Source organism: Heloderma suspectum, chromosome 7 (assembly GCF_057233095.1).
Source record: "Heloderma suspectum isolate Gila_16-S chromosome 7, 16-S_ref, whole genome shotgun sequence".
NCBI lineage: Eukaryota > Metazoa > Chordata > Lepidosauria > Squamata > Helodermatidae > Heloderma > Heloderma suspectum.
The window spans coordinates 40040510-40112598 of record NC_139464.1 but is presented as its reverse complement, the minus strand read 5'-3'; the positions used below and the strand labels follow the sequence as shown (position 1 = coordinate 40112598).

The 72089-nt window shown below is 43.2% G+C and overlaps 1 protein-coding gene across 1 annotated transcript; it reads right to left on the bottom strand.

Annotated features, from left to right (window-relative positions):
• Positions 1–43833: 43833 nt before the first annotated feature.
• RASD2 (RASD family member 2) lies at positions 43834–60799 on the bottom strand. Its single transcript, XM_084811736.1, has 3 exons — positions 60520–60799; positions 51291–51570; positions 43834–47393 (listed from the first exon to the last, which is right to left on the bottom strand). Exons 2-3 carry the CDS (start codon positions 51559–51561, stop codon positions 46864–46866), a joined length of 801 nt encoding a protein of 266 aa, XP_084667862.1. The 5' UTR covers positions 51562–51570; positions 60520–60799; the 3' UTR covers positions 43834–46863.
• Between the last annotated feature and the right edge of the window lie 11290 nt (positions 60800–72089).

Below are 72089 nucleotides of genomic sequence, written 5' to 3'. Positions count from 1 at the left end.
TGCAGAGACAATAACTGCAACTGAGCATAGTTGGGTTCCATTGTGGGTAACTGGCTCTGAATACAAATTTGGGCCATTGAGGAGGGGGGAAACAGACGGTCTTTAAGGTTCTTTCCCAGAAGATTTGGTGCAGAAGAGAAGGAGCTGGCATGTCGGGATGGCCTGTACAGAAGTGTGGGATTTTAATCTGTGATTAAAAGAGTTACAGAGCAATCCTGGGGCAAGGAACCCTGTCGATGGAGCACACTGTTTTCAGAGGCACCGTCCTGTCCTAAGCTCTGCTGGGCTCTTGCTGGCAGGGTGGGACTGTGGGAGGAATGGTGGAAGCATTTTTGGCCTCTCCATCCACCAGTGTGGTATAGTGGCTAGGGAGTCTGGAGATCCAGGTTCTAGTCCCCACTTGGCCATGGAAGCTCACTGGGTGACTCTGGGCCAGTTACAGACTCTCAGCCCAACCTACCTCACAGGGTTGTTGTTGTGAGGATAAAATGAAGAGGAGTATTATGTACACCACTTTGGGTTCCTTAAGGAGGAAAAAGGAGGGCAATAAATGTAATGAATAAACAAACAAACAATTTCCCCTCTATGTCAGGGGCGTGGTTGTGGGCTTACGATCCCTTGGATCTTCTGCCACTTCCTCCCTGCCCACTGGCACCCCCCCGACACACCCATTTCTCTCCCTCCATGTGGTTGGAGTTCCACAACTCCCATCAGCCCTAGCTAGAATAGTCAGCGGTGAGGGATCATGAGGCTGAAACCTCTGTGGGGCCACACGTTGCCCATCTGTGACATAGAGGACGCCACAGTGGAAACTTCCATGGCTGGGAGGACCCAGGAAGAGGGCTCTTGCTCAGGAAAACCCCCTCCAAGGTCAGAGTTCTGTCTAAGACCTCCGAGGTTTTTTCCCCTAAACAATTCCATGGCCTCTGGGATGCTGCCTAGGTGGGACCATAGGATTGCCCTGTTAGTAGATGAATCTACCAATTAAAGCCATTAAAATGCGCGCGCGCGCACACACACACACACACACACACACTTCAGAACTCCTTCTGGGCTTCCTCATTTGTATTTCTTTTTCATTCTAAGTTAACAATAACGTGCTCCTCATCTGTTAGGTTCATTGTCTTAAAAACAAAATGAGCAGATTTTTATTCTCAAGTTACAGTTCAAATAAGTATATGGATCCCTTTTTCTCTATCATATTTGACTGCTGTATTATTATGATTACTATCCCATTTAACTGTAGCACTCTCAACTTGCCAAGCTCCCATGTTTAAAAGATAAATAAGCAGGTTAAAAATCCATGTAAAATCATTGCTGTAAAAGGTATGAGATTTCTCTCTCTCTTTTTCTCTCTCTTGTTTTTATTTTCTCGACCATACACAGTGATGTCTTAGAGGCCTTTATCTAAACTAAGGAAAGAAGAATGGGGAGACAGACATGGCAGTTTTAAACTCCGCTTTCTCTTGGAGTCCAACTACATTATATGCAAATGCTTTTTAATTGAATGCATTATATTTACGGCTTTAGGCAGTTTTACACTCAGGTTTCTCTTGGAGTCCAACTACATTATATGCAAATGCTTTTTAATTGAATGCATTATATTTACGGCTTTAGGGAAAAATCAGCTTCAGAAGGAGGGAGATTTGGAGCTGGGAAGCATCAAGGGAGGGTGTTTGTGCTGCTTAACCCTTTCCCTGCCTGCTGCTTTCCTGCATTATTGATTTATTCAAACCATTTCTGAATCACCCCTCCACTCAATGACTGTTCGAGGCCATGTCACAATAAAACCACAACCACAATAAAACAGTTTCAAAGAAAACAAAAACAAAACAAATTAAATAAAATGCATAACAATAAAACAGGGGAACCTTCTAGAATCAAGACCTTAATCAGTAAAAGCTCAGTGGAACAGTATCATTTTTATGAGCTGTCTAAAGGTGAATAATGAGTGAACCACCCTAACTTCCCCAGGCCAGGAGTTCCAGAATCAGCCTGCAGCTACATGCGCACATTGCAAGCAGTGGAGGCTGGTGGCTCTGATGTCAGTGGGGCAGTGAAACCACTCTGGGTTTCTGTCAGAACTCTCAAGGAGCTATCCAAGGTGCTTCTGCTGCCACAACTTGGATAGCAATTTAAGAGTTCTGATTGGTTCAGATTGAAACCTGGAGTGGATTCACCACCCTACTGACATGGAGCCACCATCTTCCACTGCTTTTAAGGACAAACATGCAGCTGCAACCCGATGGAAGCAATGGGATGGGGAAAGAGAAAGGATGTGATTTGGGGAGGAGGTGCAGGGGAAAATCTGTGGGTGGGGAAGGGTTAAGCATCTGTCCTCATCCCCAGCTCTATTACAAGTAGCTTCCCACCCCCCTTGCTACTTTTCCCTAGCAGCTCAGGGGCCATCAGGGTTTTTCTATAAGTGTTTGCATGATTGCCCATTATGCAGTTGCTAAAGGTGCAAGAATCCTGCCAGAAAAAACATTGGCAGCTGTAGAGCTATGAACTGGATGGATCCAGGCAGAGTCTAATAATGCACAGTGAAGCAATTGTGTTATTGCACCACCCTCAGTCTAGTTTGCAACTACAACTACATGTTTACTATACTACTTGAGCAGGGCTATGAGGTGGATATGGAATGAATAAATCAACCCTTTCCCCACTTGAGTTTGGCTCACATCCACTTAGCCCCATGTACCATTCCACGTTGGTTGCCTGTGTTATCACTTTAAGAAAAGAAACAACACCTTGTCTTGTACCTTGAGCACATAAAGTAAGCAAGGGAAGATTCATCCAGATAAAACTTCCCCCTGCTACATTTCCATATCTCAAACTGCTGTTCAAGGCAGAGGAGCAAACTTAAGCCAGGTTTTTGTTTGTTTTAAAAAGGATAGATATGGGATTTGGCCTGAGTGTCAGAATTCTTCCTTCCTTCCTTCCTGCCTTCCTTCTAAGGGAGGCTGCCAGTTTTAGCCCAGGAATTGCATGGGAAGGGACTTCTTAAACCCTTTCGCCATCTGTCCACTCAAAATCACACTCCCCAAATTGTTTTTTCTCCCTTTAGGATAAAATACTCAAGGCCCCTGTAACTTTCTTCCTGCAGGTAGAAAGCAGTTGTGGAGCATGCACTAACAGCATAAAATTGGCGGGAAGGAAAAGGGCTAAGCAGCCCCCCCCCTTATAACCCCCAAAGCTGTTTCCTAGTAAATAAACAGAATTGGGGCAGGCTCCTCCCACAAGTTCTTTTAGGCTATTTAAGGCACAATCCTATTACATGTAGGACATTCATTGTCTAAGCAACTACCAGCATGCTGGCTGGGGAACGCTCAGAGCTGGAGGGTGTTCTGTCTAAACGTGTGTAGGATTGCACCCTTAATTGTTACTGACTTGTTTCTATTACTGTTTGTAAGTTGCCTCCATAATTGTTTTATAGAAAGACAAATTGAAATCCTGGAAGGAAGAGCTGATAGGCTGTTTTGTTTCTCTGTTGCGTATTGTCGAGTTTGGTCCTGACTCACAATTACTTGCGGCAGCAGTTACCACCAGCACTTAACTAGATAAGGTGGTAAGCTGTTTGTAGCAACAGATGTACAGAATAATTCTTATGAACAAAGAAGAAGAAAACTAAGAACAGCCCCTGAAATGTTGCTGCAAGTCCAGTATCTATTCTGGCTCTGGTATTTTTAATGGGTGGGTGGCTGTTTGAGGATGTGGCTTATTTTCTGGCTTTGATGAGCTACAGCTGGTCAAAACAAAGAGCCAAAACAAGGGTGCTGTGATATAAGTTTTCTGCTTGCCGTTCTTACTCTCCTTTTTTTAGCCTCCTTTCCCATAACCCCACTAGGCATTTCAAAAAGCGAGAGAGAGGAGGCAATGCTGCTATCCCACAGTCTAAAATCAATTTCTCTTTCTAAGGCATGACTTCTAGACCGAAGCAGTCATGGCAGCCTTATTCTGAAAGCCACGGTTGGTCCTCAAATGAACACCTGAAAACGGGGGTGAGCGTGCACCCATGTAGAGACGGGGGTGTTTGCACCGCCTAAGGATGCCTCTTTGCTTTGAGGCAGTTTGGCTTCTACAAAAACTCTCATTTTAAGCTGGGATGGTTCCATGACTAATGTAAACTGCAAACAGCTTTAACGACTCTGCCGAGGGCAGGCATAGTAAGGAGCTCTCTTTCTTCCCAGGCGTTCAAACCTTTACAGCCAGGCTGGTGGTAGAAGCAAACGTAGCTGTTCCCCTCTTGTTGAGACCATCCCCTCCTACAAGCAAAAAGGGAAAAATCCATGTGTATTACTAGCTGCTCAGTTTCTGCATAATAAAGAAGGCATGAATAGCCGGGTGTTTCTGGCAGGGTGCCTGCATTTCTACACTGATAGGACAGGGTAAAAATTCAACAGGTGAAGCATTCCCATTGTTGTATTTTCCTACTGAGGAAGAAACCACTCCTCTTGAATTTCTGCCTCTCGTGTGCTGTCTGTATGAGAGCTTTCTTGTCCTTTAGGGAGGAGGAGTGGGTGCAAGCAGAATCGATGTCAGGGCCTTGCTCAAGGTAGGCTGTGCCCACCTTGATTCTGCTCACAACAAGTTGAACAGGGGCTCTCGTAGAGTTGAGCAGTCTCCCTCAAATTCTCACCCCACTTCCCTAATAGGAGGCATAGCAAGGCTATCTTATTATGGGAAGATGGCAAGGTAGAACAGAAATGGAAGAAGCAATGAATCATGGAAAGACCTGGTTTGAATCTTAAGTTTCAGCCAGGAATTCACTACCTGGCCTTTGGCAAGCCATTCTATCTTGCCCTCAGTCCCCCCGCCCTGTGACGTGGGATTAATAGTATTGATTTGGATTACAGGGTTGTTGTAAGGAGTTCAGCAAGATAATGTGGGTGAGGTGCTTTGAACATGTGAATGAATTATGTAAGTGCTAAGTATTATTATTAATAATTATTTATATTACAATTTACTTGGCTCTCTATATGAGTGCAGCTGCTTCGTGCTAAGGCTTTGTAGGAATTATGCATCATCCGACACTTTCCCTGCCAGCTCAAAATAGAGTATCATTCCCACGTTTCTTTCTAAAAACAATACCCATAACATCTGAGGAGAGTGAAGACTCCGATTAACCAAATGGGAAGAAAAATAATTAGTCTCTAGAGACTCCCAAGTGTGGAAAGTATTTACACCTTTGGTTTCAAGTTAGTGGAGAATTTTTCTGTTGCATAACATGTCTTCATCAAGGAAGACCTCCCCACTTTAAAACTAGCCCCCATCTTATTTCTTTTTAACTAGCCCCATTCCCTGGGTTGTTTATCATGATGTCTGAACCCAGAATTGGAGGTTGTTGGGGGAAGAACTACCCAGACTTGCAACCCAAGAATGAACAACCCAAGGAGCTTCCATGGGTTTGTTCCAACCTTGGGTGGCCATGTGATGTGAAAACTGGGAGAGTAAGTGTGCTTGCATCTCAAATGATGCATATCGTTGCATTTCAGCAGTTGAAAATCAGGAACAAAGACAAGCCTACTTATTTTTAAAAACAACTGACCACAAGATGGTGCCCTTGTGCTTCCTATCTAGGATAGCCCCAGTGACAGACCAATATTTCAAAAGGTGAAGGGCTTCTTCACGCTGAGCTTTTATCCTGCGATTGAGACTGCTCCTTCACGGAAGTTTACGAGCTCTTTACATGATGCTGTGACCCTGCCGTGGCCCTCCAGGGCGTCTCCTGCACTAAATGTTCTCTGTTCCATTTTTAAATAGATTGCAGATAATGAGCTATCAAACTACCCCGTTGTGTTCCGCTTCAGTTTCCTCTGTGAAATGAGTAAAAGCGTCAAGAACAGGAGCGAGATCAATGGAAGATAATGGAAGACTCAGCTACAGGGGAGAAGGAGGGGGAAGGGGAGGGGGAAAGGAAGCACATGTAAACGGAGTCAGTGGTGATCCTGCATTTCAAATGGAAGCAGAAAGCCCTGTTTTAAATGCAGGATTTTGGGCTGGTGTAGAGATGCCCTAAGAGATAACACCCATGGTATAGTATTAATGGAAGGCTGTAGACCTTTGAGCTTGCTCAGGTCAATGTTCTGAAATAAAGGACATTTGTTATGTTCCAGAAGGTTGTAATGTTCTGGACCAAGGGGCCTTCCTTTAAAATATCCAAAAAGTGAAACAATTTGAGAACATGCACCACTTAGAACTCAGCCTATGCTCCATGCCTGATAGCTACTGAGGGAGCTCCCAAACTGCAAGGTTGGCCTTTAGAGGAGCCCACACAACTCTAGTGAGCCACAATTCATATGGGTCTAATTCACCATCTGTAGAATGAGCATGTTTGTTAAAACTAAGGCCGGATTAACACAATTGCTTTTGGGGCTTGTTTTTAATCCTGGCAGACTTTTTCTTCCTGCCTGGACTGGATCTTCCTGTGAAAGAACAGGTAATTTGCAACTCTGCCATTTGCTATAAACATTAGCATCTGGATTGTTTATGAATTATTGTGACAATAGTTTATACACACTGCTCACCACAGGCATATCAGCAGTTCTGATAATAGTAAAAGCTATGCTTGAATTACTGGGAGGAGGGAAGGGGACCTTTAAGTAAACCCATTATCCCAACCCTCATCTCCTCCCAATTTTTGCCAAATCTCTCCCTTCCCCATAGACTCCCCCAAACAGTAGCTATACTGGGGGACTGGTGAGAAACTCATGAAAGCCAAATTGGGGCTCCAGGTTTATTATATTTTATTAATTATATTACATAGAGCATTTATAGGTTGCTCTTCAGCTAATGCTCTAAGAGGCTTGCAGTAAATAGCAAGTTATAATTAAAACAATAAAACATAAAATCACAATAAAATGGTATAAACAGAACAATATAATAAAATTTCTGAATAAAACTGTACTATCACATCACATTAAAAGGCCTTGGGAAATAAAAACGATTTTCATCTGGCACTGAAAGGAAAACAAAAACAACACCAGGCAAACTGCATGAGGGACGGGAATTCCAGAGATACAGTACCACAACAGAGAAGGCCCTATCTCCTGTCATAGTCTGACTCACTTCAGAAGGGGATAGGACTTGAAGCAGGTTCATGAAAGAATGGGTGGTCCTCAGGTAACTTAGTCTCAAGCCATTTAAGGTTTTATTGAAGTGCTTCCAGATGAGGCTTTTATCATGCCATCACCCTGTCTCATTCACAGAAATGTGCAGGGGACTCAGATGTCATCATCTTCTGTTTGTAACCCTGCTGTGTTTTCCTACCAGTTCTGTCTTTTTATTTATCACAAAAAATATGTTAAGGAGAGAAAGATGGGATAGCTGCCTGATGTCTTTTACTTGGTAACACTAAGAGCTGTCTATCTGGAACCACCCTTAGTTCTCAAAGAAATAACCTTTTTGCCAGAATGTCCAACATCATGGTGGAAGAGATGGGTCTTGCAGATTTAACATTAGTTGGGTTGGCCTGCACTTCTTCTGGGGGTGACCTTATGATACGCTAGGGGAAGAGAGGTTTTTGCTGAAACAACATTACACTGGCAGCCCAAGGCATGGTGTCCATTCCTTGTATTAGCTGGGAGGGAGGAGGCTGAGAAAGACCTACACCATCCTTTACATCAGGCTTCACAATGGCCAGTTGGCTGATTCACCAGTTAAGTGAATGGCCTACTAAAAACTGCAGGAATCAGAGTCCAAACAACCAGGATAGCTACCTATTATTGAACATGACTTTCAATCCTGCATGCTTCGTTTGCAATTCATTTGCCTCTGGCTGACCCAGAAACGACAGGGCACAGCTATCAGGCTTGTGTGACAAGACAGGAGTCACAGAAACAGCTGTGCCCAGCATTAAGGCAGTGACCTAGATAGACATGGTATCTAGGACTTGTGAAAGGGCCAGAGGTTTACTAGTTAATCTCCATAGAGCACTCATGCTGCTTTACCATGGCTAGTATAGCAGTTCTTCATAATCATGCCCTGAAGCCTTCTGCAACTGGAAACCATCTTCCCTCAGGCAATAGGAGTGAAAGCATAATCTTTATGGATTCTTTGATGGAACCAAGTGAACGCTGAAACCTTCAGATCTCATGGGGCTGGTTTGACTGGCCATTTCCAACAGTGGCCTATTGTCCCCCCCTCCCGCACCAAAAGATGTTAATAAAAATCTACTTTCTTTGCTCAGTGTTTGTAGAAAGTTTATGACGGACACTCTTTCATGTTCCATTCCTTGCTCTGTTACCGTACTAACTTCTCGATGGCAGTAGTAGCATTCACAGTCTGTATGTTATTCCTGGCATAAACCTCTTCCTCAGTTGTCTGTATTAAAAGAATCCCAACTTTTCTCTACCTTTTACATACCCGTGCGTGTGCGCACACACATTTTTCTATCACTGCTACTGCTACTAGAACACTTTGAACGGGCTCTGGTTTCAATCCTCAGTTCCCATGCACTGGGGGAGGCGAATTGTAGTCCAACACATGTAGAGGGGCCCCAGTCGGGAAAGACTGTCTTTAACTGACAATGGCTAAAGGAGTGACCCCTTCCAGTTCTCCATCAAGAATTGCCCTCCATGTGATGATTCTTACGTTGGCTATGATTTTGCCCTGCACTGTGCAATGGTAATGTTTGTTAGCTACCTTGAGCATGCCAGTGGAGGAGATGCAGCATATAAGCCTAACAAACAAGCAAATAAACAAACAAATCTCCTGTAGCAACCAGATCCACTTGCAACATTATCACCTCTCCGGCAGTGTCACACACATTCAAGTCTATTATGACCTTGCTTCATGAACTTGGCATTTTACAGCCATCATCGTCATAGAACTGGAATGACCACAAAGATCAAAGGAGCAGCCCGGCCTCTTACCCTTAAGCTGAACCTTCCACCTGTTCAGATAGATCATAGGATGCATTTTTTAAAAGAGGAGTTAGGAACATAGGAAGCTGCCTTATACAGAGTCAGACCATTGGCCAATCTAGCCCAGTATTGTCGACACTGACAGGTAGACACATCTGGAGTCAACTGGAGGGATGGGGGGCGCATGTGCGTAGACACGCATGTGCATGCGCACACACAGAGGAGGGGCTGCTTTGGGGATGCTCTGGGAGGGAGGAGTCTAACGCCTCCTCATTCCCTCAGCTATTCCGATCGGGATCGCTGCTCTCCCACCACCATTAGCAATCTTGATTGGGTTGCAGGGATGGGGCACCTGCAAGCTCAGTGGGCCACTCAGAGAGGGCCACATGAGGCCCATGGGTTGTACACCCCTGTCCTGGTTACTCTCTGCCCATGTGGTTCCTTTGTTTATGCCCAAGCTAAGGGCAACAAACCCAGTGTTAAGATGGTTGGAATGCAGGTGTAGGAAGACTCATGACAAATCCACCTGCGTGTTATTGTCTTCATGACTGCATTTTAATTATGGTATTTTAATATTGTATTTTGTTCTTCGTTATGTGAGCTGCTCAGAGAACATACATTGATGAGTGGCCATGCAAATTTAGCAAATAAATAACTATAGGCAGTATGCAATCGGGTCCTTAGGCACACGGCCAGCCCCACTGGTTCCGGTCCACGTGTGGCCAACCTCACCAGTCCAGGTCTGCAAATAGCCCCTGCTGCTTGCACAACATGACATAGCACTTTCGGAGGCAAGCCCCTGTTTTGGCTGATTTGGGGCTTGCCACCAGAAGCTCTGTATCGTGTCACACGAGCGGTAGGAGCTGCTTGAAGATAGGACCAGTGGGGCTGGCCACACATGGGCCAGAACTGACGGGGTGGGCTGCGCGCAGAAGGGCCCAATTGGATACTGCCCTATGCATCCTCTGCTAGCCAAAGGAGACATTCTTCCTCAACAGGGATGGTTAATTGGAGTGTCCTTTACTGACTGCCAATTAAAAATAACCCACCCCCAAAATGCGATTAATGTTTTTAAAAATGGCTAAAACAAATTTATCTGCTGATGAATTGCAATGGTTTGGAAACATATTTTGCCCTTAACTGGGCAACATCATTCCAACTAGATTATATATATTTTAAATGTGCTTCATATTTGCAGCTTTAGTTTGAAAGCTTACATAATTTCATTTTCAGGCACTGATGTGGCATCCTCATCAACCAAAGAGACAAGACTTTACTAAAACCAGCCCATCTTTTTGAGCTGAACTATATTTTATCTTGATGATCCCAGAAACATGGGGACTGGGGTGGTGGTGGGGAGGTGGGAGTGCCTTTGTAAGGGAGATTCAGCAGCTAGTGGTTCCCATGACCACTGATTATCCTGTGTAAATGCCCCTCGCAGTTGTTTTCTCTACGGATGCGTGAGAATTTTTTTTGTTCCCTCCCCCCTTTTTAAAGTATGTAACAAAATCTGCAAATTTCTTCATAAACAGGATGAAAAGAATTTAAGATTAAAAAAGAATCAAATGTGGGAGAAACCAAAACTGACAGATTAGCTCATCCAGGGCTTTGAGTACTTTGCTCTTAAAAGTCTGGCGAGGGCGAGGGTCCTCCACAACTACAGAAAGAGAAGCAAATGGAGGATTACCCGGATTTTCTCAAGGGATTGGCTTTGGTGTGCTTCTGTCCGTGCAGGGCTCCATGAGCCAGTGCACTGTGCCAGTATAAGTCGCTTCACAGAAGATACTTCTGGGTGGGCTGGGTTGGGGGGGGTTGGAGTGAACATCATCTGGCTGGCAGGGGCTGCTCAACCAATAAGAGAGCCCTCCTGGCTCTCCCTCTTTCTCCTCCGATAAAATCCTGGGAGATTTCCTGCAGTGTCTTGCCAAATCTCTCTCTCTCTCTCTCTCTCTCTCTCTCTCTCTCTCTCTCTCTCTCTCCCCCTGCACATTAAGTACTTCCTCAAACCAACAATCATCACAGGAACACAGCATTCCCCCTGCCTTGAAGCTGCCAAAGCTGTGAACAGTCTCTCCCAGCCCCCAGATTCCTTCCTTCCTTATTACTTATGGAATAGTAAGTATTACTTACTTAAATAAACTATCATTATAGAAACACAGTGTTCTTGCTGCCCTGCTGTGATCAATCGAAGCTTTGAAGCTTTGACATTAAGCCTCTCTAAATGTGTAATTTAATTCATGGGAATCTTAGTAACTTCAGGAGGGAGCATTTCAGGAACAAGCCTCATTGACCACAGTGGTAGTTACTTCTGGGTAGACACACATAGGTTTGTGTTGGGAAAGACAGTGAGGGGAAACAAAGGGGTGGGAAACCAGCCCCCTTTCTAACCCAATACTACTCAGGAACGAAGGTGTGAATTATTGACTTCCAAAGGGAATAAACCAAACAATGGAGAATTGCAGCTTCAGGACAGTGCTTTACAGCCTTTTGGGAAGTAGTGCTTTAAAATGTGCTATTTCAGTTGAGGGGGATCTCTGTAAATGCTGGTGTGTGCATTCAGGGGACAAGACTCATTGATCACAATGGGACTTACTTCTGAGTAGACACTAATTGGTTTGTGCTGGGAAACACAGAGATAGGAAACACCCCTTGACTGGGGTCACAGTGAAAGGCACAGCCCTGGGCCAGGCTAGCATACCCGAGGCAAATGAGGGGGTTGGGGCACATGACAACTATGCTGTGGAGAACCTGACTTAGGGAATGGAATCAGACTTTAAGCAGTCTCAGGAAATTTGGTTTTTCCGCGATAAGCTCCGGGGTGGCTGCTAGATGGCCATGACGTTATATCCCTAACAACCTCCAAATGCAGCTAGCTTGGTAAATTGCTGGTGGAGTCACCCCCCCACCCCCGGTTTGAATCCCCGTGCATTCAGACAGGTTTGTGGTACTGGATTAGAATTGCCATCTCCTTTTTTCTGGCAGGTTTCTCATTTTTAACAGCTACATGGCAGGCAGGTACAACATGGGTCTCTCCATGCTGGGAATAGCGGTACCTATTCAATTTAGATGGTGCAGATGCATGAGAATTTTATTCAGTTCACTTTTTTTTAAATAGCATAATGTTGGCTCATGGAGGAAAACAGAAAACCAGGTAATATTTTCTCAGGAAACTATTTTCTTAGATTGGTTTTTAATTTTTAAGCTTAACATTACATGATCAGTTCACTTTTTAATGTAGTGTTGTTGTTGTTATAACATTTATAATTATATAAACACTCCACATCCAGAAATATCAGAGCGGTGCACAATAAATTAAAACACAAAATACCACGTTACAGGAAAAGCAAACAGATCAATAAAACAGTGGCTGGAATTTATTCATCTGTCAGGAAACGATACCTGAAAAGAAAAGTCTTCAGCAAATGCCAAAAACAAAGTTGTGTAGGTGCAATGCTGATCTCAGTTGGAAGGGTATTCCATAGTGTGGGAGCTGCCACACTAAAGACCCTTACTCCTGATGGTTTCCAAGCAGGTCTCTGACCCATGTGAGACCACCTGGAGTGCCTCTGCAGGAGACCTGTGACCAAGGAAGATGATCACTGAAGTTCACAAATGCCTTCATAAATGGGATGGAAATGACGTAAAATTTCCAAAGTTTGAATGTGGGAGAAATCAAAATTGAGAGATTCATCTGTCCCTAGTCCCCACCCCAAACCCCTATCCACAGCTGGGCTTATTTCTGGACATGGAACTGGCTTGAGGGGTGAGGAGAAAAACAATGGGTTTAAAATAATCCAAGAGCATTTGATGGAAAGATTTGGTTGGGGTGGTGAAGCTTTAAACACTATGTCCCATCTGCTTATTGTCCCATGAAAATGTCCCAAACCTGCTTTGGTGTTATGAACCCAACTCAGGTTTGGGTACTTTGTATTTTTGCATCATAGCATGTACCCTTAGTGACCAGTACTGAAGATTTGACCATCTGTAAGTCATCATGTTTCATTCTTATTGCTGTTCTAGTGGATAGAATCGTTGGACCTGGATGTTACAGACTTAAGCCCATATGTCTGCAGTGGGGTCATTATATGCAATATATGGGCTTGGGCAAATCATTATTTTTCACCCTCACTTCCCTATTTGTAAAAAAGGAATAACATATGCTCTGCATATGAAAGGGAGAACCAAATTCTGCACCAAGAAAAAACAAAACCTGAATTATACAACCTGTATAAACTAGGAAAATAAATCACCATAATCTCTCTCATTTTGCATCATTTATTCTGCAGTTTTTACTATTGTGCACAATGTATTCTGGGCTTCTGGAGGGACTAGAAACAATGCAGGACACTGAAACTCCACTCCTGTTGCCTGGAAATCTTATTTGATGACCCCCTGAATTCAATGGTTTTACTAGGCATTGCCCACACCCCTTTGTACATATCTCAGCAACCATAAGGACCATAAACAAAGAGAAAGTTCAGATTCTCAGGATCTGAAATTCTGCAACCAATACTATGAGTTGGGATCCAGATTTAGGTGCATGCAACATGGCTTGCAGACGTGAACATCTCCACTCTTTCTTCTCCACAGCAGCCACTCCAGTCTCTGAAAATAGTACACAGAGGATCAGGGGACCCTGCCGTGAAATGGGTAGGCTGTGGGGCAAGGGAAATGGGGAGCCCTGAAAATTTTAGAGGAGGCCCATTCCGTGAGTCTAAATCTGGATCCAACCCTATATTCCACAGTGTGGAACCATGGCAGACACATAGCCCTGATGATACCAAGCTGTATTACAGTAAGTTTAAAATACTATATACATGGCAAATAGTAACAATATGGCAGTAGTTACAATAATGCAACACTGCAAGCAGTAAGCCGGGGTGGGGAACCTCTTTCAACCTGAGGGCCAAATTCAATTTCAGAGAAGCACTTGGGGGCCATATTTCAATGGTGGGCAGGGTCAAAGGCAAAAGGGGTAGTGTCAAAATGTAAGCATATTGTAGCTTAAAGTTAACACTGCGAGTAACTAAGGGCATCTCTACATTAAAGAAAAAACCTCCAGTCCTACCATTGTGGAGCTTTTCTGCATTTATCATGGGCTCCCAGACAGCAATCACGCGATTGCTGAGAAGGAAAGTTTTTAATTCCATAGATCTCAATGAAACAGCGCCATCTAGTGGCTGTTTAATAGCACAACAATGAATGTACACAGTAGGGGAAGTCCAGGATATTTAAATATCTCATTATCTCTGCATCTCTTTAACATGGAAGAACCGGGAAATACCACTGGATGTGCCCTGGAGGCTGACAACATTGTGAAAAGGACCTGCAAACTTCTGTGAGCAACCCACCACAACTGCACGATAAAAGCCTTATGTGATTGCGCCCTAAGCCTTAGGAGAGGCATTTCAACCTTTTAGAATGGGGAAAAATTGCACAAAACCTGGGAAACCACCAAATGATTGGTGGTTGAGGAAAGAGGAGGGGCCAGGGGAAGGAGACATGGCGATCTGGGATACCCCGAAGGGCTGGATTGGAACCCCAGGTGGGCCAGATTTGGCCCCCGGTCTGGAGGTTCCCAACCCCTGTAGTGACTGAGCATCCAGTCCGGTGTGGTACTGCTAACCAAAGCTCTCACCTTGGCTGTACTCAGCAGAGTCTTCCCACACATGTTCTGTCCTACCTGGCCATAAGAAGCTGAACTGACCCAGGCATAAAGGGCTCTGTTTCCTCCTTTCAGAGTCCTTTCCAAGTCATCTCTCCCTGCTGAGTGGGAAGGGCTGCATTGCTGGCAGAGGCTATCCAACCCAGCGGTGAATGGCAGGCTCAGGCATTTACTGCTGGGAAGCAAAAGCTCTTTTTGCTGCCTGGAGAAGGAGAGAATAGAACCTTTTGCCCAGCCACTGGAGGCTGAGCGGCTGAGTTCCAGTGGGAAATGGTCTGCTGACCGCCAGTTGCAGAAACACAGTATTATTGTATGCAAACTGCCTCAGTGGCCTTTTCATTGTACATTTCCTCGATCAAGCACATTTTTGTGAACCTGTGACACTGTGTAGCCTTTGCAATACTGGTGCTGTGCAGATGGAAGCCAATGAGATCAATACCCTGTTTTATGGATGTCCCCCTGATTTCAGGTAGGCCAAATTCCATGTGATATTGATAGTTATAAGTGTGAGTTGAGTTTATATATTTTTTCAACACTTCATGTCTGTGTAGTCTAGCCTTACCCAACCTGGTACCCTCTAGGTATTTTGGGCTATAACTCCCATCAGCTCCCACCAATATGTCCAGTGATCAGGGATGATGAGAGCTGTAGTCCAAAACATCTGGAGGGCACCAGGGTGGGGAAGGCAGGTGTAGCATTAAGTGATGATTTACATATAGAGGCAGTCATGAGGGATCAAACAACAACGGAAAAGCTTCTCATATCACAACCCATTTGAATGGAGTGAGCTCACATGTTCGGCTGTGTTTCCAAAATGTATAAATTATGAGCACGCTTGAGGACAGAGGGAAAGGCTGTATCTCTATGGGCCAAGCCAGACATGACACCATTCATGTAATTAGCAACAGAGTGAATGAATAGCTTGTTAAAAATAAATAATTTAAAACTAAATTATCTGTATCAGGACCCTAGTGTAGGGGAGCTTTAACCCTTTCCCCCTGCTGCAGTCCCAGTCCAGACAATGCTCCCTGCTCCTGGCAGATAACAGGTGTGTGTGTGTGTGTAGGGGGGCTTGATCCACATCAGGACCACAGTGGGGGAGAAAGTGTAAAAGCCCCATACTGCACAGTGTCTTCATTTGGATCACCCCCTCCCCGCACCTTTTATAAAGGTGCAGTTGCTAATTGTGTGAATGCCAATATTGTGTCATCTTGTCTGGCCCTAATAGAACTTTTCTAAGTTAACACAACAGTGGACTAGCAAGGGAGTGTATCATATATACAACAGAAGGAATAAACCCCAGTCATCCCAAGACTGGCTCACACATGTATAAACATCCCTTGGTTTCTCTATTGCCCTTGGTTACTGGGTAGCTGGGTGTGTGAGCTGCCTCTTTTGCAGGAGTGGGCAACCTGTGACCCTCCAGATGTTGCTGGCCTACTGCTCCCATCATCCTTGACCATTGGTTATTCTGGCTTGGGCTTTTGGGAGTTGGAGTCCAGCAGCGTACGGATGGCCATAGCTTTCCATAGCATATGGATGGCCACAGCACAGTTCCAGATGGGATATTAATTAACCTCCTGTTTGGTTATTTTGGATTAATGATGGCTCATTCCCATATGGAAGACATCACTTGATGCTCCTGTGTGTGAACCAACTGGAAATTACTCAGATCCAGAGTATAGTCCCTCCTATAGCCCCTTGTCAGTGTAAGCCTATGGAAATAGCATTCCTCTTTTAACAAATGCCCATTTATCCTGACACTTAAATGTTGTTCAAGCTGTTCTGACATGTGCAGCAGAGCTATGCCTCATGTAGTTCTTGTTTTCTGATAAAATCACACAGCCTAATACACAGTCATCCGGCATAATGGCAACCATACTTAATCCCACAATCAACATGTTCAGCGATTTCCCCATACCCCCCCCCCCAAACAACAGAAATTTCTGAAACTTTGTGGAAAGTGTTCTCCACGCCTCCTCTCTCTTTCTCCTCCACCTACGAAGTATCTTTCAGGTTGCAATGTACAGATTTAATATATTCCCCTCCCACCCGGCTACAATGCCTATTGTTTTTGCAGTCTGCCTCCGCTCAGGGCTTGAGTGACACTAATCAGCCATGTAGGAGGGAGACTATTAAACAGTGCAGTGATTGACAAATCTCACTCTTGGCTGAGAAGAGAGGCCTTCGCAGATAACTAAGGAGTTAATGTCTGTTTCAGTGAGGCCCGTTTTTGTAGCATCCACAAAAATAAATAGCATTAAATGATGCACCCCACGTGGAGAGATAGGGTGGGACAAACAATTTAAAAAAGAATGGCTCAAAAAGAGTGAATGCCCTCCCACCCTCAGTGAGTTAAATTTAACCACATTTAATCAATACTAGACAAATGGAAGCCCATTGTAAAAAACAAGGAAGAATAGCGTAAGACCTTGAATGATTTCAGTTGCAGGGTTGGCACCAAATTATCTGCTTTTCTCTGGTATTTTTTAAGACAATGCAGACATGAGTCAGAATTTTTGGGTCCTGATTCACTTTACTTCAGATAACCAGGTAGGCAAATAACCACATGAAAGTCACTTTTAAAACCTGCTTCATGGAGGCAAGACTTCAAATGCGAGAGGGAACTGTCAGTAGCCTCCAGCTATAGCACCCTTCCCCAAACAGGTGCCCTTGAGATGGGTTGGACTACAACTCCCATCATCCCCCCCAAAAGCTTGGTACAGTGGCTGAAGTACAGGGTCACTAGATGCAGTGCCAGCATCTAGGGATATTTATTCAGAAGTAATTCTCACAGACTGCTTAACTGTGAGGATTCCTTCTGAATAAATATCCTCAGATGGTGGCACGGGTTTACAATGTACCTCAGTCACTGTACCTCAGCCTTAGCCTCTTTTCCCCCTTCCCAAGGCAAAAGGGCGCTAATGCTCAATCAGCCTACTCCTTTGCTATCCCCTGCCTCCACACCTAGTCTATCTCCATCACCAGCAAAAGCAGAAGGAAAAAGAGCATCCAAGCTGGCTCTGGGTATATGCCTGGCACGCAAGCCTTCCTTGAGTGACTTCTCTAGGGTACCGCCATCTTGGACAAGATAATCCTACTTGAAGTGACCATTCCAGGAAACTTGTGCATGGTGCATCCCCAGTGCAATAACAGGCAAGAGGCTGGGGTCATTTAGGTGCCAATTAAAGACCAATTTATTTGTGTAGGCTTTTGGGGTATGGGCAAATGCTCTATTTGTTTTTTGACTGATTGGTTGGTTGATTGATTGTGTTGATGATTCTATTGTATTTTATTATATATTTATGATTTTAGCCAGAGTTTTAATATTGATCTTGTAGTGTTTTTCCTATAGCTTGTTAACTGCCCTGGGCTCTTTGTGAGGAAGGGTGGAATATAAATCAAAGTAATTAATTAATTCCCCTTCATGGATCACTGCCTTGTTGTGGCGAAGGGGCTTGCGTAACTCAGTGAAGCCATAAGCTATGCCGTGCAGGGCCACCCAAGATGGACAGGTCATGGTGGAGAGTTCTGACAAAATGTGGTCCACTGGAGAAGGAAATGGCAACCCACTCCAGTATTCTTGCCAAGAAAACCCCATGGAACGTATCACAAGGCTAAAAGAGATGATGCTGGAAGATGAGCCCCTCAGGTCGGAAGGTGTCCAATATACTACTGGGAAAGAGCAGAGGGCATTTCCAAGTAGCACCAGAAAGAGTGAAGCGGCTGGGCCAAAGCCGAAAGAACACTTAGCTGTGGCGAACTAAAATGGACAAGCATGGGCAAATTTAATTCAGCGAACTAAAATGGACAAGCATTGTTGTTCAGTCGTTCAGTCGTGTCCGACTCTTCGTGACCCCATGTACCATAGCACACCAGGCCTTCCTGTCCTGCGCTCTCTCCCGGAGCGTGCTCAAATGGACAAGCATGGGCGAATTTAATTCAGGTGACAATTATATCTACTACTGTGGGCAAGAATCCCTGAGAAGAAATGGAGTAGCACTCATAGTCAATAAAAGGGTGGGAAAAGCAGTACTGGGGTATAATCTCAAAAACGATAGAATGATCTCAGTATGAATCCAAGGCAAACCGTTCAACATCACAGTAATTCAGGTCTATGCCCCAACCACTGAGGCCAAAGAAGCTGAGGTTGATCGGTTCTATGAAGACCTACAACACCTTCTAGAACTAACACCAAAAAAAGATGTCCTCTTCATCATAGGGGATTGGAATGCTAAAGTAGGAAGTCAAGAAATCACCGGCATAACAGGCAAGCATGGCCTTGGTGTACAAAATGAAGCAGGACAAAGGCTAATAGAGTTCTGTGAAGAGAACACGCTGATCATAGCAAACACTCTTTTCCAACAGCACAAGAGGCGACTCTACACATGGACATCACCAGATGGTCAATATCGAAATCAGATTGATTATGTCCTTTGCAGCCAAAGATGGAGAAGCTCTATACAGTCAGTAAAAACAAGACCTGGAGCTGACTGTGGCTCAGATCATGAGCTGCTTCTTGCAAAATTTCGGCTTAAATTGAAGAACGTAGGGAAGACCACTAAACCATTCAGGTATGACCTCAATCATATCCCTTATGAATATACAGTGGAGGTGAGGAATAGATTTCAGGGATTAGACCTGATAGACAGAGTGCCTGAGGAACTATGGACGGAGGTCTGTAACATTGTTCAGGAGGCAGCAACTAAATTCATCCCAAAGAAAAAGAAATGCAAGAAAGCAAAGTGGCTGTCTGAGGAGGCTTTACAAGTAGCTGAGGAAAGAAGGGAAGTGAAAAGCAAGGGAGAAAGGGGAAGATATAGCCAACTGAATGCAGAGTTCCAGAGAATAGCAAGGAGAGACAAGAAGGCCTTCTTAAATGAACAATGCAAAGAAATCGAGGAAAACAACAGAATGGGAAAGACTAGAGATCTCTTCAAGAAAATCGGAGATCTCAAGGGAACATTTTGTGCAAAGACGGGCATGATAAAGAACAAAGACGGCAGGGACCTAACAGAGGCAGATGAGATTAAGAACAGGTGGAAAGAATACACAGAAGAACTATACAGGAAAGATCTGAATGTCCCTGATAGCCATGATAGTGTGGTCACTGAACTTGAGCCGGACATCCTTGAGAGTGAAGTCAAGTGGGCCTTAGGGGCATTACTAACAACAAAGCTAGCAGAGATGACAGTCTTCCAGCTGAGCTATTTAAAGTCCTAAAAGATGATGCTGTTAAAGTGTTGCACTCAATATGCCAACAAGTTTGGAGCACTCAGCAGTGGCCACAAGACTGGAAAAGGTCAGTTTACATTCCAATTCCAAAGAAGAGCAATGCCAAAGAGTGTTCAAACCACCGTACAATTGCGTTCATTTCATATGCCAGCAAGGTTATGCTCAAAATCCTACAAGCTAGGCTTCAGCAGTATGTGAACCGAGAACTACCAGAAGTACAAGCTGGGTTTGGAAGAGGCAGAGGAACTAGAGATCAAATTGCCAACGTTCGCTGGATCATGGAGAAAGCAAGAGAATTCCAGAAAAATGTCTATTTCTGCTTCATTGACTACGCTAAAGCCTTTGATTGTGTGGATCACAACAAACTGTGGCAAATTCTGAAAGAGATGGGGGTACCAGACCTCCTTACCTGTCTCCTGAGAAACCTGTACGAGGGTCAAGAAGCAACAATAAGAACCAGACATGGAACAACCGATTGGTTCAAAATTGGGAAAGGAGTACAACAAGGCTGCAAATTGTCACCCTGCTTATTTAACTTATATGCAGAGTACATCATGTGAAACGCCGGGTTGGATGAATCACAGGTCGAAATTAAGATTGCCGGGAGAATTATCAACAACCTCAGATATGCAGATGATACCACCCTAATGGCAGAAAGCGAAGAGGATCTCAAGAGCCTCTTGTTGAGGGTGAAAGAGGAGAGTGCAAAAGCTGGTTTGAAACTCAACATTAAAAAAAACTAAGACCATGGCATCTGGCCCCATCACTTCCTGGCATATGGAAGGGGAAGGAATGGAAGCAGTGACAGATGTTATTTTCTTGGGCTCCAAGATCACCGCAGATGGTGACTGTAGCCATGAAATTAAAAGACGCTTGTTCCTTGGGAGGAAAGCTATGGTAAACCTAGACAGCATAGTAAGAAGCAGAGACATCACCTTGCCGACAAAAGTCCGTCTAATCAAAGCTATGGTTTTCCCATTAGTAACGTATGGCTGTGAGAGCTGGACTATAAGGACTGAGCGCTGAAGCTGAGCTGGACTGAGCACCGAAGAATTGATGCTTTCGAACTGTGGTGCTGGAGAAGACTCTTACGAGTCCCCTGGACTGCAAGGAGGTAAAACCAGTCCATACTAAAGGAAATCAACCCTGAGTGCTCATTGGAAGGACAGATACTGAAGCTGAAGCTCAAATATTTTGGCCACCTAATGCGAAGAGAAAACTCCCTGGAAAAGACCCTGATGCTGGGAAAGACTGAAGGCAAAAGGAGAAGGGGACGGCAGAGGATGAGATGGCTAGATAGCATCACCGATGCAATGAATATGGACTTGAGCACGTTCCAGGAGAGAGCGCAGGACAGGAAGGCCTGGCGTGCTATGGTCCATGGGGTCACGAAGAGTCGGACACGACTGAACAACTGAACAACAACAATTGAATTTAGGGTCATCATTTGTTATCTATAAGTGCATCCTAAATTCACTGTTGAAGCAAGGACCTTTAGTTATGGATGGTGAGGACATTTATTTTCTGTTGATTTCGCACTTTCAAAACAATATATGAACCAAAATTCGATTATCCTTTGAAATTCATACTTCTCTGAATTTTGCAATGGAGTTCCCCAATGGAAAAATGCATCGGAAGGGGAAGGTACAATACAAAAATGTGTATGTTAGTGAAAATAATGTTCAAAAATTCATTATATTTGGGAAATTGCTTGCAAACCCCCCCCCCCAAATATAAAATTAGGCCAAAAAAATGTGAATATAATATTAGGCAACATTGAATATAAAATTGCATGCATTAGGAGAAATGCATACAAAAATGCATATGAATCTTCATGCAGACTTTTAAAAAATATATATTCTCAATGTCTGGGACAAACTAAACTTAAGACTTGAAAAATTCTCAAGGTTCAGGATGAACCAAACTTAAGACTGGAAAAGTCAGAAAAGGAAAGAAACTAACATTGACAGATTTGTCCATCCTTCCCTTTCGCCTACTTCGTGATCAGGCTGGCCTTGCGGTAATCTAACTATTACTAGCTTAACTGCCAGTGTCAGCACACAAAACCCAAGGCAGATGCTGGGGCCTCAGCACTCTGGCAGGGGTGGCCACTGACTTCTGCCCTCCTTTTGTCCCAGTACTGATAGGGTCTGGGTCTAAATCCCCACAATGTTGCAGAGTGACACTAATTTGGGGGCCTCATGGGCAATTCAGATACTTCCTGCATGAAGGTAGGAAGTATTTGGAATGTCGACAACATGCTTATCTGTAGCCTTTGACGACTTTTATCACTGAGTGGTTGCTGTGTGGCTGTGACCATATTTTTAAATGACCCAGCTATGTGGGAGGAGCACACAGCTACAGTAACAATGCTTGTTCCTCTGCTTATTGAGAAACCAAATGCAATTCAATTCCTCTGCCAATTATGTAATTCAATTCAGTGATGATTATGGTTGGTTGACTAATACATCTGATGATGATGACAAATGCAATTATGGGACTGATGCTGAAATCAGAGATTTAGGAGAAATCCATATTGCACGGATCCTGAATATGGAGTCAGCATAACTTCTAGAGTGGGAAGACGCTGATTCCATTGGAAAAGTCCTTGTCTTTGGTCCCGTCCCATCTGGTTGGATCATTTCAGTGTTCTTCCAGTCATACTGGAAGCCCTTGCAGAAAACCCCCTACTTTTCATGAAGTTGGGAGACCATGTAAATCAGGATTGGCAACTTCAGGCAGTCCGGGGGGCCTGAGTGTAACAATATGAAAGAAATACTATATTCAGCCTGAATGGGTGGTGCTTCCTGTGAGGAACCAGGAAATAGTTAAGGGCAACACACACTGCTTCTGGCCCGAAGAGAGAGAGGCCGTACCCTGAGAGAGCTCGTAGAAAAGCCTCTTGTTTAAATAAAACCTAAACATTTGTTTAGAAAGCAGAGTCTGATTCTATAAGGTGCAACCCACCAACTTTGAAAAATTGGGGGCCATGGTCCTGCCACCTCCAGCAAAAAAGAAAAAGAAAAAAGGCATTTCCAGCCAGCACGGCCAATGCCCATGGGGGTAATAGGTGTTGCAGTCCAACACATCTGGAGGGCACCAGGTTGGGGAAGGCTGGTCTAAAGTTTCTGAGTACGTGAGGTGTACATCATTTGGAGTTGGGCAAGGATGAGGAAAAAAAGACATCCCCAGATGTTTTTGGAATCCAACTCCAGCTCTTCTCTCCAGTTCAGAGAAGGGCAACTAAAATGATCAAGGGGCTGGAGCAATCCCCCTGTGAGGGAAGGTTACAACACCTGGGATTGTTTAACTTGGAGAAGAGGAGACATGATAGAGGTGTACAGAATTATGCATGGTGTGAAGAATGTGGATAGGGAGACATTTTTTTCTCCCTCTCTTATAATACCAGAACCTGGGGCCATTCTATGAAGCTGGTTGGTGGGAGATTCAGGACAGATAAAAGGAAATAGTTGTTCATACAGAGCATAGTCAAAGTATGGAATTTGCTACCACAAGACGTAGTGATGGCCATCGATATGGATGGCTTTAAAAGGGGGTTAGTCAAATTCCTGGAGAAGGCTATCAATGACTACTAGTCCTGATGCCTCTATGCTGCCTCCAATATCAGAGGCAGTATGCCTCTGTACACTAGTTGCTGGGGAACATGGGTGGGAGGGTGCTGTTGCACTTGCGTCCTGCTGCAGGTTTCCTGCCAACAACTGGTTGACCACTGTGTGAACAGAATGCTGGATTAAATGGACCCTTGGTCTGATCCATCATGGCTCTTCTTATGTTCTTAACTCCCATCAGCCCCATCCAGCATGGACAGTTGTCAGGGTTGATGGGAGTTGTAGTCTAACAGCATCTGGAGGGCTACAGATTTCTCACCTGTCTTGTAGATGGTGTTCCTCAACAATTAAGAGATGAAAATGGGGGCATATTTGTAACACCCCTTTTCTCACACCAAGGACTACTGGCCAATGCTTCCCTCGCTTGCTATTGCACATTGCTGACGGTGTGCAGTTTGGGCTGAAATCCAGGTTCATGGGTATGTGTGTGTGTGTGTGTGTGTGTGTGTCTAATGACTGCCCCAAAAGCCATCAGCAAAAACAGGCTGAGTGTCAGCACTGCATTGGCATAAACTTGCTGGAATCCTCTGGGGCTGATGCTGGTTAACACAGCATCCTTTCTACATATTTTTTTAAAACATTTAATAGCAAGGAGGCGGCCAGCCAGGCATGTACATGGTTACAGATGCTCATGCTATTATTTTTACTTTAAAAATATATCCTTTTTTATGACAAAATGGTGTTTATTCTCAAAAAGTGAATGTGTTTAGCATCAGGGCAGCAGCAGCAAATGCTATTTTATTTCTGTAGCCATGATGGTGCCATGATTTAACTGAGTTTAAAATGTGAAACTGCCAAGTAGAGGCCATTGGTCCATCTTAGTTCAGTATTGTCTACATTGTTCCCCAAAAAACTGCATGCCCCAGGTCTCTGGCACCTGGGATCCTGCTTTTTCAGTTGTATAATGAAACATATTGAAGACTGAGATGGGGGGGCAGGAGGGGGAAAGGAGGGGGAAAAGGGGGGAAGGAAGCATGTGTAAAGGGAGTCTGTCATGATCCTGCATTTAAAATGGAAGCAGAAAGCCCTGTTTTAAACGCAGGATTTTAGGTTGGTGTAGAGATGCCCTATATGTGCAAGCCCATCAAATAGTGAACTATTTTCCATCTCTCCCAATGCTTCTTTATCAACAACCTGCCATCTTATTATGTTTTAATTGCCTCATGTTTTCATTAGGTGTTTGGATTCATGAGCAGGCCAAGTATGGTGTACATGGAATTTAAGCTTCTCAGTGGCTCAAATTGCTCTTGAGTGCTAATGTGTTTACAATCTATTCCCAGGCTAAACCCATCAGTGTTCTAAAATGGGATCTGGGACATGTGAACAGGTTCACCCTTAGATTGTAAATACTTTCAATCCTGCCTGTTTAGCAAATGTCCAGGGAGGTTACAAATCTCTCAGCCTGGGGTTTACATGAGGAATATTTGTTCTGCGTCCTGGAGGTATCACCATTCATCTATAATGCTGCCATTTTTTTCTAGGCAAAGGATGCACTGCTGAAATAAGGGTGAAATAACTTTGTCCACACACTTTTATGGGGCATCTACACAATGGGTTGGATTTACAGTGAATCAATTTTACTGATGGAAGTGGACTTCAGCACCCCTCGTTCCCATGGCAGTCCCTCCAGCCTCCTGAAAATGCTACATGGATAGTCAGAAGATCCTGCTGAATGGGGTGAGCGGTGATGTGCAGGGCAAGGGAGGATTCCTCAGGAGCAAAGCCCTTCTTCTCATGGAAGGCAGAGCTTTGATCCAACCCAAAAGCATCTTGTGTTTTCCATGTGGTTCTTTCACTTCTTCTAAACTAGATCCTAAGTTAAACAGGTAGTGTACAGACAAGTCTCTCTCTCTCTCTCTTTTTTTTTTTTACTTCCAAGCAAGCACGCAGGGCCCTGATCCAGATTGGGAAAACCACATGTAGGTGAAGAAGATGTAAACCTTCCTCTCAGCCACTTTTGTCACCTAACCTCCCCCCGCCCCTCCTCATACACTTGGGCTAAAACAAACAAATTCCTTTGACACCAAAGGAGGTTTTTCTTCTTTTTAGCCCCCGCCATCCCACATGCATGTGCAGTGTGGGGTGGTGGGGGCAGAAAAGGGAATTTATGGCAGAAAAGCCATTGGGTGGGAGGGTTTAAACCTTCCCTACCTGTGTTTCACGATTCCAGTCCCGATCAGGGACTTATCTAGAGGTAAACAAGAAAGTGAGGCTCAGCTGCACACTACATATTTAACTCAGTGTCTAGTTCAGTCCTCAGACTAGAGCGAGTCAGACTTTTCTTTTTTAAAAGAAGGATGGAAGAATAGCACAATCCCCACAGGTGTAGTTGCCCTTAGCGCTTACTCTTCCATCTTTAGGGGGTGTGGTTTTGTTGAGGGCAGTGACATTTCGGAGGTTGAACCCTATCGCCGCGTCCCTTCGCTTGCACTGGCTGATCTGTCATCTTTACCATTACATTTCCTTCCCCCAGTGCATTTTAACAACTTTTTAAAAAACCCCAACTAGGACAATTAAGCAATTAAGGGGTAATATCAGGAGAAGCAGAGAGGGGGAAACGATTTATTAATGCTTTGAATAAAGCTGCCACTTTCCAAAGAGAGGAGTTGGGGAATTGACACACCACTTGTCACGCTTCCAGCCCACTGGTTTTCAAGTTCGGATCCTGTGGGCTGATACGAAGGCAGCACAAAGAAGAAGAGAAAACGAGGAGCCACTCAGAGGGAGTGAGAGAGCAGCCCAATCAGACACCTGGCTGTACTTCACTTCCCCCCACCCCTGGATTTTTTTTTTTTTAATTAAAAAATGCAATAACAGTCAGGATACAAATTGAGAAACTGCCTGTGCCTCTTCCCTCCCTCTCCAGATGGGTCTGAGAGCCAAACGACATGCTATACCAATTACGATACTGAAGGTTAGCGTCTTATTTACTCTAGTGTAAGCACGTTCAGTCCCAATTCAAATCAGGGCCAGCATGCAGTGAGAGGGCAGGATTAAACCTCTCCCCCATTTCCCCTGAAATTTCCCCCCTCCGCCATGGAGGAGGCTAAAAAAAAGGGAAATGGCGGTGATGGTGAGGGGAAGATTTAATCCTCCCCTCCTAATATCCTGTTACACTAGAGTAAATAAAAAGCTAGCATTCAGCTACACACAACACAATTCGCATAATGCCAGGGTGGGCAACTTGTGGCTCTCCATTTGTTTTGGCCAACAACTCCCATCAGCCCTCACCATTGACTATGCTGGCTAGGGCTGATGGGAGTTGTAGACCAAAACAAATAGAAGGCCACAAGTTGCCTACTTCTGGCATAACTTGCAGTTTGTTTCTCAGTATCCCTGATGGTGTGGAAAGTGAATTACAATTCTGCATCTAGTTTACAGTGGAAGAGTGATGAGTGCATACTGCTAGCAGACCTCTGTCTCGAAGCTCCCTATATCTTCTGCAACAAAGCTCCCATGTTATAAAGAAAGTGAACATTGTACTGTGATTACTGGATCAGATTGGGATTAAATCTGGATTTGGGGACAAATCTGGATTTTTAAATAATATGGAATGACCCTTACACTCAAGGTACTTCACTTTTGTTAAAAAGGTGGGGACAGATGTATCTACCTGCAAGAGCTGGTCGTTTTTGTTTTGGTCTGCTGCAAACTGAACTCTGTAGTGATACATGTCTCACAGGGTGTTTCCAGCAGCGATTTACTCTGAGCCATCTCTGTGTTGAGGTTGTTAGGGATACATGATGTTGTGGCCATCCAGCAGCCACTCCACAGTTTATCACGGAAAAAACGGATTTCCTGAGACTGCTTAAAGTCCAGTTCATTTCCTTAACTCAGGTTTTCCCCAGTATAGTTGCTGTGTGCCTCAAACCCCGCATTTAGCTGGGGTATGTGAGCCCTGCCCAGGGCTGCGCCTTTCACCATGACCCCAGTCAAGGGGTGTTTCCTCCCATTGTGCTGAATGAGGCTTGCCCTCTCAATGACCACAGAAATAACAGAGAAGCCCCTCAGTTGACATGGCACATGTTAAAGCCCAATTTTGTAAGTGCGATTAAGCGTGATCTCAATGCTCTGATTCATTGCCTTAGGAGGTAACTACGTCACAGCTCTCTTATAGAGATCCTGTGCGTTAAAATGGGGGCTGGTTTCCATCTCTTTTCCACAACAAACCCGTTAGTGTCTACTCAGAAGTACCTCCCATTGTGCTGAATGAGGCTTGCCTTTGAATACCCACATCAGAACTTACAGAGATTCCCTTTCAATGGAAATGGCACACATTAAAGCCCAATTCCTTAAGTGCGATTAAGCGTGATCTTGAGGCTCCAATTCATTGCCTTAGGAAGTTTGTTCTCCACAGTTTGGTTATAGATATCCTGTGGGCTATCTATAACCAATGGGGGCTGGTTTCTCTCTTTGTGTTTACTCCACTCTTTCCCACAACAAACCCATTAGTGTCTCCTCAGAAGTAACTCCCACTGTGGTCAATGAGGTCCTGTGGGTTAAAGTGGGGGCTGGTTCCCATTTTTGTGTTCTCCCCCCCTTTCTCAGCACAAGCACGTGTGTGTGTACTTGTAAGTAACTCCCATTGTGCTCAATGAGGCTTGCTCCTGAAATGCAGGTACATCTGGACTTTCAGGGGAAAGGGGAGGGGGGAGAGTGGGGGAAGCCTCTCTTATTGGTTGAGCAGCCTCTGCCAATCAGATGACATTCACTCCAACCCCCACCCCCACCAGGAAGTATGTTCTGTGAAGCGATTTTTACTGGTCCAGAGAATTTGCTTGTGGAACCCTGCTCACAGCAAAGCCGATTCCTTTTAAAAAATCTGGTACTCCTTCATTAGCGTCTCCTTCCATTGTCAAGGAAACACGGCTCCTGTCTCAGAATCCCGCATAGATTCCTTCCATACTTTGAGCAGGTTTGTAAAAACTATTATTTTGTTGTGGTTGAAACACTGCTTTGGGGAGGGAGTGGTTTCATGATTGTCTCAAGGGTCAGCTAATTTGCAATCGGTGCAGCCAGTTAGTATGTGTATGTATGTATGTGTGTGTGAGGGTGCAAGGAGGTGGTTTCATGACTGTCAGATTGGCCAGCCAGCCAGTACTCTGCACAGCCAGTTTCTGCTGGAAATAGGAAGAACTGATCACTCTTAAGCTAGATTCTTTTAGGATAGTTGTATCTCTCCCCACAAAGGAATGATTGTAGTTCCAAAGCAGACTCACTGTTCAAGCTGTATCCATCTTTACGCAGCCTCCAATTCCTATTTTTGTGCCCTCCCTATTTCTTCCTCCACTCAGTAAGCATACATAACTGTTTCTTTCCTGCAGCTAATTTTGCCCTCTGCTACTTTGCCATAGCCTCCTGCAATTTCTTCTTTTTTATTTTACAAAAAAATTGTGGTTTGATCGTTTCATTGCTTCACACTGTTCTCAGTCTCATTTCACTCCGTCCGAGATGCTATGCATCTGTATAAATCATTCAAAGGATGCTTTTGAATAACGAACAAAGTATACATCTAAGGCTTGCTGAATAAATAATTAATCCAAGAGGTTGGTTGCTGCCAACAGCTTGCAAAGCTTCACTTGAGGATGCTTTCAGGTGCCAACCAGAGGAAGTACTTCAGAGGACTTTGTTTCTCCGTCTGAAAGCCAAGTGGAGACTTACCTTTTTAAAATGAGGTAATGGGAGTGGAAAGGAATATGGGAAGGCGGGAGGGAAAGAAACCATGGTGGAGGAAAACCAGGCTGGGAGAAGATTAAAAATAGAAAGGTGAAATGGTATGAAATAAAGGCCACTTGAGAGAGTTTCATTGAGGTTCCATCATAACAGAAGAAGAGCTCTGCTGGATCAGGCAAAAGTTTTATCTAGTCCAGCATCCTGTTTTCCACAATGGCCAATGTGATGTCCATGGGAAGCTCAAAAGCAGGACATGAGGGCAATAGCCCTCTCCCATTGTATGACACCAGTATCTGGTAATTTGGAGTCATGCTGCCTCTGAACTTAGAGGTAGGATATAGTTATCTTGAGTAGTAGTTATTGATAGGGAAGGGACGTAGCTCAGTGGTAGACCACTATGTAGAAGGTCCTAGGTTCAATCCCTGGTATCTCCAAGTAGGGCTGGAAAACCTCCTGCCTGAAATCCTGGAAAGCTGCTGTCAGTACTGGGCTAAATCCTGGAGAGCCGCTGTCAGTACTGGGCTAGATGGACCAATGGTCTGATTCGGTATAAGGCAGTTTCCTATTTCCTATAGGCTTATCCACCATAAAGTTGTTTAATCCCCTTTTCAAGCCATCTAAGCCAGGTGTGGGCATATATCAAGCTTGCAGGATCTACTTTGTTATTGACTAGAACCCTGAGATCCACCAACAGGAGCCAGGTGCAAAATAATGGCTCATGTGGGCAGACATATGCTCAGAGTGCAATCTATGAGCACATGCTCAGCCCAGGAATTTGTGACCCATCCCTGAACCAAACTCCTAAGCCCCTTCACACAAAAATCTCCAAGCATTTCTTTTTCAGCAACCAAATTTAGGGGAATGGAGGAGGAAAGCTTTTTAGTTGTTGCTATTGTTGGACAATTGGGAGTCAGAAATCCTTGCCGATCTACTGCAAATCACCCAGAGATCTACCAATACATCCCAATCTACCTCCTGCTGGTCAGTGATCTAACCTGGTGGCCATCACCACATCTTGCAGCAACAAATCCTATAAGTTAACTATGTGCTGTGTGAAGAAGTACTTCCTTTTGTGTGTCCCAAACCTCCTGCTAATCAGCTTCATTAGATGAACCTGGGTTCTACTGTAATGAGAGAGGGAGAAAAACCTTATCATTTTCAGTGAAATCATAGGGCATCTCTACACCAGCCTAAAATCCTGCATTTAAAATGGGGCTTTCTGTTTCCATATTAAATGCAGAATCATTTCATGACTCCGTGCTTCCTTTCGCCCCACCCCTTCCCCCTCCTTCTCCCCGTATTTGAGTCTGCCGTTATCTTTCATTGATCTCACTCCTCTTCTTGCTGCTTTTACTCTTTTCACAGAGGAACCGAAGCAGAACAGAACAGGGTAATTTTGATAGCTCATTATCTGTGATCTGCTGTATTTAAAAATGGAACAAAGGGCATTTAGTGCAGGAGATGCCTTGAATGATCACGGCATTATATAAAGAGCCCGCAAACTTCCATGATTGAGCGATCTCAATCGCAGGATAAAAGCTCAGTGTGAAGAAGCCCTTCCATCTCTGCAATTCCTGGTTATTTGCCTGTACGTTTCCTTAGTCACCTGTCCCTCCTTCCACATCCTATATGTATCCTTTTTGATTTTCAAATCATTGTTAAGCTTTTTGTTTAGCCACATTGGCTTCGGCTGTGTCTTCCATTTTTCTCCCCTCATTGGGATTGTTTCTGATTGCGCCTTTAGAATCTTCCTTTTTAGGAATTCCCATCCCTCTTGAACTCCTCTTCCTTTTCAGTTTTCCTGCCATGGAATCCTTCTTATCATTGCTCTGAGTTTATTAGTATCAGCTTTCCCGAAGTCCAAGGTACATGTTTGACTACACTCAGCTTTAGTTTTCCTTAAAATCAAGAACTTGAGCATTGCATAATCACTTTCCCCCCAAATTCCTGCTACTTTACCTCATCAACTAACTCTTCCCTATCCGTCAGAATCAAATCAAGGATGGCTGATCCCCTTGTTCCTCCCTCCCTCCACTCTCTGAAAAAGAAAGTTGTTAGCAAGGCAAGTCAGGAATTTCCTGGAGAGACTGTTTGTCTTCCAAAAGATATCGGGGTAAAGTACCCCATTACTACTACTTCATGCTTCCTTGTAATATCTGCAATTTGCTGTTGGAAAGCATCATCCACATCTTCTCTTTGGGTAGGCAGTAGTAGACTCCAACCAAAATATTGTTGTTACTCCTTCCTCCATTTATTTTAACCCAGGTGCTTTCAACAGGGCCACCATGTTCATTCCCTTGAATTTCTGTGCAGATGTGTACATTTCTAACATAGAGTGCAACTCTCTCACTCTCTGTCTCTCTCCCCTACCCCGTTCTATGGCTTCTGTTCTTTTAGAACAAATTATATCCTTCACGTTTGGATAATTCCTCTCATGGGAGTCATCCCACCATGTCTCAGTTATACCTATTAAGTCATATTTACCTTCTTGAATCAAGAGTTCAAGATCATCCTGTATGCTTCCCATACTCTGAGCATTAGTGTAAAGACATCGAAAGCCATGAACTTTATGTTCCAATGACCTCCTTGCATTTTTATTAAGAGGTTTAACAGGCCCCACTACAGCTACTCTCCCATGTGTCTGTCTCTGCACCTTCTCAAACTGCTGTGCTGGTGCTCTGTGATATCAGCAACACTTACACTAATCCTCAATCTCATCTCAAACCTATTTGCATGTTTAGTAACTAACACACTTCTCCTTTAGGAAAAGAGCACAGTTAAAGCTGAATCAAAAGAGATTCACCATTCACCATCATTTATTATTTCTATAGTGTTTAATGAGTGCTAAGCATATTACAATAAAACCAAAATGGAGACAGTCCCTGTCCACAGAATACCAGTCAATAAACCCAGTAATGTTGTTAGGCAAATGCTAAAAAGGAAACGGGAAAAAGTGCTATCTAATTAATTCACCATCAGCTTTTTGAAAGAAAAGAAAAAGAAACCAGCTCATTTATGGAATCACAGTTTGTTCCATTTTAAATTCTAATCTATTTTTAATTGAAACAGTTTATTTGGGAAGAAAAATCCAGTTGGCCTTGTATATTTTTTTTAATCCTTTAACTTCATGTAATCTCACAATTCCACATGCGACAGCCTAAAGCATTTGACTTCTCTCCTTGTTTGGGGTTTTCAGCCACGTCAGATGTTTTCTGTCATGTTGCATTGTTTCTTCCACTCTCAGACACTGTGGAAGCAAGTTGTACATATTTAGCTCTTTTTAGTACCTCCTCATAAAAAAATCATCTGTCCGACTCCATAATATTTTTGTGTTCCCAGTCTTCAAGCTCATATTAACTTTTCAGTAACATGATGTTCAGCAGCACCCAAGGCAATACTCCAATATTACTGTTATGAGTTTGGCTGCCTTGTTTGTTGTGAGTGGACCTATCACTGTGCAATGGGTGAATACTCTGGGACTTGACAAAGCAAATGTCAACTCAGTGTGTGGCCAAAGTAAAAAAAAAAGTAAATTCGATGCCAGTGGTTATTAGAGAAAGGGATAGAAAATAAAAGTGCCAGTATTATACTGCCTTTATATTTATTTATTTTATTTTATTTCTATACCACCCAATAGCTGAAGCTCTCTAGGCAGTTCATAAAAATTAAAACCAAAGAGCACACAATAAAACAATATAAAATATAAATCAGTGGTACAGTTGGATTTGGAATACTGCATGAAGTTCTAGTCACTGTGTTTTAAAAAAGATACAATAGAGCCAGAAAAGGTTTAGAAACAGGCAACCAAAATGATCAGAGGGTTGGGACCTCTGTGGCTTTCACTATGAGGAAAGACAAAAGCAGCTTTTCCCAACCTGGCACCCTCCAGATGCTTTGGACTTCAACTTCCATCAGCCCTAGCCAGCATGGCAAATGGTCAGGAATGACTGGAATTGTAGTCCCAAACATTTGGCAGACACTCGGTTGAGAAAGGCTGGGCTAAAGTGTCTGGGGCTCTTCAAATTGGAGTGGGGGCATGTCAGTTACTAGAACAATCTTAACCCAATGGCCAAGTGCTCATCTGGCAGAAATGCTCATCTGAGGAGCTCCACTCAGTGCTGGCTCCAGGTTTTGTGGGCCCTTGGGCAAGACACCCTCAGCAGACCCACTCCTTCAGTGATCCTACCTTCTCACTGCCATTGTCACCAGCTGCTATTGCTCCTCAATTTATTTCTTGTTATTACTACCGCAGGCAGAAAGCCAGTGAGCAAGTCGGCAGTGGCATCTACTGCTCCTCCTTCTCACCACCTCTGTTTCCTGGGCCAGAGCAAGAGGCAGGTGAACAAGCAGGCTGCAGTGGTAAAGAGGAGGAACAACTCTAGAGGGCTGTTATCAGTGGGCTCCCGCTGGGGTATGAGCCCTTGGCAGGTGCCTGACTATGCCTACCCTTGGCACCAGCCCTGGCTCCATTGGAGGTGCTCCACTGGTGGGGTGGCTGCTGGTAGATCTGCAGTGTTTCTGCTGGTGGTGGGCACTGAAATGGGGCATTCCAGGGGCATGTGGCAGGCATGCCAGAGTTGGATTTGTATCCACTGGATTCAAAGCCCCCTTGCTCCACTGACACAGGCCCTCGGAATAGGCCACTGAAATTGGTGTAGGTTCCCCCCTGTCATTGGATTCAATGGGAGAGAAAATAAAGTAAAATAAAATGTAAGGACCCCCAGGAAAAGGAGGGACCCTCCCACACTATGCTGGCCACTGTGAGCCATGGGCTCTGGATGTGGTGATCTCTGTCAGGAGGGAACCCAGGCTCCCTGGTGTGGTTTCAGATTCTGTCAGATTTGAAGGCAGGGCTAGAAGAAACCCAGTTGAGACAGAGAGTGGGGAAGAAAATTCCCCAAGACTCTCCGGGAGTCAGGGATGAATCTTCCCAGGAGCTTATCAAACAGGAGGCCCAGGTTCAGAGATCATCTTCCCCCCCTCTCTACATGGGAACTCAGCCTTTGTTGGAGGGGGAGGGAGCACTGGAATTGACAGATCCCAGAGTCTGCCACAGAGTTAAGTGGGCAGAGTTGAGAGGAGGTGGGAGGCAGTCCACCAGATTAGCTGTATGTCAGAAGTTGGGTCAGGAGGACCATCCCTGAAGGAGCCTAGTAAAAGCCTGTCGAGCACAGCGGGACACCATCCATTTAGATGATAGGCAACTGCCTTGCTTTGTTTAGCTAATTAGGCTTAGAGGTCAGCTCCTAGCCTTCACTGATGCTATAGATGTTAAGAGGTGCTTTGAATAAAGAATTTGTGGATTGCATAGTGAGTCTCTGTTGCCTCACTATTCAGTGGGAGGGCTTCGAATCCTGACAATGGCTCCCTCCACAGCTAAGTTCATAGGATTGCTGTGCAAGGGATTTAGAAGTATATAAAATTATGCATGGAGTGGAGAAAGTGAATGGAGATAATGTTTGCCTCTCTCATCTATAATACTAGAACTTGGGGTCACTCAGTAAAGCTGATTGGCAGTAGATTCAGTATAGGCTAAAGAACAAATCTCTTCACACTGCGCATATAACGCTGATTCTGGCCTGCCTGCCCTGGCCGCCTGTACATTTCTGAGCTCGATTCAAGGTGCTGATTTTGACCTAGGCCCCATCTACATGGAGATGCTTTCCAACGCCATTCTGTTTAAAACCACATTTTCAAGAAATTGGATTGGCTCCTCCCATGGCACGTAGCCAATTAAACTGGGGTATCCAAAAAAACTAGAACCACTTATGCATGGGAGACTGTAGGCAGAGTCTTCCGGTATCAACAAGCTTCCTAAAAAACAACAACCATAGGCTCCCCCACCTGCCTCAGCCTGGCTCTTAAGTGCAGTTGAAGTCAATGCCCAGAACGAGGGAGAGGAGTGTGTGTTTGTGTGTGCTTGCATGCACCTTCCTCTCTCCCAGCAGCCCCAAGCAGTAGGCTTAGTGAGGGCAGCGGGGCCATGGGGGCCGAGCAGGTGGTGCAACAGAGGATCCACAGCACCCCTCTCCCCCTGTGGTGGCACCCCAGGCTCCACGGAGGCCCTTCCCTGAAAGGGAAAGGAAGATTCAGTAGCCCACTAGCCCAGCCCAGCCCCCCTCGAAGTTCTTCTCATGTGTAAAAGACAGTGGCCCCAGAGTTCCTTTGGGAAAACAAAGCACAATCGTTTGTTGGTGCGCACCTCCAGAAAAGCGAGTTTTAATACTATTGGCTTCCCACCCCCTTCTCTCTGCTCCTTGCTCTTAAGTGCAGTGGAAGTCAATGGGAATTGCATCAGAGGAGACATCTTTAGTGGGCTGATAAGGTTCATTTAGAGAAAACAAAGCATGATCGTTTGCTGGTGCGCACCTCCAGAAAAGTGCTTCTGACGCAGCTTGCCCTTCCGCCCTGCCCCAGCTGGCCAAAGGCAGTATCTCTAGTTGAGGTCACACAGACTCCACACTGAAGCTAGCGTGACAGGAAAATCCATCACAAAACAACTTTGCAAAAATGCAGATTTTCCATCATGAAAACCTGCAGTTGCTGCGGACAGGAGGGAACATCATGTGCCATGAACACCTGTGAGGCACAGTAGAACCTGAGTAAATCCCCCATGTAGATGGGGCCCCATAAAGCCTTACACAACTTGGGGCCACAATACATGATGGATCTCCTCTCCCAGCATGAACCTACCCCTATACTATGCTAATCATCTAAGGCCCTCCTCTGAGGGCCTCCTCCAAGGGAGGCTTGGAAGGTGGCAACAAAGGAGAGGGCCTTCTCAGTGGTGGTCCCCCAATTGTGGAATGATCTCCCAGTGAGGTCCACCTGGTGCCAACCCATGTCATCTTTTCAGTGTCAGGTTAAGACCTTCCTCTACTCTCAGGCATTTGGTATTTGGGATAAGGTTTTTAATTGGGTCCTGGGCTTTTTTGTTATTGACCATGAAAATTGTAGTGTGTGTGCATGTGAGTGTTGTCTGTTTATATGTTTGCATATAAATGGTTTTTATATTATATATGATATTGTATTTTAAAGGTTTTTAATCTTTGTAAGCCACCCCGAGAGCTTTGGCTATTGGGCAGGACAGAAATGTCATAAATGAAATACATGATTCGCTTATGGAATTCAGTGCCACAAAATGTGGCAATGACCAGTCTCTGGAGGCTGCAGTCCTATACCCCCTTACCTGAGATTAAGCCCTATTGAATTCAGCAGAATTTACTTATATATTGGATTGCACTGTAAATGGCTTTAAAGGAGGATTAGACACATACATAGACGCGTATCAATGGCTTTTAGCCATGAAAACTAAATAGATCCTACCAGTTGCTCTGAGGCAACAGTGGGGTAGGGCCATTGCCTTCATGTAGTGGAAGAAACTGGTCAGCTCTTATGAGAAACAGGATGCAGGGCTAGATGGACCTTTAGTCTGATCCAGCAGGGCTCTTCTTCTATTCTCACATTAATTTTCTGTGCTGATTGGGGATATTTTCCACAATAGCCTGGAATCCCTCTCCAGGCTTGGGAAAGTGACATCCTCCAACTAGTCTGAGGGGCTGAGAAACCCTTTGGAACAAGTTTGAATTTGGACAGAATCAGACAGACACACAGAAAGTGTGAGTTTAGTTGGAGTGGTAGTAGCAGCAGCCTGGGGGGTGGCGGCGGCTGCAGGGCTTCATGTTGGTTTGTGGGAAACTTGAAGCAGGATTAGTGGTTGCACTGCCTCCTGCAGGAGTTGATTTGCTTCTGCTGTGCTCTGCTTATAGATCTGAAAATGAAAGGAATAGTATGAAGATGCTCTAAGTCTCCACTGCTCTTGCATTCAAGGGGAACTAAACCATGTAGCATTGGTACATAAGATATCTTTGCCTAGGAAGCTATCAGATCATTGGTCCATTTAGCTCCAGATTGTCTATGCCAGCCTTCACCAACCTGGCACTTCCCAGATGTGCTAGATGGCAAATCTTATCATCCCCAGCCACCACAGTCAGCTGTGGATGATGGGCTTGGTAGTCCAACACATCTGGAGGTTGCAGGAGTCTTTCTCAGTCCTACCTGATGCTGAGGACTGAATCTGGGACCTGCTGCATGCAAAACAAGTGTGCTACCACTAAGCTCCCCCTGGAGATGTCAATGCTTGGACAAGTGAGGAACACTTAACATTACTATGTCACTTTATGACTGAAGTGACATAGTAATCTTACTATGCTAGCAATATGCTATGCTAGTAATCTAGCAAGTGCTGAATAGAATGGCTTCTATTGCGAGAGTTGCGCTGCCTGAAATGCAATGTCCTGGAAGGGACAGGGCCTGGCACTTTACCAGACTTTCCCATGCAAAGCCAAATCCTTAACTGCTGGCACTGTTAGTTTTTAATCCACCCATCCCACAACGTTGTCAGAGCTCCAGCTTTACTAGATGCTGCTCTCCCTGATGTGGAAACCCTGCCCCTTCATGGTAGGATTCAGTGCACAGGGTGTGTATGTATGATCTTTAGTAATAGAGTTTTGATGCAAGCACACTCTGCACATGCTCAGATATTCTATGGCTGGGTGCTTCTTGCACAGGAAACACATTCCAGGGCTGAGCTCTGGCTGGAATTAAGCCTTGCTCTTGGCACCATGCTTCAGAGACCTGGTCAGATCTGAGTGCTTGTGAAATTGTTATGACTGTTGGCTTCAAACATATAAAATGAGCCTGAGTGCTTGTGATGAGGCATGAATGACACAATTTACAGCCTTGGATGCAGTCCTGAGAAAGGCATGCTTACATTCCTAGAAATCAGTGGGACAAGTGCCCAGTGAAGAAGAGCTTAACAGCCTGATCCTATCCATGTATAAATGGCTGAATGAGAATGTTTACTCAGAAGACAGTCCTACTAAATTCAGTGGGACTTCCTTCCACCTCTTTGGCAACCCAACAGGTCACTAGGGAGGCGCAGAACAGGAATCAATCCAGTCTAGGTGTGATCACTTCTTTTTAAAGAGGGTTCATGTGTATAGCCCCACCATCTGGATCACGGAGGGGAACAGTGAGCCCAGTACCCATTAATGTACATGGTTCTGTATTTAGAGCTTCTCTACACCAACCTAAAATCCTGCATTTAAAACGGGGCTTTCTGCTTCCTGTTAAATGCAGGATCATGACAGACTCCCTTTACACGCGCTTCCTTCCCCTCTTTCCCGCCTCTTTCCCCCCCTTATCTCAGTCTTAAATATGTTTCATTATACGATCGCTAGATGGCGCTGTGGTCTAGCTCCTCTTATTGTGGCTCTTCCTCTTTTCAGGGAGGAAAATTCAAGCAGAACTTAATTCAAGCTGAACTCAAGTGCTGTAATTTGATAGCTCATTATCTCCGCTCTTTTACAAATGGAATAAAGGTCATTTAGTTTGGGAGACACCCTGGAGGTTGACAATGTCATCTAAAGGACCCACAAACTCCTGTGAGTAACCAATCTTTATAGCAGGATAAAAGGTATGTGTGAAGAAGCCCTCAGTTAGGGATATTTATTTGTTGTATTTTCATCCCACCTTCCCACCAAGGAGCTCAGGACAGTGTAAATGCTTCTCTCCCTCTCTCCAATGTTAACTCCAAAACAACCCTGTGAGGTAGGTTAGGCTGAGGGCTATTAAATAGATAGCTCAAGGTCACTCAGTGTTATGGCTGAGTGTGGATTTGAACTCAGGTCTCTCCAGTCCTCAACTGGCATTTTAATCATTGCACTACAGGTGGTGTACAGGGGAACCTGTGTGTGTGTATGGCTTCTAGCTGGATGGAGGTGATGGACACTTAGGTAGCAGAACTGTAAAGAAAATTGTATCTTATCACTCCTTTTAAATTTTTTTATCATTTCAGTACAGTCCCAGGTCCTGTAGCCTTTGCTTGATGTAAGACTCACTGAAATAACTAGGGGTGGGGGTTACCTACAGTTAAAATGTTAGTTGATGAAAACATACCAATTAAAGATTGCAGCTCTAAGTGCAAGTCATTCTGTTCCTACAAAAGTAGGAATGGTTTCATATTTTCTCCCTCTCCCATAATACTAGAGCTTGGGGTTATTCGATGAATGTAAATGGTGGAAGATTCAAGAAAGCACATAGTTAAACCATGGGATTCACTCCCACAAGATTTAGTGATGGCCACCAACTTGGACAGCTTTAAAAGTGGATTAGATAAATTCATGGAGGAATGGAAGGCTGTCAGTAGCTACTGTTCAATCATGATGGCTATATATTACCTCCAGTACCAGAGGCAGCATGCTTCTCAATGCCAGAACATGGGCAGGAAAGTGCTGCTGTGCTCATGTCCTGCTCCTGGGTTTCTATGAGGCATCTGATTGGCCACTGTGAAGACAAAATTGTGGGCTCAATAGGCCTATAGCAAGGATGGGAAACTTCCGTGGGCTGCATCTGGCCGTCATGTTTCTTCTGCTATCTCCGATAAGCAATAGGAGATAAGAGGGTATTGAATGTCAATTAAAATGTAAATACCCTGCATAGAATTAAGCTGTGTTCTTGCAGGCCTGTTTCATTGGAGCTTACACGTGAGTAGAATTGCTGAGAATAGAGCTGTATTGTATGCTTGGTGGGAAGCTGGCCAAATTGGCAAGAATTACAGATCTGTCCTTGTCCCCCTCCCTGTGCCCCTAGACCTGCCCACTGTGGGAATGCATTCCCTGAGGTTCTTCCCAAATTGCAATTTGGCCCCTGGGCAAAAAAGAGTTTCCCCATTCCTAGTCTATGCTCTGATCCAGCAGGGCTCTTATGGTCTTATGTTAGGTGTTAATGACATAAAGAGTGTACCTGTGTGCGAAACAGGAAGTGTAAATGACTCATGCTTTCCACCACAAGTCTAAAGTGTCTAAAGTCACTCTATGGGGCAATAGATAAAAGAGCTTGTGCAAAGCAATAATTTTGCTTCTCACCTGCTTCAGACAGGGTCACCGCTATATTAATTGCTGTGAACTAAGAAAAGAGATAGCCTCTACGGAAACTGGGGGACAATATCAAAGATATCTGTACCCCATTTAATAGTTGTTTCAAGGGGAACTATTCATCCAGTTCAGTTCATAGGCATAACCCTCCTGCATACTCCTGGGGCAGGGGTGTCTTTCTGGACAATTATTTTTACCATCAAAAACGTGTTATTGTTGCTCATGTGTCTTGCATGGAACATAGACATCTCAATCGTGCTTCTGTTTTGGGGATATCACATTTTCCCAGCATTCCAGTATATCTATATCTCTTGTTGTTGTTCAGTCGTTCAGTCGTGTCCGACTCTTCGTGACCCCATGGACCATAGCACGCCAGGCCTTCCTGTCCTGCGCTCTCTCCCGGAGCGTGCTCAAGTTCATATTCATTGCATCAGTGATGCTATCTAGCCATCTCATCCTCTGCCGTCCCCTTCTCCTTTTGCCTTCAGTCTTTCCCAGCATCAGGGTCTTTTCCAGGGAGTTTTCTCTTCGCATTAGGTGGCCAAAATATTGGAGCTTCAGCTTCAGTATCTGTCCTTCCAATGAGCACTCAGGGTTGATTTCCTTTAGGATGGACTGATTTGACCTCCTTGCAGTCCAGGGGACTCGTAAGAGTCTTCTCCAGCACCACAGTTCGAAAGCATCAATTCTTCGGCGCTCAGCCTTCCTTATAGTCCAGCTCTCACAGCCATACATTACTACTGGGAAAACCATAGCTTTGATTAGACGGACCTTTGTCGGCAAGGTGATGTCTCTGCTTCTTACTATGCTGTCTAGGTTGGCCATAGCTTTCCTCCCAAGGAGCAAGCGTCTTTTAATTTCATGGCTACAGTCACCGTCTGCGGTGATCTTGGAGCCCAAGAAAGTAAAATCTGTCACTGCTTCCATTTCTTCCCCTTCTATATGCCAGGAAGTGATAGGGCCAGATGACATGATCTTAGTTTTTTTAATGTTGAGTTTCAAACCAGCTTTTGCACTCTCCTCTTTCACCCTCAACAAGAGGCTCTTGAGATCCTCTTCGCTTTCTGCCATTAGGGTGGTATCGTCTGCATATCGGAGGTTGTTGATAATTCTCCCGGCAATCTTAATTCCGACCTGTGATTCATCCAACCCGGCATTTCTCATGATGTACTCTGCATATAAGTTAAATAAGCAGGGTGACAATATGCAGCCTTGTCGTACTCCTGTCCCAATTTTGAACCAATCGGTTGTTCCATGTCTGGTTCTTACTGTTGCTTCTTGACCCTCGTACAGGTTTCTCAGGAGACGGGTAAGGTGGTCTGGTACTCCCATCACTTTCAGAATTTGCCACAGTTTGTTGTGATCCACACAATCAAAGGCTTTAGCGTAGTCAATGAAGCAGAAATAGACGTTTTTCTGGAATTCTCTTGCTTTCTCCATGATGCAGCGAATGTTGGCGATTTGATCTCTAGTTCCTCTGCCTCTTCGAAACCCAGCTTGTACTTCCGGTAGTTCTCGGTTCGCATACTGCTGAAGCCTAGCTTGTAGGATTTTGAGCATCACCTTGCTGGCATGTGAAATGAGCGCAATTGTGCGGTAGTTTGAACACTCTTTGGCGTTGCCCTTCTTTGGAATTGGAATGTAAACTGACCTATTCCAGTCTTGTGGCCACTGTTGAGTGTTCCAGATTTGTTGGCATATTGAATGCAGCACTTTAACAGCATCATCTTTTAGGATTTTAAATAGCTCAGCTGGAATACTGTCATCTCCGCTAGCTTTGTTGTTACTAATGCTTCCTAAGGCCCACTTGACTTCACTCTCTAGGATGTCCGGCTCAAGTTCAGTGACCGCACTATCATGGCTATCAGGGACATTCAGATCTTTCCTGTATAGTTCTTCTGTGTATTCTTGCCACCTCTTCTTAATCTCATCTGCTTCTGTTAGGTCCCTGCCTTCTTTGTCCTTTATCATGCCCGTCTTTGCACAAAACGTTCCCTTGAGATCTCCAATTTTCCTGAAGAGATCTCTAGTCTTTCCCATTCTGTTGTTTTCCTCGATTTCTTTGCATTGTTCATTTAAGAAGGCCTTCTTGTCTCTCCTTGCTATTCTCTGGAACTCTGCATTCAGTTGGGTATATCTTCCCCTTTCTCCCTTGCTTTTCGCTTCCCTTCTTTCGTGAGCTACTTGTAAAGCCTCATCAGACAGCCACTTGGCTTTCTTGCATTTCTTTTTCTTTGGGACGGATTTTGTTGCTGCCTCCTGAACAATGTTACGGACCTCCGTCCATAGTTCCTCAGGCACTCTGTCTGTCAGGTCTAATCCCTGAAATCTATTCCTCACCTCCACTGTATATTCAGAAGGGATATGACTGAGGTCATACCTGAACGGTTTAGTGGTTTTCCCGACGTTCTTCAATTTAAGCCGAAATTTTGCAAGAAGCAGCTCATGATCTGAGCCACAGTCAGCTCCAGGTCTTGTTTTTACTGACTGTATGGAGCTTCTCCATCTTTGGCTGCAAAGGACATAATCAATCTGATTTCGATATTGACCATCTGGTGACGTCCATGTGTAGTGTCGCCTCTTGTGCTGTTGGAAAAGAGTGTTTGCTATGATCAGCATGTTCTCTTGGCAAAACTCTATTAGCTTTTGTCCTGCTTCATTTTGTACACCAAGGCCATGCCTGCCTGTTATCCCGGTGATTTCTTGACTTCCTACTTTAGCATTCCAATCCCCTATGATGAAGAGGACATCTTTTTTTGGTGTTAGTTCTAGAAGGTGTTGTAGGTCTTCATAGAACCGATCAACCTCAGCTTCTTCGGCCTCAGTGGTTGGGGCATAGACTTGAATTACTGTGATGTTGAATGGTTTGCCTTGGATTCGTACTGAGATCATTCTATCATTTTTAAGATTTCTATATCTCTATCAATCTATAATCTATAATCTATCTATCAATCTATAATCTATCTATCAATCTATAATCTAGATTGTTGGTGGGGAAATGTAATTCTTTCTGCAGCTAGCAGGGACACTGCAATTTGGAATGCTATGTAGAATGCAGTTGCATGAGTGCCACAGATACCTATTTGATAATGCCTGCTACATTGCGCATGGTGAGTGACACTGCAAAATGATGTTGGATATACCTCAGCACTGTAGCCATAAGATGGATGTTTCTCTCCCTTCTTCTTTCCCACCACAGGCATTCCACCATAAGCAGGCATACTATAATCATCACCATTCTTTGTTGTAGTACTTGTTGGGGCTTTGCTTTTATCCTGCTCCCAATAGTGATAAAAATGGATTACACATTTTTCCAGATCTCCTGTAAATGTTTGCTTGTATTCTAAGCTCTGTGGATTAATGTGTGTGATATGCTTAGCTATTCCTCTAATATCCTCCCCGCTCCAATTCAAACAGAGGAAGATCTTCCTCTAGATTTCTTCTATCTCCCTACAAGCCAATTCCTCATAACATCCACCAGTAGTAGTAGGACAATAACTCCTCTTTCACAGGAAGACTTAAGGTGCATGATGTGTGGCTAGTCCATGGTGAGGATGGTGAGATGAGAAAGCACCTTGTACTACTGAGGACTGCTCAACTGACTGTAAATGAGGTAGTCAGAAGATTGCATGCCTTTCTCTCTCCTTTTTTTTGAGTCTTGCTGGGTCATTTGAAGTCTCTGAATTTAGGTTACAGGCAGCATTTCCTCTACTCCACAACCAGAACTTGGTTTTTTGATCCCACCAGAAGATCCATTTTGGGACATAACTTGCCACTGTTTGTTTGCTTAATGACACTTAGAGAAAATGCACAACATCCAAGACACAGCTAATAAATAAACCAGGTTTATTTGGAAAGAATATATATATATATATTTATACAAGTTTTGAGTCACTTGAAAATAAGATAGATCCACCTTCCCCAACCATGGCCATGCTGGTTGGGAATGATGGGAGTTGCAGTCCAATACAACTGTGGGACATCAGGTTGGGGAAGGCTGATAGATGGTTGCCATGGCACTAGAAATCAAACAATGTTGTATTTTTCATGGCAAGGCAAGGAAGGTGTGGGCTTTGAGGAATAAAGAGGGAGATTATTTTGACTGTGAAGAACTGCTACATAAACCCTTCAACTTTTGTTACCTGCCAGATGTCAGAGTGAACATTTTTTCAGTGCCAGTACGGCTTGCAATGTCAACCAGAACGTACAGTACTATTTACATATATATAGAATATGAGGTATAATACAACATGGTGTGGTATATTCAAGGGCTGGTATAGGATATCCACATTGTTTACAATGTATCAACATTATGGAGACCAAAGTCTTCCCCTAGTTACACACACACACACACACACACACACACACAGTGCAGTCACATCTGAGGTAATTTTTTCCTTTAAAATGTCTATTATCAGCGCACACAATTGCTCCACCATGCCGAGTAACAAAAGATGAAACAGAAAGAAAGAGAGTTCGAGGCGAAGGACCTCTGGATGGGCATAAAAGAGAACTAGGAGAGATGAAGCTGGTGCAGACTGCTGTGCCCTATTCTTACAGGTGGCAGCTCTGTATTCATGGCAAATGGGCACAAAACACCTCAGCATATCTGAGGCATACAAAATTACAGGTACTACTCCAATGAACGTCCATTATTTATGAGCAGAAAGCTGTCCAAGGGGAAAAGTGGCCATTGAAAAATGGGGGAGGGGTGTCACATCACCTGCCCTGGGTGAAATTCACCTCAGTTAGGTGCCAGATTAAATCTTAAATATGGCTTTAATAATAGACAGGTCTCATTCAGATGCTCTTCTTTTTCTCCACCGGAATTCTGCTATGAATAGATGGATTTGATTGAAGGAAAACCACTAATGTTTTACTATGTTGTTGTTGTTGTTGTTGAAGTATATTCTACATCCTTGAAATAAAGCCCCTTAAGCACTCACTCACTATGTTAGGACTGGCCCTACCATTAGGTGAAGTGAGGCAGCCACCTCTGGTGGAAGTTGTTGGGAGGTTGGGGGCAGTAGTGAGGTGCTGGAGGACAGAGCAGTGGGTGCTATGCACCCTGCCCAGCACCCCTTAAGCTAACTTGCTGCCCTCAGGTGTGGCAGGAGATATGGACCCTTTGCCAGTGTAAAAGGAAGGGTCAGCTGTCACTTGGGTTGGCGACTTTTTGTGGAATGGAGGGGTGCCATTTTGTCTTTGTTCTCAGCCAGCAAAACGTCTTGGGACAGCCCTGCACTCTGTGCTCACATCCACACTGCATATGACAGCCCCATCCTAAACTAAACTTTTGCACCTTACTTTTGTATGAATAATTGAACTAGATCCTGCTATCAGAAATTTTCCAACCAGTTGAACATTAGGACATTTTAGAGTGGGGCCAGTTGCAGGCCAGTCCTGCACATGTTTTCTTGGAAGGAATCTCCGCTGATGCTAATGGTACTTACAGCACTATCCTATATCTGTGTACTTGAAAGTAGGCCATACTGTATTCAGTGGGGATTACTTCCAGCTAAAAATGCTTAGGACTGCAGCCCCCTTTTCCAATAAACCTGCAGTGGATTAAAGCCTTACTGCATAATTCTGTGCATGCTTACTTTGAAGTAAGCCCCATTATGTTCAGTTGTGCCTACTCCCAGGTAGGTGTGCACAGGATTGCAACCTTAGTGTGAAAAAGCTGGTGTAAGCCACTGATAGATTAGGAGTAGGCAACTTGGTGGCCCCTGATGTTTTGGACTACAACTTCCATAACCCCCAACCAGCATTTGCAATGTTCAGAAATTATAGGAGTTATCATCCAAAACATCTGGGATTATGAGACCTGGCATTGCATATCCACTGTGGCTGTGAACACAAACACAAACCCAGAAACAATTATTTGTTATTATAGTAATTGGAGTGGGAGGCAGATGGGATCTGCAGTGTATATAGTAAAATTTCTCCAAGGCTGTAGATGTATTCTTTTTAGGAACAGAAAATCATATGTCAGGTGTGCTGGTTTTTACAATACAACAGTTTCAATTACTGTACACATTATACAACTGGAGAACAGTTGGCATTTCCAGATCATACTTGCTGATTAACTCACATTTCAGTTAAACAGACCATTTGCCATCTGGGTTTGCTTGGGAAACAAAAACAAAATTAAAGCCATAATACAAAATGACATTTGCATTGATACTATGAGGAATTGCTACTGCCGCATAAAAGCGCATTTTTTTCCACTCCCAAATGTCCAAACCTTCTTCAGACCAGACAAATCTACTTAAGGACAAATCACATCCATACACACACATGCACACACACAAATTGTCTTGAAACTTGGAAGCCTCCACCAATTCATTGAACCAAGATAGGAAGTTGAAACATGAGTCATATTTCTGAAGGAGGGTTGGAGGAAAATGATACACAGCCTTCACCTTTTCAGCAAAAACTGCATTATGGGGTCAAAACTATGCAAGTTAGACACAATCCTGCACTCATTCCTTGTACAAAGCTGAGGTTCAGCCTTCTTTACGCACTGAGTTTCTCCAAAGCAGAGAAAAACAAACAGAAAACTAGTTAACAGAAAGAAAGAAAGAAAGAAAGAAAGAAAGAAAGAAAGCAAGCAAGCAAGCAAGCAAGCAAGCAAGCTGCTGCATATGGTAGTTACCTACCAGGCAGCTTCAAGTATTTACATTACTACCCCTTAAGTTACTTCTTTACATTAATGGTGCGGTAGTGTTGACAAAGTGGTTTCAAGCACTATTCTCATGACTGCAATCTGCTGTCATCACCTGGGCCTCATGACTTTCACTGAGCAGCCATTTTCTTTAAGGCACTGTACTATAGACCCCACCTCAGTGGAGCTTCTTTCACTGGATTGTGCATTTCTCTCTCTCCCTTGTTTGTCCTTCTCTGAGGACTTTGGATTTGATATATTTCAGGTCACTGTTGACACTGGGTCGGCGAGCAAAGGGAGAGATCATGCCATAGGCATCTGACTCTTTGACCCTGTGCATCTTGAAGGACTTTTGGTGGAAGGCGTCACCATACTGGACAGAGATCTTCCTGTGAAGGGCAGGGCTCATCTCATGAGGAAGCTTGGCCATACTGAAAAGAACATAGAACATCTCATTCACGTTGGTGTTCTTCTTAGCTGAGACTTCAAAGTAAGCACAGTTCTCATCACTGGAGACCAGTTTCTCGGCTTCCTCAGAGCGCACCTGGCGGTAGAGTTCACCATGATCATTCTTATTGCCGCAGATCACCATGGGCAGGTCACCTGTTTCCTTGGTCTTGTTCTTCAGGCATGATTTGACTTCAAGGATCTGCTTCTGGAGCCTCTTGACCTCATCAAAGGATTCCCTGTTATCCAAACTGAACACTAGGATGAAAACATCCCCTGCAATATTCCAATAGAAAAGAAAAACATTGGAGGCAAGCAATTACAACCTATCTTAGAAAAGCCATTTTTGTTTATTCTGGATATTATATGGTAGAACCAAAACATCCATTGAGTCCAACACCCTGAATGCTATTTACAGAGCTTTAAGGGGTCATGGGCATATATAAAGAATACAAAATGAATTCTGATACCAAGGATTTTAGCAAAATACTGTTATATAAAATGGCAGGTCTACCACACATAGTGGGTTTTTTTTGGCCAAATCCCTCCCTCTGTTGTTTTTCTTCAGGGGGAATTTTAATCTTATTTCCTCTGTAACAATGTCCAGCCCAGTGGAAAATCCTTATTACTACTTCTCTTCTGCCATGGCCAGCTTTGGAATCCAAGCACTGAAAAAGTCATGAAGTCTCAACAGTTGACTTGCTTCATTCACTACCTCAGCACCCCTTGCTCAACCTCTGGTCCATTTCTTCTCCAAGCTCCATTCTACCACTCACAGATTATTTTCCATGTGCTAGTAGTCCCCATGCCATTTCCCTGAGCTCCAAATATCCTGTACTAATAATTATGAACTCATTCTTGGAGTGTGCTTTCTTTTATAGCTAAAACAGTAACATCTACACACAAAAAGGAGTTAAGGACCTCAGGTTATGTCTTATTCAGCAAAAACTCTTGTTCTGTGTCTATTGGATGCCACAGTGTCGGTTTAATAAGGGTTTGTCTAACTCTGCTAATTGCTGGAGGTGTAACACACCTAATGCTTCTTTTAGCCATGCTTTTGGCAATGCCCATTAGTTGCCATTTTTGGGAGGAGGTTATTATACAGATAAACTTTGTGTTCAAACACTCTTTCATATTTACTGATGCACATGTCCTTTTACATTATCTACCTGCTTCCTGAAAGTTAATGCACAGTCAGAACAAATGGATTCTCCGTTCTCTTTTGAGAGCTGAAAGACTGATATTACAAAATTGGAAGGACAAATGCTTACCTCCTATAATATAATGGACTGAGGACCTAACAATGCTTTCAGCATTTGAATGGGTGGTATATAGACGCCACATGTCAATATGGATATATGGACATTTGATCTGCCTTTGTTTAAATTTATGCATAATTCTTAGAAAACTGTATATTCATGTATGTGTGTGCGTGCATGTGCTCGCACGTGTATTGTACATATATAGATTTCATACGCATGTATTGAAACTGATATATTCAAATCTATGTAGCTACAATTGTTTTTCTTTTCTTCTTTATGGTTTTGTTTTGTTGAAATTTTAGAATAAAAATTAATTTAAAAAAGGCTTGGGGGGACTGCAAGCTATGCATCAGTACATAGCATCTTTAGAAAAAGCCCCAAGATGGGTGTGGGTGTGGGGAGAAGCTACCAAAACAGCTCCATGAGGACTGTGCAAGTTTAGTGATCACATAATGGTCAGATACCACAGGGGACAACACTCCTGTGCCTTTTGTAGTTGAATGGATGGGTGAATTTGAGATAATGCACCTTCCTAAATAATGGTGGTGCAGCTAGGCAACTTTAGACTCTGGACTTCATGATCTTATGCCCCACCCCCACTTTAGATGGTCTTGTGTATGACGACAGTTGTGAAACACAACTACAATCACTCTGCTCCCCTTCCACTATACTTTACAAATAACATTCCTGATATGTTAGAACAACAATACTGTTTGCCAACCCTGAATAATAATAATCATAATACACTGAGCATATGCAGTTTTGCATTTTAAACTCACTTAAATCATACCACCATTGTGACTATAGAAATAAAATGGCGTTTGCTTCTGCTGCCCTCATCATCTGCCACTGTCTGGGTGGTCATTTGGGGGATCCCCATGGTCCAGGCCTAGCTGCCAGAGGTAGCTCTATATTTGGGGCAAATAGGGTGGAGACCCTTTGCCTCTCCCCCACCCACTTGTGGCAGAGAAATCCCCCCACAACCAGGTACATTTGCTCCAGTGCACGCCGATTGCCACACATTATCTACTTCTGCCTTCCTCCAACAATCTCAGAATACTGAGTCCCTGCCCTGTCTTGCACCCTACCAGCCCCAGTGAGCACCAGTTGCCACTACTAGCTGCTCTACTGAATATTGTGGTTTTGGCCCTGTGATTAAGAGCCAAACTAAATGAGAAGTAGGACTTCCATAATCTAATCACCTAATGTCCTTTTCAAATTTAAAAACAGCCTCAGTCTTCTCCCCTCCCCCACGCACACAGTTAGTCAGGGGCATGGTGCTGGGGCAGGGGTTAATCCTTTCTCCCTGCATCATTTCCCGGGTTCAGCTCCCCCTGCCCTGGGGCTAATTGCCTTGCTGGGGGAGACAGGCACAATACTGGGGGGGGGGGGTTAAGATTGAGTTGATGCATTTTGCTTGCATTCTTCTTCCTCTTCTTCCTCCTCCTTCTCTTGGTCTTCCACAGCAGCCCCCAGATACAACACTGCTGTAGTCTTACGTGTGTTAAATAACTTCCTACCTTCCTTCTTCACCTAAACTGTATGATTTGCAAAACACAAAGGGACTCATGCTAGCAGGTCGTGGATTACTGTGATACCTTGTCCCCTCCAGTATACAAGCAGAGTGGGACTTGACTTTGAGACCGGCAGCGATTCTGTTTACAAATCTGAAGAACAAGCTGGATGCTTTTTACAACCCAGTGCTCAGCGAAAACTTTATTCTTTTTTTCATTTTTGTCAATAGAAAGAGGCAGCATGGGTTTGCAGAGAAACACAGATCCACTTAGAACTCCTTTAGCATGCGAGAAGCAATTTGCCCACCCACTCTCGATGGAGACAGCTTCACAGTAATAATTGTCACCTAGAGACGTGTTCCCAAGGTTTGCTCATAAGACTCTCTCTACAACATTTCTGCACAGACAGGAGGTGAAAAGAGATGTGCACAATTTTTTTATTTTTTATTTTAGGGAAAGGACAATAACTCAATAGTTCAGGATGTGCTTTGCATGCAAAAGATCTCAGGTTTGATCTACAGTATTGCCAGGTAGGGCCGGCAAAGACTCCTACCTGAAACTAGAGAGAGCTGCTGCCAGTCAGTGGGATCTCCAACATTTGGGGGCTGTGGGCACATTTTGTGGAGAAAGTGTCACAAAATGGCTGCCAAAGGAAGGTGTGTCCATTCACAAAATGGCTGCTGTGGTGGGTGTGGCCAGTCAAGACATCCTTTTCACACAATGCAAACTGGCAAGGCTAAAAGACAAGCAACTTGTCCAAGACACAGTGTACAAAGTAGAGGAAGGCTCTGAGCCCCCAAACACAAAACCACTCATTTGATCCCAGAGTTTTCTGCTCCAACACTCATTTTACAGAAGACAAACTGGTGAGGCTCAGAGAAAAGTAACTTGGCCAAGAAACCAAGTGTAAGGCTGCAATCCTATACATGCTTACTTGGGAGTAAGTCCTACTGAATTCAGTGAGGCTTACTTTTGAGCAGACCTACATAGGATTGCTTTGCATATCCCATCCACCTAAACTTGGCTGTCTTCAGTGGACACATGCAAAAGTGGACAGAGCTCTTGCACCTTTGATAATTGTATAGAAGAGGGAATCTTCTTGGCTGTTGCTTTCAGCCTTACACAACTGAGCATCTCAGAGAGAGAGAGAGAGAGAGAACCAGATGCAAAAGAGGATGGCTGTGTAGAAGAGGGAATTTCAGCAGGTGTCGCTTGTTATGCTGAATAAAAAGAGCAGAGGGAAGGATTTGGCAAAAAAAAAAGAAATAAAGTGATGGACCTGCCATTTGCACCTTAAACTTGGGACTGTGACCCTGCGTCTCTTCCCCAAAACTGGATTATCTTAACTTGAGCAAACTTGGACAGCCACTGGTAAACCTAACAGACACAGTTCTAACCTGTGAGTATGGAAAGTCTCCTCATGGCAGGGAATGGATGATTCCCAGATGTATCCAAGATGTCTAGTTGGTACATGTCACCCCGAATGTTGTAGACTTTGCGATGAAAATCCTCGATAGTGGGTGTGTACTGGTCCTCAAACCGGCCATTGAGAAACCGAGAGACAATGGAACTCTTGCCCACCCTGGAGGCTCCCAGCACAACCATGCGGTAGGAGTTCTTGGCTGGCACATTCAAAGTGCAGTTCCCAGTGGACATAGTCTTCATCATTGCTTAGATCTGAATGGATACACAAAGGGAAAGCTTTTATCATTAACACTGTATCATTAACATTGAACAGCAGCAACACCTGAAAACAGCACTGTTCCAGGAGCCATTCCGTAATTGACCAGTCACGGTATTGGTATTCTGTTTTTTTCAAAAGCATAATTTTAATCTGGTGTTTTAATCTTTTTATCCTTTTATTATTTTATCTCTTGTGTTCACTACTCCGAATCTGTTCTAGATATAGAGCGGTATATAAATATTGTGAATGAATGAATGAATGAATGAATGAATAAATACCAGGAACACATAGAGAGAACAGAAGCAAGTTTGGCAAAGGGAGATAAGGAACAGTCAGGGCAGAAACAAGACTCTGAGCAACAAATTCACTGGGGAACATTAGGGGCTTATCCTAATTATGATAGCCAAAGGAAAAAAGCATCACATTTCAATAAGAAATCTTAAGAACAAAAGAACATAAGAAGCATGCTGGACAAGAGCCAGAGTTCACCCAGTCCACCATTCTGTCCACACAGTGGCCAACTGGCTGCCTGTGGGAAGCCCATAAGCAGGACATGAGTGCAACAGCACCCTCCTGCTTGTTTCCCCCAACAGAACCCATTATTGGTTTCTTACAAAGTTAATTCTTTTAGTTGCTTTATTTTGAGGAGTAACTGGGAGGCCAAGGCCCTGGGGAGGAGAGCGATAGGTGGATGCTGTATGGAAGGCACAACTTGCATGGAACGTATGTCTATGGAAGGCAGCTGTTCCGAGAAACAGCTGGTGCTGCAAGGAGAGGTCCAATGAGGCTGGTGATGTTCTCTCTCACCCATGCAAATGGTAGTGGTTGCGTTGACTGTGCCCATCATAAATAAACCCTAAAAGCTTTTTCTCCAGAACGTTTCTACTCATATCTCGTTTAAGTAAGTACTGGAATATGTGGCTTGGAGTGTGCCTTCCAAATAGCCACAATGTCAGGAAAAGACATGAGAAATTACAATTTGCATCCGTAAAATTTATTTTTGAATCTTGGAGTTCTTGTCCACCTCCCTCCCCGCAGTTGTGGAACTAATTTTTGCAAAACATATATTTACCAGCCCCATTTTCAATGGAAGCTTTACCACTGGTTAAATGGGAGCTGAATTGCATTCCCTGTAGTATCCCACTCTGAGGTCGCTTTACTTGAAGATAGCTAGTCGTTGAATAACATTGTAAGGCAGGGTTGTTTTTTTTCCCCATGTTTCTTTTAATGAAAAGATGATGGTTCACAATGTACATGGTATTGTCTTTGTCTACATCTTGTTGCAATTTCTGAATAGAGAGTCCTCCCACGACATAAGAAATGAGAGGCATGAGAGAGCTCTTTCTTACATAATCAGAGTGTAAGCACGGAGGTCACTGAAAAGTACAGGGACTCTTGAGAGTCTAAATACATCTTTCAGCCACCAAATGCATTGCCTGACAAAAAGAGAAATACAAAAGGGTACCGTATAATAAATGTCACAACGTGGTACATTTATAGGAGCTCATTTGTTTTTATTTGTTTTGAAACTTCAGCTAGGCCATAGGGTGGCCATGTGTCCTCTTTTACAGAGGACAGTCCTGTATTTGAAGGGGTGCCAGAGGACCGTTCTCTACTTTAAAGGCATCCTCTGTTTCTAGGGCTGTCCACTCCAAGTCTGATCTAAAGACAAAGAACCATCTGTGCGTGGATACAGAACCATCAGAAGGAAGAGCTGGGCCTCATCAACAGCACCTGGACAGCAGACTGAACAAGACACACAGGTCACCTGGTCACAGTCTTCCACCCTATGGTGGGATGTCCTGTATTTCCATGTAAATTATAATAATTGTTTCTAAATTTGTATGTATACATATACATTAGCATATACAATTTTTTTGCAGATCAAAATTTTGTTGTTGTCGATGCTGTCTTTTTTGCTGATGCGTTTTCTCTTCTTTGGTGATTCTTTAGTGGTCACCCAAGTCCAAAATAGAGCTGCTAGACTACTAACTGGGACTGGGTGATGTGATCATGTATTGCCAATACTTCATTAGCTTTTGGGTGTTTAAAACCTTTAAAATCCTAAATGGCTTGGGGCCAGAGTATCTAAAGAAACATCTCCTCCCATACGTACCTTCCCAGACCCTTAGGTCATCTTCAGCGGTCCTTTTCTAGGTGCCACCACTGAATGAAGTTAGGGGGGTGGATAAAAGAGAAAGGGCCTTCTGAGTTGTTGGGTGCCATTTATGGAATCTCCTCCACCTGGCACCCATGCTATTATCTTTTTGGCTCCAGGAAAAGACACTTTTCTTCTCTCAGGCATTTTAGATTTTTATTATTGCATTGCTTGTTTTTAACTTGCTTTTAACCTGTGTTATTGTGTGAACTGCCCTGAGGACTTTGTCATATCAACAACAACAACATATACATCTTATTCTGGAGGAGTAGCCGTGTTGTCATGTTAGCTTGTTATTGCAAACCCTTTACACACGTGTGCAGCCTGTGTTGTCTCTATGCAAAGCTCAAATAAGGCTATTATAAAAGACAATGTGTGCTCTTTATTTAGTTTATGTAATGTTAAGTTTTGGACTATATATATTCCTAGATCTGGTTGCCCATCTTTGCTTATTTCCCAAGCCTTTTAGTTTTAAAGCAAACTTTTACAACATCTTGTTTTAAAAATTTAAACATATCGTTTCCTAAGCTTTGCAAGTATCAGTAGTGAAACAGTCGTCATTGCTGAGAAAAGAAGCCTGGGGTGCCTCTCTTGGAAAAACAACAACATATGAACCTGTGCCCCTACAAGCTTTGTTCTATAACTCTGAATGAGGACAGAACATAATTTAGTAATGTTCAGGGTAATGCAACAACATCCTCAATGCTGTATAAAAACATAGAAGGGGAAAACCCCTATGGTGACTGCCTCAGAGAAGATTCCAGGCTAAGCTAGATTCAACACTGCAGTGTGAATTGAACTAACTTAGGCTGTGTTCCTAGGTACCCTTGTGTGAAAATAAGTTCCACTGAAATCAATAGTATTATTTTTAATTGATTTTTTTAAAAAATGAATAGAATTGTTCTAACTTCAACAAGAGGCAACAGCCATCCCAAGTGCGGATTAAGGGAACAACGCATCAGATGGATCTGACTTTCTGGTTGCAACCAACCAGAAAATTGTTTTGTGCAAAGGTCAGGAGTTTCTGGGGCTAGAACCAGGAACCAGGAGATTTGTAAATAGTTCCCTTATGTGTTGAGCAGCCAGAGCTCAAGGTTGGAGCATGGCAGTGAAGGATTCCCAGGCACTAGAGTGGCTCTGCCCACCCAGGCTAGCCACTGGCTCTCCTCAACAGGAAGGGCTTCCTGTTCAGGTTAGGACTTTACTTGGGCAACAATAGTCATTCCTGTCTCTAGGTTTGTTGTGGTTCCTGGTTTTCTGATTGGCTTTAACTCCTCCTTGACACTTGGCTCCCACTCAACAGCAGTCTGTGGCTTAGCTCTGGCAATAAATCCATTTGAAATGGATGGGAGGGGTACAAAACCAGCACTGTGGTCATGTGCAGCTCCTATTTATTTCAAAAGGGCTTGTGCAGGACAACTTCCCAGTGGATAGATCCACATGTTCCTTAGTGGGAGTGGGTGCCATTTGGCACCTTCCAGACATGTTGGGCTACAACTTCCATCATCCTCATCCCACATGGCCAATGGCCATGCTGCTTGCATGGTGATTAGAGTTGTAGTCGAATATGGCAGGAGGGTGGCAGGTTGAGGAAGGCTGAGGTAAAGGAAGTCAGCAAAAGCAGCCCAAAGTATTGTGTGAAATGGCCCAAAGACTTCAAAGTGAGCTCAATGCAATAAAGAACAAAGTTTGCTGAACATGATTTTCCCCATTTTCTTTGGCTGGAAAAATGCTAGTAGAAACAAATATTTGCTAATACTAATATCATGCCCCATTCCCAATTTTGCAATTCAAAACCTGCATGTGAACTTTCCATTTTGAATGTGACATTTTTCCTTCAAAATGTGAATGCTTAAGGGCGCAATCCTATGCACACTTGCATGGGAATAAGTCCCATTGAACTTAATGAGATTTATTTCTGAATATATGTGTATATAGAATTGCACTATTAGGATTGTTGGCATCTCTCTTGATTGTTTTGATTTTAGCAGGCATAAGATATTAAATCCTACAGGCTGTTAGCCATCAAATAATACATTCCATTAATGTCAGCTATCACATGCTGTCAAATTCTAACTATCATTGTAGGCCAACCAAGGATCAAATAAAATAAAATATTAAATAATATTGTATGATGACTTTCAAATACTGCCAAGTAATAACCGTGGAATATCAACTATTGAATCAATCATCATCATACATTAGATACATGTATTAAATATTTGGTGGCTATCTCGAAACCATTTGGTGCCAACATTCACAGGGGATAATTCTGAGTAGAAGTTTCGGAAGCAGGTTCATTTTAGCTCAGCCCTCACAAAAGGTTGTTGATTACATTTTCCAGTGCTACGATTCCTCTGCGAGTCTATATACGCATGATATCATTTAGTCAGTAACACACTGCCTTTCCTTCCACAAATAGGTCACCACAGGTTTCTCGAAGAAAAATATACCTTTTGTTCTAATCTAGGGGAAGTTTTGCACCCTTGGCTGTGAGCAATGGGGGATATTTGAAGGGAGCTACTTTCTTCAGATTGAAGCCTGTTTGCTGAACACTTTCTCCTAAACAAGGATGCAAACCCACTTGCTCAATCCACTTAATAAGTTTGATGAGGAGCTGGGAGCAACATGTATAATTGGTTTTCCATCTGCAATTTGCACACGTGCTGAGTAACTAATTGATTTATTTTCTGCTGCTTTTTCTGCTGTATAAAATATACAGTTGCTACAATTCAGCAACAGATTTACCTGGATAAGCAGCCTTCTGTGATCCACATTTGGGTGGGCAGGTGAGTTGAAGCATCACAATGCTTATTTGAACATAAGGACATAAGAAGAGCCATGCTGGATCAGACTAAGGGTCCATCTAATCCAGCATTCTGTTCACAGAGTGGCCAACCAGCTGCTTACAGGGAACCCACAAGAAGGACATGAGTGCAACAGCACCCTTCCCCAAACTGAACTGGTTGGATGCATCTTGTGATGCAAATACGGATGTTCCTGACCATCCAAGATAATTAGCTACATGCAACTAGAGCTGGATCAACTCCAAGGAGTACAATCCAGAGAATGTCAAGTATGCTTGGTAGCTCCTTCCTTAGTATGCTTATTTTGAAGTTGGTCCCATTGAGATTAGTGGGCTTACTTCCTAATCAATATTCTTCAGATTGCAACTTCAGTCGCATTGAAGTCAAGAGGGTTTATCTTTGAGTGCTTCAGTGTGCCTGATTTTTCCCGAACTGCATCTGCTTATTGCTTATAAACAGAGTTATCAACTGATAAAAGCGTTTAAAAGCTGATCACTCAAGTGTCTTCAGCAGTGTAATACAACCATGGAACATAGACAATCTCTCCTCTACCAAGCCCTCCCATCATTTTGTTCTACTGTGCAAAAGAAATACACAGCAGGCTGGAGGAAAGTTTACATCAGCTTTCTCTCCCACACCTGCCTTATCTGCTCCTCTCTCCACCTCCATGATAATGTTGGCTTAGGTCGGCTGGCTGTAATATAGGCAATCCCTCATCAAGACTCTTCAGGCATGAAGGAAGATGGTGGGGAGCATGTAAGAACAGAAAATAGAGGAGACTTTCTGATCCTGCTGAAGACAGTGGGAGATTCCAGATCTTACATTCCCATGTCTCTGGGTATTAGGGACACTCCTGATTTCTTCCTAATCTTCTGCCTCCCATTTACCTTTGCCATGTCCCCAATTTTTGTCAACATTCCTGTTCTTCTGGAGTACTTTGTTCTCATGCTTATTGGCTACTGGGCACCATTGGGTGCCCACTGAAGTGAACAATGAAATCTCATGTGACAGCTCAAACCTACATACTGTTGTGTTAGGCAACTTATCTTATTTCACAGCAGAGCTGTCCCACAGAAGAAATATCCTTCACTCCAAACCATCCTGGAAGATGAGTCTTTACATTTTTAGGTATGTACCTAAGATGCACACCAAAGAGTAAAGTGTGAATGCAACAAATATGCTTTTGCAAACATGAGTATCATACCAATCTACTCATCAGGGAGCTATGACTGGCTGTAGCCCTCTGCTGAATGTACACTTGGTGGCAAGCCTGGGTTTACCTCTATATGATGTGTGAAATGGCTCATATACATTCTAATGCCTATGAATCCCTAGATCTTTCCATGATGATCTCACATGTGATCCTGTGTTCCCTTAGTTGTGAGCAACACCCATTGAACTTAGTGGAATTAACTTCAGAGTAAAAGTGGATAAGATCAAGCTGTAAGTAGGGATGTTGGAGAAATCCACTATGGATTCAAATGAGTTCAGATTGTTATGAATCTGACCTGTGGATTCTGCAGTGGATTGGCTTTTTCTGAGTCACGTGGATTCTGGAGATTTGCAGATGCGTTTTTCACTGGGGGGGGGGGATTTGCACTAATTAACATTAGCTCTAATTCACATTAACTAATGCCCATTATTGAATTTGCGCAAGTGCACTTTAGCACTAATCCGCACTTGTGCTAATGCACATTAACGTGTTTGCGCAAGTGCGCTTTAGTGTATTCGTGCACATATACATTAGCTCTACATGTGAATTAGTGTGAGTAGAACAAAATTCTGGTTAAAAAAAAATCCAATTCTGTCAATGAGCAGACAAAAGAAAAGACACCTAACACTTTGCAAAATACAGATGGAATTGATTTAACAAAATCCATACATCCCTAGCTGTAAGTGAGGCAAGAACATCCTAGAAAATATTGTTTCACTGCATTTTTTGCAGGACATTTAGCATTCCTTGTGTCAAGGTATTTTATCCCTGATGAGATGTCAGGTAGAGGGAGCTTCTCTATCTCACTTAAATAGCCTGAGGATGTCGTATGACCTAGATAGTGGATCCTAATGAATCAAAGGTCCATTTTGAAGCTGTTATCTGCCATTAAATCAGTACAATTGTAGCAATTAATTGATCGATGCCAGCCTACATGCCCGGCTTAAAATACAAGTTCATTAATCTAGTATTTCCATACTGAAATTCTCTGTATATATAGTACAAGGCATAGACAGTATGGCTGTATTGTTGTGAGTCTGTGTGGTGGTGCACATAGCAGTATATTCATTATTTAATTGTGCTTCATGTCATAATCAGCCACTTATAGCCCATCTTAACATCACAGATTTGGACATCCCATTGTTATCAACACATTCCAGGCCAATTGAAGTATTAATCATTTTGCATTCCCTCACAGGTTTCAATCTGCTCCTCTTAAAAACCCATTCCTTTTTAACATTCCACTGCAGCATCATATTCCAGAGGTGGGAAACAAAGCAGAGGTAAGATGAATGACTTACCCATGGTCAAATAAGTCAATAATATTTGGTAATCAAACTCAGATTTTCTGGTTCCTCTCCATGTTCAAACTCTAACCACTAAACTGTACTACCCATTATCTTATAGACGCATGGGCACATCCACTCAAAAAGTGGAAAATGGATTGTGATAAGAGGTGAGTGAAGAAACCAGATTTTAGTTTTATTCATATCACTTTATGATGCCCTTGACAATCTATTTCCATTTCCCTAGTTATCGATTCTAAAAGGGCTTTTGAGTATTCCGCCCTGTTTGCTTTTAGTGTAGTGCACAGTGATTCAGTTCCTTCAGACATTTTGATTTCTGCAGCCATTATTCTTTTAATTGCCTCTGAACGTCCAAAGCAAAGTGAGATGTGCACTTCAGAATGGTTGTCTTTCATGCACCATGCAGACTGCCTCTTTGCTTGCCTCTCTGTTGCTGCAGCTTTTCTGACTCATCGAAATCACTTTTCTTGACTCACAGAACACCTTTTGCATGTGTGTGTGTGTGTGTGTGTGTGTGTTGCAGTGCAAAGATGAAGACCTGGTCCTTTACTCTCTCTCTCTCTCTCTCTCTCTGGTGCAGACAAACAATCACCCCTGTATAACTTACACCACTGCTCTCACAACGACAAAAGTTTTAGTATCAGATTTGTTTCCTGTGTATATCTTTAAGTCCTTTAACTGATTTAAGGGCAACATAGAGCCCATACCCACACCTTGAATGTCAATGCTTCCTTTCGACCAAATACTTCTGCTAGTTTTCCAGTGGCTTATTATTTATTATTTATTATTACTATGATGATGAGAGAACAAACGGATGATTGTAAGGTCACTCAGTGAACTGGTTGGCCAAAATGCCCATTTCCACTCCCCTTTTCTGGAACCCCTGAGCTCCATACTAACTCCACATACTTTTTAATGTTAAACGCACCAGGAGATCAGCGGGTCCTAAACCGGTCTGTTTTCCAGTCATATTCTGCTCCTAAATCTTCTCACGGACCAACAGAGCTTTTAAATTCCACGCCTTGTACTGCTTCTTCAGTTTTTAAAAGTGTACATTACAACACACCCTTCTTCTTAATTCCGTTCATCACAAGAAAGACACCAAAGGGAACGCACAACCTGTATCCAAACTCTGCTCTTTGGGGCTTTAAAAACGACAACCCTATTTGTTTCTTTCCTGTGATCAAATGCTGTGTTTTTCACCTTCTTTGGGTTTGGTGCAGCATCCGCCGCGCCGCACAGCACCTATAATTCTCTAATTGCTAGCTTCTGTTCTCTCTTCCTTTATTTACTAGCCCTGGGTAGCCAGGCTAGAAAGAAGAACAAATTATGCAGAACAGCAATCTGTCCTTGACTACAAAGTCCTTGAAGCCCTTTCCTTTTCAATAAAAACCATCTAAGTATTATTGCTTGGGGTTATTGTACTTCTGCATCCAGGCATAAAGCTCTTCACTTACCTTTTCTCTCTCTCTGGAAGGGAAATCCTGAATCCAAGTGCAGTCAGCAGCGTTGACTCAGTGGACTGAATCAGCGGCAGCAACTACTGCTGGAGCTTTTTGGCTGATGCTTTCACCGGTTTCTTTACCCCTGGGCTCTCTAGATAGCAACTGGGCTCCAGTGGCTGTTTCGCCTCAGAGAGAGTCTTTGCTGAACCACAGGACGCACATGGCTGAAAGTTAGTGCTTCCAAGGACTAGCAGTTGCCCGGTCTCTTCGGGACTGTGATGAGGAAGTGTGTGTGTGTGTGCGTGTGTGCGTGTGAGAGAGAGGGAGAGAGGGAGATGATGATCTCTCTCTTCACACTAGTCTCAGTCAGTTCACTCCAGAATAGAGCTGACAGTCTCCCCCTCAAGCTTGTACCCTCGTTTGTCTTGTAACTCGAAATCCAGAAAACTCATTTGGGGGCTCTGTTGCGACATCTATCCATAGGAACTGGTGAGTGCATCTCCCCGCACAGCTTCCAGGGGGGAATAAAAGGCAAGAGGGCTGAAAGGATTTAATAATAATAATAATAATAATAATAATAATAATACAAAAAAATGAACCCACAAAAAGCACCCCTTGTCTGTGTTTGCAAAAATAAACATGGGATTTTTTATTTAAAGATAAGATTTATTTTATGATTTTCAGCATAAAAGTGACTTATCTAATTCTCATATGTCCCCCGCTGCCGTCTGTCTGTCTGTCTTTCTTTCTTTCTTTCTTTCTTTCTTTCTTTCTTTCTTTCTTTCTTTCTTTCTTTCTGCAGCTGGTAAATTCCAGGTTTCTCTCTGTACAAGATAATTGGCTCGCTCCTCCCCTGAAGTTAGTGTCAATTGTTGTTAAAAGACAGTTGCCAAGGGGGAGGGATCTTGTGGAAGGGACAAGAAGAGACTTTAATTCAAAAGAAAGTTTTTTCAGATCTGAGATTGTTATTCCTCTCCCCCCAACCCCATTTATCCCAAAAGACAGGAGCTGAGGATGTGTTATTGTATGTAACATAGACTCACCATCATAGTCACAGAGCAAGCAAGCACACTATGGTTCTTGATTTAGTTTCTACCCTAAAAATTCATAAACCTTCCAAAAGAGAATCTATCCTCCTCCAGTATTTTCCTGGTAGAGGGAAGCAAACTGACTGGTGAACCTAATAAGGGCATTCTGCATTGCTGTAGTTAAGAGCTGTGATTTCTCTTTCGAGACAGATAATCTCCTCCTGCTGCAATGTTTAGCTGCTGTTGGGTATTTATTCCTGCTGGCTGATTAAGTCTGACCAAGACCTAGATTAGATTGACAGTCATAAATGACTTGGAACTTCATTCCCAGTGCTAGCTTTCTTGTCAGAAGCCCATGCTGCAACTCATTACTGTTAAAGACTGGACCTTGATCTCAGAGTGCAAGAAAAGCCTGCATGTCACTTGAAACTTTCAAAGGCATTTCTTCTCTAGCCTTACTTTGTCTTCCTCCCTCTTGCTCCCTTCCCCCTTAGTACAGCCTTCCCCAACCTGGAGCCCTCCAAATGTGTTGGACTACAACTCCCTTCAGCATCCACCCTGCATGGCCACTGAGAATGGTGGGAGTTGTAGTCTAGCACATATGGAGGTCACCAGTTTGGGGAAGACTACCTTAGTTGCATGCTTCGTCAATCACCTTCTAAGCACTGCTGCCTTTGACAATACTGCTTCACATTCCATCACTTTTTGCTCAATGTGTAGCATATAATCACAGGACAAATTCCATGATGTACCACACTGGAGAAGATATGAATCACTGGCCTCCACTCCTCAGGGTGCTTCACTCACATGATAGGCTGACATGACATGGAAGGGCTCCCTCAGTTCATGCACTTGTCTATAATTCTCTTCAAATGAGATTTAGGAAGACTTAATGTACATACACACCTCTGAGAAGAGACACATGCTTTTTTAGGGAGATGAATATAGAATCTTAGAATGGGCTCTTGTGTTACACTGGTGGTGTGGGAACCACTGCAGGGCCACTTCCCCTGGTGTGGGAATGTGAGGAAGACCCAAACTGCATAGGAGGAGACCATCCTGTAGCACTGCCCCATGCCAGAATTACTTCTGTTTCTGGAGGATTGATGTTGTTGTGGAGAGGAACCACAGTGTGAGGTCCACCCATGTGATCCAGGTCTTCTCTCATTACCCTGTTAGTGCAGGAAGGAGCAGTGCTGCATTGGCACCGATGCTGCTATAGTAACATAAGAGCCCACTCTTAGAGTTGGAAGTGGATAACATTCATGAGTCCAACTACCTGTCTACCCGTTCTTGTTCGTCATTTTTCAGCAGCAGTAGTGCTTCATGGCAGAATGCTTCATGCCAGTATTAATGAGTTCAAATATTCCTGCAGCACTTGCAAAGCCGGCCCTCACATTAGGCAGAGTCAGGCAGCTACCTCAGGTGACAGAAGCTGGGGGACAGGGAGTACCAGCAAAGTGTGTATGCTATGTGGCCTGCCCTGCACCCCCTAGGCTAGCCTGCTGTCCTCTGGGAGGGCGGAGGATGCTGTTCCATTGCCAGCATTGAAGTAAGAATCAGCTGCTGGTCTGGCTGGCTTCTATATGTGGATTTAGGGGGGAACCCTCTTGTCCTTTGCCTCAGGCAGCAAAGTGTCTAAAGCTGGCCCCAAGGACTTGGATTCAGTTAATGTTAGTGCTGTGCCAGAATTTTCTCCCACATTTTTTTCGACCATTCTCATTCAGTGTGATAGAAAAGAATTTGCTTTTGAAAAGAAATCCAAAGGAGGAGAAATTATCGTGGGTTGGGTTTGGGGTTCTTGTGCTTGCCTTACTTGTGAGGTAGCCATGGAGTGTACGGAGATTCATTATATAATAATCTCTGTTGCAGCCTGTAGCCTCCTCAGCTTTTGCACTTCAATTAAAGCCATCACGAGGAAGACACCATGAGGCAATTCCTCCCACTGGGGGTTTCAGTTCAGGAAGGGCAGGTGGCCTGGGGGCCTGCAGAGCAATGGAAAGGTGTGCAATAGAGAGAGAAAACACACACAGCACCCTTGGCCACCTTGCAGTGATTAGGTGAGCTCAAAAACCAAAAGAAATTCAAAATTCTGCCTCAGAAAAGTAGAAGTCTCAACATAGTTGATGCTGTTGCCACTTGCAGGAGAAGTGCAACAAAAACTCTCAGGAAAAAAGAAAGACCCCGTGCTACAACCCCTGCCAATAGTGAGCCCTACCTGTGAGAAACTGTTGCAGAATTTCTCCTCCCCTAAGAGAAATTAAGTGAAATTGTCCCCTCAATTTCTCTGCTCACAAATAGGCTGTGAGCTTTGAGAGTGAGATGCTATTTGAGACACTCTCACTTTGAGAGTGAGACGCTATTTGTGCACAGCTCTAGTTAATATATACACTGCTTTCAGGCAGTACTTGGTTGCTCTAACTTCATCTCAAGGACACAGTGGGCCTGTTGCATGATCACAGAGGGGGAAATAAGTCACAATGACTTATTTCCCCTGCTGCGCATGCCAGTCACATGCAGGGGTGTGTATGTGTGGAATTGCATAATTACCCTCACTGTTGCAGCTTACTGTGTCATCTGAACCTGGTGAGATTGGCTTAACAAGCCACCCCAGAAGCCTGCAACAGCCCATGGGTTCCAGGTGGCTTGTTAACCATGGCAACAAGCAACCCTTGTTGGGTTTGCACAACACAGCAAGCCACACCCGCAAGGATAATTATGCACCCCCCCCAATCCTGAACACATGACCACCACTCATGGTAGGGGAAATAAGCCCCCTCCATGATAATGTCAGTGAGTGAGCTAGGCTGAAAGACAAACCTAGTGCTTGATCATTTTGACTGCACAAGTTAAAGGTTGCTTCCACACTAGCCTTTTTCAATGGAATTATCAATCTTCGTACACTCACTTTTTAGAGTGAATCCAGATGATATTGTTGCCAGACCATTGCACTCCAGTATTTTCTGTACTGTCCTTTCATGATTTCTAGACAATCTGTGAGAGATTTTTCTTTTTGCAATAAAATTCAGTTGTACTACCAGCCTGTCCATACTGTTCTACTGAGGTTTTAAGGGCTACCATACCTTTAATTAAAAGGTTTTCAGGCTCCGTACATTTATTACTTCATGTTGAGCACAGTTGGGGGACTAGTAATATATTCTTCTTAATTGCCCCTTATTGTCAATTCCTGTTCCTGTGTGACTGTTGTAATGTGAAGCAGTGTTTCACTATAAAAGAAAGAATATATATATATATATATATATATATATATATATATATTGTTTCACTATAAAAGAAAGAATATATGTATGTATGTATGTATGTGTATATATATATATATATATATATGAAAGGAACCCATTAAAGACCATCCACCTCACTGGGAACAGGAATGGCTTAATGAAGGAAGACCTAAGGGTCAATTCATCAGTAATCCCCCAGCTGTGCTGAAAAGGAAGCAATAAAATTGACTATCCAAGGATTAAACTTCTTATCAACATTGTAGGGGACCCTTACTAAATGGAGCTTGCTTGTGAGTAAACATTACAGAATGTAATCACGATGGAGGTAGGCAGGCTGCATAGTATTGTGTTATACTAAGTGATGTGAGAACCTACCATTTTAATTTAACTTCCAGCTAACTGCTGAAAACCAAAGCCTCAGCAGCACTAAAGGGTTCTAGCAAGGAAGCAACCTAAATTTTGCCCTGGATCTTCCAGATAGTTTAGTGACAAATAAATAGTTCCTAATTAAGCATCAAAGAATCTCAGACTGTTTCTGCTGTTCTCACAACATGATACCCTCCAAGGTAATCCAGACCAGAGTGTGCAAAAGCAGAAAGCTAGTACACTTCAGAAGTAGCTTCAAAGCTCTCATGAAAGTGAGCCAAGCCCCAGACTACAGAGGTATGAAAAATAGCCCCCTTCCTTTTTGGACTGGGTAAGCAAAAGATTAGTTACCCTGGGGTGGCTGCACAAATGTAAGAAAAAATGCTTTTTGAGGCAAACGCAGGGTAGGGCAACACTGATTCTGAACCTGATTCTATAGTCATTGTCCCCAATCCAGACCAAATAAAACATGCTTAAGTAAAATCAATGAGACTTATGTTAGTCATACTTACCTTGTTTTATTACTTACAATTGTACAACTCTTTTTTTTTTTTTTGCATTTCTACTCAGAAGTAAGTCCAGCTGAGTTCAATGGGGCTTACTTCCAGGTAAGTGGATTTAGAATTGCAGCATTAAGCATAACTTTCTCTGGATCAGGGCCATTATGTAGAAATAAGACTCAAGGGTTTAAAATGAACTTGCTAAGTCATGACTAACTTAAGTTCCATTGATTTCAGTGGGTCTGCTCTAAGCATGACTAAACCTGGATCCAACTGAATATTTTAAAATATATTTTATTATCTTATCCTTCTTATATATATAATTCAAAATCAGGAGTTAGTTGGTCATCCCTTTTTGATTGCCTTCCCATTGACTGATTCTCATGAAACACACTTTATTGGAAAGCTTTTGACACACATATTCCACAAATAACAACGTTTTTTATTATTTTTATTTATTTTATTTTTATAAATGAATAAACAATACCAAAATTACCGACAACCTAATCAATACTTCAATTTCCCAACAGTACAATATTCTGATGAAGACACCACAATAACAAAGAGAGAAGAAAAAAGAGAGAAAGAAAAAAGAGAAAAAGGGGGAAAGGGAGGAGGAAAGGAAGTGAAGAAAAAAAGAAAAAATCCCCCCCCTAAAAAATTAAGTTTAAACTCCAACACCCCCCAGCCTCCGATGCCATTCTATTTTAAAAACTATATCTATAACCTTAACAATCTTACAGTTTAATAAACAACCTTACCTTTCTATATCATATCATCAATCTTATATCAAGGAAACAGGTCTACAATTCATTCCTAAAAGCCTATATTATTATTATTAGTAGTACTAGTAATAATAATAACAACAACTCTCTCTCTCTCTCTCTCTCTCTATATATATATATATATATATATATAATTATATAATAATAAAACTTAATATAAACCTTCAACCATCAGTAAAAAATTTTATACTAGATATATTATCTATTTTAAAATAAAAAATATAAAGAAAAGCAAGAAAAAATAAAAGATACAAGAGAATAAACAAATATAAATATAATCATTTATCTTCTTAATTATCCTGAGTCATATAGACTAAGCACAAACAGTTAACAAAGCTTGTTTAAAGATTCCAGTTCATGGGGTTGTAGCAGAATTCTCATGCATTTTTACGTTAAGCCAAGCCTCCGCCATTTCATGATTTAAAAACTTCTTCATCTGACCTTCAGACACAATACAAAGTGTAGCAGGATATTTTAAGTAATATTGTAAATTCATTTCTTTTGCCATATTCTTTGCATTGATAAATTGTCTTCTTTTATTCACCACCTCTTTGATGTAGTCTGGGAATAACATAACTTTATCTTGTTTCCAGGAAAGGCTTCCAGCCTCCCTTGCCAAGTGCAGGATATAATTCTTGGTGGAGACTTTTGCAAATTGAACTATAATGGTGTAATCAGTCCCTTTAGCATTTGGCACATGAAATGCCTGCTCAATATCAAGTAAATAATCAGATGAAATAGGGAGTATCTCATGCAAAAGTTTATCCACAAAGATAGGCAATTTTACAACATTAGGCAGATTTTTAATCCCAATAATCCATACATTGGATCTTTTCATGAAGGCCTCCAATTGAGAGATTCTATCAGATATTTTTAAAACAAATTTGTGACATAGTTTCATTTCCTGCCACTCAGTTTTCAAGCTCATTAATTTTCGTCTCCATTTTTTGCCATGACGCATTAATTAAATCTACAGCTCCTTGCAGGACGGTGATGGAAGTTTTGATTAAATCCAGCCTTTTGACTTGCTCCGTAAATTGCAAAGATAAAGTCTTTATCAGCGTAAATAATTCCCCTATATCTTCTGTCTTCGACACTTTTGACACAGAGGATGGGGGGAGTAGATGCCAGCTCCTTTCTTCTCCTTGACACAGACATGTTTCTCTCAAACAGATCTTACAGGTCCTCAGATGTTCTCAAATATTGTTAACATTTCTTAAATCATCCCTCAGAGGTTGTTGTTATTTCTTAAAGCATATATTATTATGGAACTTGTCAGCCCTGTCTTCTCCTATAAAATAGGAGTCTCAGTACAGCTTTTTGTGTTGGTAAAGCTCTGGGGAGATAATCCTGGAATCCAGCCCACCCACTATCGCGTGGGAATTACCTTTCTCCAAGATGTTGTCCAGAGCTGTTGCCTTGCCCCACCTTCCATTCCAGGGGGGAGATGAAAAGGTTTTTCAACCTTTTAAAAAGTTGTTTGAGAAAGCTCCCACGGAGACTCATGGGAAGCTACTAGAGCGACATCGGTCCCTACCAGAAGTTCCACGAATAACAATGGTTTTCACTATAATTCAAAATCGGGAGTTTATTTATGTCCATAAAGCTTTTTTTTTTTTTTTTTAAGAAATAGGCTACCTTCAATAGCAATATACTATAAAGTTTAATTTTTAATAGAAAAATATCAATTATAATTAAACAAACATAATTAATTGCAAATTGGAGCAAAATGAAATATGAACACAGAAAAAGTATCTGTACACCTTTATAAAAACAGGTGCAGGCCAAAGTACAATGATATGCCAATAACATACAGCCTGTAAACAAATCATGAAGGGATTAAGAGACATCTACCCTTTGAATGTTTCAATAAACGCAGTTAGTTAAGTTAAACCTTGTGGTAGATTGATTTTTCTCCACAAACTGTGTTTGCAAGGAACCAGCTGGTTTACTAACTATTTTATTTATTATCCCACTTTTCTACCATGATGAAGCTTAAGGTGGTGGGTGTAACTCTACATATGTAAGCAGGCTATGTATTTTGATTTTGACTGTTTAGTTGTTATTTTCCTGATCCCTCAAGGGTAGATGGGGCTCATCCTCCAAAATAAATAATTAAACAAATGCATGGGCACTCATGTTTGTCCTTAATTAGCTGATGATGGCAGATACCATTTATGTTGAAAAAGATATCAAGTTACAGAGATATAGCAAACACTGATCACTTCCTTTATTACAGACTTGCTGCAGGATTCCAGCTCAGATGAGAAGGCACCAACAGCTCTAACCATCTGGTGGCTGTTGGTGGTCTAAGCAGGTGTTTTCAGAACTTTGCTAATGAGAGAAGAGAAAGGGAAACAGACAAGCAAGGACTAAGGTGGCCATGTGTCCTACTTTACAGAAAAAAGTCTTCTGTTTGAAGGCATCCTTTTCTATTTGAAGGCCTGTCCAGTCCAAGTCCAGTATAAAGATCAAGAACCATCAGAAGGGAGAGCCAGCAGGGCCCTAGAAGCTGCTCACCAATGGTTAGTGCCCAGGCAGCAGACCGAGCAGGCACACAGGTCACCTGGCCACAGTATTCCCCACTTTCATCCGATATAGGGCTTCTCCACACTGAGGCTTTTAATCCCATGATTTTACGTGGGCTTCTGCTTCTGGATTCTTTTCAGAATTAAGATAGGCTCTTTACATGTGCTTCCCTTCCCCTCCTTTATCTGCAAGTTCCATATGTTTCATTATACAGACATTAGATGGCACAATTGTTATAGTGCCACTTCCTCTTTTCACAGAGAAAATCAGACCGATTGAAAGCAAATCTTTTTGTTACCTCATTATTTCAGTTTCAAATTGAGCTGTGGAAACGCTCAGAAAGCATGAGAGAGGCACTGGAGATTGATGACGTCATGTAAAGGACCCACAAACTTCCATGAGTAACCAATCTCAATTGCAGGGATAAAAGCCCTGTGTGGAGAAGCCCATATTGAATTTTGATTTAAGTTATAGTAATTATTTCTAAATTGTTGTCTGTGCATATCTATTAACGTATGAAGATATTATGCAAATCTGTATCATCTGTTGTCCTCTCTTTGGAGATGCATTTCCTCCTTTTGGGCGATATGTAAGCAGCCATCCCAGGAAGGACCATACAAAACAATGACTCTGTGAAAACAATGGTTGTTCCTTGTGCATTATGGTGCAAGTAGAACCTACAACAAAATGGCAATGCCAGCAGCTGTCAATAAGAGTGGGAGTTTCTCCTCATGCCCAGGTTGGCTGTTGGTGGTATAGGAAGGGAGGATGTCAGGAGGGTGTTGTTGCTGACCTCTGGCCTCCCTCACTACAGGCCCCATTAAGGTGAGTGAAGTCAGGGAGGCCTGGTCAGGGAGGGAGGGGCAGTGACTGTGGTTCCTTCATGGTTGGGAAATTGTGTGGGGAGGGGAGGCATCCTTTTCCATCTTTATGAGTATCTGCTGGCCTGAACTGCCCACCTGAGGGGGAAAAACAGACATGTGAACTCCTTGCATGAATCTGGTGTGGAGAAAACACAAATGGAACTGGAGCAGAAAGAGGCTGTGACATGCCTGCAAGTCCTCATATACCCATCACTCCCTCTAATAGTGAACTCAGGTGGTGAATACCAACGAGATGGCGAAGATCCGTGGACTCGCCAGGTACGTTGTCTCCCGGGAGAACAAATTAGAGACGTGACTGAAAGGTTGCCTGCACTCATAAAGCCCACTGACAGGTATCCCTTTCTTCTCATCCATGTGGGAACAAATGATACCGCCAAGTGGAGCTACGAAGAAATCACGTCAGACTTTGAAGCTTTGGGAAGGAAACTCAAGAACTTTGGGGCCCAGATAGTTTTCTCATCCATCCTTCCAGTAGTTAGAAGAGGGATAGAAAGGGAAAGAAAAATACTCCGGGTGAATGACTGGCTACGAAGGTGGCGCCGACACGAGATATTTGGATTCTAGGACCATGGGCTATACTTCCTGGAAGATGGGCTGTTGGCAAGGGATGGGTTGCACCTCACAAAGGATGGGAAGAATGTGTTTGGCCACAGCATGAAGAACTTCATCAGGAGGGCTTTAAACTGAATCCTACGGGAGAGGGAGATGTAAAGTTGGGGGTAATAATGGACGAAGGCTCATGCACCGCAACAGAGACAACAGCTCTAATAGCGCCCAATAATAGTCTTCAGACACATGTAGGAAGAAAGCCAGACTATGAAGCACATGGTCTTCAATGTCTCTATACTAATGCTCAGAGTATGGGAAACAAACAGAATGAACTTGAACTCTTAATACAAGAGGGAAATTATGACTTGATAGGTATAACTGAGACTTGGTGGGATGACTCTCATGACTGGAATACAGCAATTGAAGGATATAACTTGTTCAAAAAGAACAGGAGGAACAGAAAGGGAGGTGGGGTTGCACTGTATGTGAAAAATACATATCTCTGCACAGAAATACAGGAGGATGAGCTTTGTAGCCCCATTGAGAGCATCTGGATCAAAATAAATGGAGCAAAGAATAAAAGGAACCTGATGGTCAGAGTCTACTACCGGCCACCCAATCAAGGAGAAGACAAGGATGAAACTTTTGAAAAGCAAATAGTCAATGTTTTAAGGAAGCATGATGTAGTAGTAATGGGGGACTTCAATTTCCCCATTATTTGTTGGGAGACAAATTCTGCAAAACATGGCCCCTCCAGGAAATTCCTGACTTGTGTGGCGGATAATTTCTTCCTACAGAAAGTAGAGGAAGGAACTAGAGGATCGGCTATCCTTGACTTGATCCTAACCAACAGAGATGACTTAGTGGATAAAGTAGCAGTTACAGGAACTCTGGGGGAAAGCGACCATGTTGTACTTGAGTTCTTGGTTCTAAGGGAAGCAAAAGCCAAGTGTAGTCAAATGTGTACCCTGGATTTTAGGAAAGCTGATTTTAATAAACTCAGAACAATGATCAGTAAGGTCCTATGGCAAGCGACTCTAACGAGAAAAGGAGTCCAAGATGGGTGGGAGCTTTTAAAAAAGGAAATTCTCAAGGCACAATTACAAACAATTCCAACAAGAAGAAAAGGTGGAAGGCAACAGAAGAAGCCAATGGGGCTTCACAAAAAGCTTCGAGATGACCTGAAAAGAAAAAAGGACACATATAGGAAGTAGAAAGAAGGCCAAGCAACAAAGGAAGAGTACAGGCAGGTAGCACAGAATTGCAGGGATGGCGTCAGGAAGGCTAAAGCTGAGAACGAGCTGAGGTTAGCGAGGGATGCTAAAAGCAATAAAAAGGCTTTCTACAGCTACGTACACAGTAAATGACAGAGGAAAGAAATGGTTGTTCAGCTATTAAATAAGGATGGCAAAATCATAACAGATGACAAAGAAAAGGCAGAGGTGCTCAATTCCTACTTTGGCTCAGTCCTCTCCCAAAAGAGGGTCTATGACCCCCCCTGGCAAAGGCAAAGTACAGACTGAAGGGGCAGGATTGCGGCTTGAGATCGATAGGCATATGGTCAAGGAACACCTAATTACTTTGAATGAGTTCAAATCTCCAGGGCCAGATGAACTGCATCCTAGAGTCATAAAGGAACTGGCAGAAGAACTCTCAGAACCGCTGTCTATTCTCTTTGAGAAATCATGGAGGACGGGTG

Bases quoted from the DNA above. Each gene is read 5' to 3' on its own strand.
- RASD2 (XM_084811736.1), bottom strand. From the start codon at position 51,561: ATGATGAAGACTATGTCCACTGGGAACTGCACTTTGAATGTGCCAGCC. The intron at 47,394-51,290 runs GTTAGAACTGTG...GGAATATTGCAG, and splicing joins GAGACTTTCCATACTCACAG to GGGATGTTTTCATCCTAGTG.